Source organism: Leuresthes tenuis, unplaced genomic scaffold (genome assembly GCF_036924035.1).
Source record: "Leuresthes tenuis unplaced genomic scaffold, fLeuTen1.0.hap1 SCAF_22, whole genome shotgun sequence".
Classification (NCBI taxonomy): Eukaryota; Metazoa; Chordata; class Actinopteri; order Atheriniformes; family Atherinopsidae; genus Leuresthes; species Leuresthes tenuis.
In genome coordinates this window covers 9,591,598-9,663,686 of record NW_027325376.1, presented here as the reverse complement: position 1 = coordinate 9,663,686, position 72,089 = coordinate 9,591,598, and the positions used below count along the sequence as shown (strand labels likewise).

The 72,089-nt window shown below is 41.7% G+C and overlaps 1 protein-coding gene across 4 annotated transcripts; it reads left to right on the top strand.

The window, feature by feature from the left end:
- The first annotated feature begins 13,699 nt into the window (after positions 1-13,699).
- Positions 13,700-51,410, top strand: ppargc1a (peroxisome proliferator-activated receptor gamma, coactivator 1 alpha). 4 transcript variants are annotated; one of them, XM_072376971.1, is made up of 13 exons: positions 13,700-13,941; positions 16,598-16,777; positions 29,645-29,836; positions 30,712-30,837; positions 31,967-32,312; positions 34,189-34,234; positions 34,451-34,524; positions 37,927-39,136; positions 41,180-41,272; positions 42,148-42,268; positions 44,052-44,173; positions 44,506-44,657; positions 47,932-51,410. In XM_072376971.1, exons 1-13 carry the CDS (start codon positions 13,894-13,896, stop codon positions 48,033-48,035), a joined length of 2,814 nt encoding a protein of 937 aa, XP_072233072.1. In that variant the 5' UTR covers positions 13,700-13,893; the 3' UTR covers positions 48,036-51,410. The 4 variants fall into 4 exon arrangements, with proteins under 4 accessions (XP_072233072.1, XP_072233070.1, XP_072233071.1 ...); XM_072376969.1 differs by having other exon boundaries at positions 31,967-33,287; XM_072376970.1 differs by having other exon boundaries at positions 29,642-29,836.
- The last annotated feature ends 20,679 nt before the right edge of the window (positions 51,411-72,089 follow it).

Genomic DNA, 72,089 nt, shown 5'->3' with positions numbered 1-72,089 from the left:
CTGAATTGGGTTTTGTTCATGGCTAATTCCAGCCCGTCTCAGTCCAGGGCTCGTGGGAACTGCCGCGATCGCTTACAATCACTTCAGTCAAACACCTGGGAGATAATTGACTGGGCTTCGGTCAAACTTGTTTTTTTTTTTTTCTTTTTCCTCCGCCTCTTTCTCTCTCTATCCCTGAGTCTTCACAATGGAGACAAAGAGCATGAGCACAAAAAAAAGATCCGAATCACTAAATCCATTCCCAGACAAGGCACTGTATAGATGGCCCGGGAGCCAAATTGCCTTGCCCCAGTCTGGGCGAGCTGAATATGAAAATGGTTGAGGAACAGTTTCTGTATGAGCTTGGCAGTCTCAAAGGAGATGTAGTGGTGAAGAACATAACTGAAAAACACATAAGACACATTTATTGTCTTTTTCAGGCCTTAACAAATACTTCCAGATCTCAATTCCCAAATCCAGAACTTGCTACATAGCAGAAGTGTTCACAAAAATCCTACATCTACCTGGCACCACAGTACGCAGGTGATGTTACCGTTGGGCAAGGTGTAAGAAATGTGTTGGCTGAAAGTTTCAGTCGGAAATTGAGCAATCCGTTTGTATGACAGCACTTTTAAATCAACGCTGTTTAGCATTTAGGGAGATCTATTTGTAGAAATGTAAAACTAACAAAATAGCTAGAATTTCATCACTCAGAACCCATGTGACATTTAGAATCATAAAGTTTTTTTTGCAACTGTATTACAAGCCGTTTATATCTGCAGACCAATCGCGTCGTCTCCCATTGCCATATTACTACCGCAGGGCTGAACAGACGAACGAATAGGTTCTACAGTGGATCTGAAGTGTTTTCTGAGCTTTCAGTGAACTGTGGCTTCTTTCACACAACTGGAAGGGCAGGAGGTGTTCAGCTGGTGGAAAATCCGCCTTTCTGTTGCTCCGTGTCACCTATTCCGACACACTGCCTCTTAAGATAATTAATATAAAGGCTAAAGTTTTAAGAGCTAAAAGCAAACGAAGAATGAGTTTATATTTAAGCCATGACCGGCGCCGAGCTGTCAGTTGCAACACATCCAAAGGACAGAGTCAGCCCAATGTAAGTGCACATTTGGAAATGAGGGCTACTTTGACTCTCTTTTTTTTTTTATTGATTTAGATATATTTTTCACTTTTTGATTTAGTTTTGGTGCCTAAAGGACTTTGTGAGGTTTACAAAAAAATAATAACTCTTCCACTTTGTTGACCACATTAGATGTTCTCTCCATTTACCAGGTTACCAGGAAAAAAAAAAGAAAATTAACTTAGGCTACCTCAAATAAATGTAGATTCTCAATCATCCCAGTCATAGTGATCCTAAGTGCTTAAAGAGAAGGGTAAATTGACTTTTTTTCTGTTCTGTTTTTTTTTTTTTTTTTTTGAAGCAAAGAAAAAAAGTGCTTCTCAAGCACTTAGGATTCCCTCAAACAGCCCCCCAGTATTGTCTTTTTTACTCACGAGCTCGGGGTGGTCAACTGATAATTGGCCACCCCAGTTACCCCACTGTATTATCATGCTCCCACGTTTGATTGCACACATTTCTCTTCAGGAAAGAAAGGGAAGTAACTAATCATTTTTGAATTAGTGCATGGCAGCAGCAGGAGCAGTCATTAAAATCACACTGCCATTAGTCATTATGCAGCAGTTAGACGTTACAGTTTTACTGTTAAACATAATCACACCCTAGTTTCATTATCCATCGGAAGTATTTATTATGAAACAGTTCTGCAGTGTGGTCTTATCAGTGAGTGCAATTTGTTGAATTCATGTTATTGACTCAGTAATCTTATTCAAGGTCATGATCCTCTATAAATAAAATTCATAAAAAGCAGGCTTGTAAACAACAGTGGACTAAGTTGTCTCCTTATCTCGCTTGGCAGAACATATACACATATATATATAAAATGGTTTATCTTCCATACCATGTGGCCACCTCCCAATGTGAAATCACATTTAAGAATGGATGTGCATATATTCTTGGCCTGTTTACTCCAGATGCCTGTGGGGCAGAGGGTAAATAAAGGGTAATTATTATTAGGTTATGGAAATGTGAACAGTTTTACATGGCTGAGGCTGCCTTACTCGTAAGATGACTAACAAGAACTCAAAGTGACACAGTAACCCATACTTGTTTATGTGGGACTCATTCCAGCATGTTCTGAAATCTGTGCGTTCTTTTCACTTACTTGATCTGTTTACCACATCGGATCCTTTTCTTCTTTGGACTGCAATGCTACCATGTTGACAGTGTGTCATTCAGTTATAATTATGGCCTCATTGTCCATGTGTGTGTCTAATGTCCCTTGTTGCGTGGAATCTGCATGAAAAAATTATTGCTCGTCAGTGATTGTTATGGGACTGCTGTTGTGCTTTCACAATGGCATTCTAATATCAGCCCCCACCCCCTCAAGTCTGCTGATTTAGTATAAATTTTCTTCACAAATGCTTGTGTAGATCAGAAACCAGCTAAAAACTGAAAAGAGATTATCTTAAAGAGTTTACTTTATACCTCAGCTGTGGTGAGAGCCCATTTCAGCTAGATTTTAACATTTCTTCATTCCAGACTTGCTTTCCAAATAAAGCAAGATTGTACAACCTGAACCTTTTCATATATTAAAGCGACATAGGCATAAATCAAAGAGCACTTATGTGTCTGTGCTGCCTCGAGACATAAGAAAGAAAGAAAAAAAAAAACTTGCTATGGGATAGGTCGAAGTGTGCTATACCCTCAGTCTATTTGAGCTATCATCAAAGTCTTAGAGAGTCTGCTGCACATGTGATTGCTCCACAATGTAACCTACTCAGATTTCATGAAAGCATTCTTCGACGGCCCGCATCTTAGCACTTCTCCTTGAACCCCCCTGCTGTGAGAAGTTCATACAACAGTCGTTATTATGTCATGACAGATGCCGTTTACCAATGCCCTCAACCTTGGACTGCTCCTTTTGTACTACTGCACTTGTCTACATAGTTGGCTAGAACACAAATCGTCGATGGGGTCAAGTATGTTTACACTTATTTATATATCACACCTGCTTACATACATTATCTTTATGTTTGGCTAAAGATATAATATTTTCTTAACAATGACACCCTTATACCTAATTTTCTATTCCATTATAGGATGACTGATCTCTTGGAGTAAGAACTGATACCCCAGAAATTATTATCTTAAACACTGTGACTAGAAGATTAACAGATTTTCTTTCCATTATCAGACCAGAGCAAGATTAAATCATGTCATCTTCCACATCCATATGTAACTTTGTGCTATGTGCAGCTTCCTGGCTGCTCTCACATTGGGCTGTGGCTGCTAGAGGTATTTTTCACATTTCTGGCCCATTACACTCGGCTAGGCCTTGATGAAGCTAAAAGTACCTGTTTTAATTGCTGTGTTTTATAGACTGTACACGAGGCTACACTCTCTAAATACAGCATGCTTAAATTAATGGGAGCGTTCAGCGTTAGTGCATTTTTAATGAGGACTGGAGGCTGCCAGAGGAGTTTTCTATACGATGAAGCACACTTTTCCCTTCGTTTGTGACACTGGCACGATGCGTTGTGGCGCCCCAGTGCACGCCAGCTGGTATCCAGTGTGAAGCCAGGAGAAAGCTGGGGTGCTTGGTAAAGGAAATCCTACACAGACACACAAGACTTTCTCTTTGGTGTATTTTTTTAAGGGAAGTGATGCTGCTTGAAATACACTGTCTGACATGCAAATAGCCACATTTGCAGACACGCCCTCACGCACAAATATACACACATGCATGCGGTTAGTTTGGTATTTTTTCATGTTCGTACACAAGAGTGCACCTGTTGTTGCTGTAAACACACACACACATACAGAGCTTATCAAATAAAAACAAGAGTTTAGAGCCTTATATGTTGCAGGATACAGGATGTGACCCTGATTTACATTTGTATGTGGAGTGCAATGGAGTACACAGAGTAGAAACGGCAGTCAGCAGAGAAGATAACCCCAAAACATTCACTCTAAATTTATGCCAGGATCCTATTCCCTCTCACTGAATTAATGCTTTAATCTCTGCCTCTTTGTTGCATGTGTACTTGGGCTCAGTGTGTGTTTGTGTGCGTGTGGTGGGAGGTTGGGGGTGGGGGATTATATTTCTCAGCAGCCACTGTTTTAGTAGTTCTTTCGGAATGAAAGAATTTAGCACACAAGTCCGGCGGCTGAGAAATTGCACCTTTTGCCATTTCACTCGTTCCTCTTTTCAAAGTCACACCAATAGTCCCCATCAGTTCTGCTGTCTTTGCATTTCTCCTCCACAAAGAAATAGCTAGTGTTCTTTAATGGGAGATTACCTTCAAATGCAAGCTTAAAAGATTATGCGCTTTCATATATGTCTTTGAGGTCCATTATTCGATGTCATTTCTTGAACATTCGGAGCTCTCCCTCACTTTCCCATCTCTAACTCTTTTGTAGTTGTTCTGTGCATCTTTAATTCATTCCTTTATCTACTCAAATAATAGTCACCTGTTCATATCGTGCACCAAGACTTTTTTTCCTGTAAAATCCATGTTACATCTGTGACTTAACGCTCTGTATCTTTGATCCTGCGGTTCACTCTGCATGCAGCACCACCAACATCTCCACTGACAGACCGTATCCATAATTTATTCCATTCTAAAATGAAAAATCAGACGTATGCCAGGGAATATTCATTTTTCCCCATAACCGTCCTGCCACCTGAGTCATTGCTTTATGAATTATTTTGACGATTGGTAACGATGTCCTGCGTTGGTAGGCCCATTACAAGAGGGGATCTTAATTCGCCCATTGTTAATTAATTGCTTCATCCTTAGCGGGAGTAATAAAAATGCTATTAAGTAAAATACCTCTATCATTAACCTAACTTTGTTAATATGGGTATCAGTGGGGCTCGATAAACAAAAGCTGTAGTGCCTACTGCCGCATAGGGGTAATTAAAAATGTGCAGTCATTAATTATATTGGCGGGAGGATTGTCCAATGAGTTGGAGTCTTGTTGACTGCACCCCTCCCAAGCAAGATCGCCATCAGGTGCTCAGCAGAAACAAAAAGTTTTTAATAGACAGGGACTTCCTGCTGTTTGTCAGCCGCAGATGAGTTTGGTAGTTACACAGAATCACTTAGTTTCTCTAACTTAAAGCAGAGTTTCAAAAACTTTATTACAGCCCGTATTACAGGCTTGTCTCAGATGAAAGGCAGGAGTTATGCAAACTGTTTGGCCTCGAGACCATAAAATAATTCTCAGGTTAAATATCTGCTATCTCAGCTTGTTTGTACCATAGATAAAACTTTGTTATAGCTGCGACACCTTTTGGAATTTAGTGGAAAATTTTTGTTGTGGACTGGGTACTTTTCCTTTGAGGACTGATGCAGGAGCAATAGTTTAGAACAGAACGAAGGAATGGAAATGATTAAAAGTGCATTACTGATTTACAGAAGTATAAATTCTGTTAAAAAAAAGAGAGTGAATGGAAATCTTTATCATTTGATGGTTTTGCAGATAAGAGGGCAGTGATATTCATTTTAAACATGGACAGACTTCATTGTTGCCTAACAAAACACAGCTTCAGTGTTTGTGGGCAACTGCATGCATGAAGTTGTTCAAGCGGCACAGCGAGAAGGTACTGCACTAAAAGTTAGTGTCGTCAATTATTAGCAAATGGCTAGACTGAATTGCTGGAAGGAATCCTGTGTTGCAGCAATAAATTGAGAAGAGGGCAACATTGTCAGTGAAGATATTAGCCGTAGAGATTTTTTTCATTTGTTTTTTGCTTTTTGCTCGCTTGTGCCCCAAACAAGCACTGAGATTAACATTGCCAGCTTCATGTATCTCCGAGCTCATTGTTTTCTTCCACTTCACTATCTTCGTCATCCCTTTTTCCTACTTTCTCTTTTCCCTCCCCATCTTGTCACATTTCAGAAGAACTGGCAGCACAGGCGTGAAATTGATGTGATGAAAAACAACTGGGATATCTCTATGAGCCATTTGCTTTGCTGTTATGGCCACCCACTCTCCCCTCAGCACGGCTCTGGGCTTTCTGTTGCGATTGAGGGCATACTGCAAATTAGCCAGCAGCTATCTGAGGTTACCAGCCAAGTGCATGGCTGACCTCGCTCCCTGCCAAGCAGAGCCCCTCGTATGACCAGCTCTACAACCAAACTTTGTTTCAGTGATGCTGGACTTTCTTTGGTCTGGCTGTCATATTTAAAATTCCATCACAAATATGTGCTGCGTGATTCATAATATCTATTTGCTGTGGCACACCTTTAATAGCCCCGAAGTAATTGAATTTGAATAGAAGATGCAGTTCAAGTTTGGAGTAATGTTGCCTCTTATGTTAATATAATTTAAAATTGCATTTGCACTGACAAATGACTGCAGCTAAATAAGAGTGGAATAATAAAAAGCCAGTTTGTGTATTTCAAATAAAGTCAGTGCGTCATCTGAAACCTTTGGTGGTGATTTTTTTTTTTAAATGATGGATTTCTGTAAAAAAAAAAAAAAAAAACAACTAGAGGAAACATGCGTGCAAGCAGAACAGGAAAAAAAAGACAAGAACAGAAAAAAAAACCTATCCCCTTGGTAATGTTCAGCCTAACATCTCCCACATGGGTCATGAAATCAGCCTCTGACTTATCACAGAGCTTCCCATTTACAAGCAGAGATAAGGGCAGTTTGCGCCTATTGTTGCAGCCGGCCTGAAAGGGCATCTTCGCCATCTACTATTGTGTGCCGTTACATTGTACACAGGGCTGCATAAAAACATCCTTTTGTGTTAAGTGAAAAGAGAGAGGTTCTTAATTAAGCAAGCGAGAATTTAAGTGACTTCCCACGTGCATAAATGAATACACAAGAAAGCAACTGTGTCATCCTAGATGTGGATAAATGAATAAGTTGCACAATGCAAGTAGCAGTAAGTGGGTTAGCATGTAAATAAATGAATAAGTTAGTAGATTAGTGTTTAAGTGTGTTAGCATGTAAATAAATGAATAGGCAAGTGAATTACAATGTGAGAGAGTTTGGAGGGAGAGTAAAGATGTTATGGAAAGTGAGAGTGTCAGCAGTGTAAAGGAAGTTATCGCTTCAAAAAGCTTTTGAGGACACAGTTGTTGGAACAGAGCTTGTGTTAGGGCTGCACAGCATGTGCATCTGGCTTTTGCATGTCGTATTTCCTCATGTACAGATGACATGCCAATTACTCCTTAATTACACGCGTCATCTGGACCAAAGTGCCCAATGCCAGCGCTGATTAATCCTGTTTATTGTGGCAGTGATGACAGTCCCAGTGGACATGCAGCACCACAAAACGTACAACAAGGAGTTATGAAAGGGACCTGAGGAAGGCAACAGAACAGATAGGCCTGATTCAAGGACTGCTTCAGAGTGCATCTTGATCTCGATCTCGTCCACGATGATCAGATATCATGAAAATAAGTTTTGGAAAATCATTTTTTTTTCCAGGTAGTGGAAACAGCTTGAGGCATGACAACGTAAGACATGGAAAAAAAGATAGATAAAAAAAAAAATCTGCTGCTGCCATAAACAATGAGGTTGCCTATAGGAAAAGCCAGCATTATTGCTCAGCACAATCTGAAACATGCTTACACACGTTTTCATGTTGATGGGTGGCTGTCAAGTCATTTCAACATCATGTCCATTTAAAATTAGGATTCTACACATACCATAGGATCAGTTTTTGCCATCTTCAAAACCACATCTCATTATCACTCACAGTTGTCATTTTAAAAAAAAGAGTACCTTCGCACCTCAATTCTATGTCCAAGATGTGACAGTCAGAGGGGGCAATGAGGTCATGTTGGCAGTGTTTGTATGTCTGGGTGTGAAAATCTAGACCTTCCTGTAAAATAATACATATCACACGTGAGCTAGATACCCATCGTAAGCAGAAAGATCTCAAACCGTGACCGGAATATGCGGGGGATGGGAAGGTGCTAACAATTACATTAACGCCGAGATAGTGGATGCAGTTGGGCTTGCACTGGGAGTCAGGCAGGGGACTGCTGTCATCCCCGTGGAAGGAGACGGTAAGGTGGTTTATCTTCAGAGAGAGGGAGCATGGCGAGTTGGTTGCTAGCCTCCCATCATTCCAACTCTTTTGTTAAAGTTGACACTTCCTGTCCATAATCACTCCTTCCTGTACTCAGCTTCCATCTTCGTTACCCTCCTTCCATGTCTGCCTCTAATTCATGCCCCATCTTTGTCCAACTCTTTCTATCACTCACAGCAGCTCCCTCTTGCTTTTGTTACTCCCTGTCACACTCTCTTTCAGCATTAGCTCCATCTCCATCCATCTGCTCCTTTTGTCTCTTTGCTCTTTTTCACAAGGATGTCTTGGCAAAAATGGGTATTGACTGTGCCTTCTCTTTCCTCTCATCCCTACCCTGCTTTTTTTCTTCTTCCCATCACAGTGTACTTCAGCAGTACATGCTCCTTTTAGGAGGTGATGTGAAGAGTAGTAGAAATGCAGCCTGTAAGGGGAAAAAAGGTGATGATACAATCAGTTTTATTGTGCTGTAAGGATTTTTTTCAGGCTTGTGGTTATACACCCCGTATGCAGGCTGTATGAAAGAATTGCAATTCACATGCATTTTCCCCCTCTCTCATTCGCCCTTTCCTTCTCTTTTCATTGCTGAAATAATTAGGCTGCAGTCTGGACTCAGGGGTGTAACGTTTCTGCTCACGTCTCCATGATACGAGAATAAAAGAAAAAAAACAGGTTGTGCTGCTCCAGAAATTTCTACCTGTGTGTCACCAAACATCCCCCACTTCCACCCAACCTCTCTCCCCTGATGCTGTTTTAACGTAGAGTTCCACGAGGCACAATGCACTTTAGCTGACCTAATTCTTCCCTGGCACTCTTCCAGTGCTAAGAGTACATAAGGACTGTGCTGTCAAGGTATTCAGCCCTGCCTCTCTATTATTTTAGAAATCAAGCAACATCTGTTGTGCTTTGGGCCCTTCTCGTGACTCGCAGGAGGTTTTTGCAATGTGCAGAGAAATGCACCTGAAATGGCTTCTGGCTACTGATGAGATCTTAATAATGTAGCTTTCATATCTCAGTTCAGTTTTATTTCTTCTGCTCTTTAATTCTGCAATTTTTTTTCATTATTTTTGGTGAAGGATTTGCATACATATTCACACAAAGCATTGGACACACCAACTTTCATGTTGAACAGGATGTTCATGACACTCACGTGATTCCTCTGTGATCTTTGGGCATCTCTTCCAAACAAGTGCCTCCTATTTCCTCGCGTTATCTTGCCCGGCATGTGGCATCCGTTTGAGTTTTACATCAATTTCAAAGTACACATATTTCAAAGTTAAGGTTTGTAGCATTTTAAAGGATCCAGAGTGTGCGAGCCTTGTTTATGTATGTGCATTTGCAACTCAAACCCTCACGGCCTATGAATTTTAATATTCCTTGTGAGTGCAATACCCAAGCAAAACACAAAGTGCCTCACGAGCCTGTGCCCAGAGCGCTAGTTTAGCTCCACCAAGATGCGCTGCACACCAGGTCTGTGCTCACAGTGCTGCCTCTCTCTGCCACCACATGCTGGTGATCTTAAACAAGCCCAATAACAGCCCTCCAACACACGGCCCCAACGGGAGACTACGACTCACTTCACCATGTGATAATATTCAACTATAGCTAGGGAGGGGGGCACCGCTTTTCTGCAGCTCTACCAAAACAGAGGTGGAGTACAGAAAGGGGAGGGTGGTCCTGTGTTGCGCCCCAGGCTCCTTTTTGTGTTTACAAGTCCCTGCATGAGGTTGATGCTATTTTCTGTTCCATGCCTCAGCCATGGCTAACTGGCCCTAGCCTCTTCATGCCATTTGCCATAATATTGTGGGCCGGACTCACAGCGGGGATAGTAGCCGCCATCCTGAGAGCGGCTAAATGACACAGTGGAGTTCATTGATGGAAAGGATTACACGCTCACATGCAGGGCAGCAAAGCAACGGGTTCTCTGAAGGGCACTACAAAGAGAGCCGATGTAAAATCTTCACAAGGGGAGAACACGCCAGCTTACTGTATGTGAAAGAGCGAGTGCTGGCGTAATTTGTGGCGTCAAACGGTTTATCATGCATGAGTTAGAAGCCGACGAAGGCCAAGGAAATGCATAGTGATCTTGAGAGATTTTTTTTTTGTTTTTCTGCGGCACCGCAAGGTAAAACTCGAAAGGTGATGGAAATGTTCACACATGCAGTTCTGTTTTATTGTGTCAAATGCTGCAGTTTATTAAAGGGCACTTTTAAAGAACTTGACACCATATTAGAACCACATACTCGCACTGTGTATCCATTTACACATCCTGCCAGTTCTGTATAGCATTACATCCTATGTTATTGTAGAGTATAAGACTACTGTGAAATGCAACCGCTTCCTCTACTGTCCCCTAACAGGGAGAAAACAATATGACATATCAAGTGGAAAAATGACCCATGCGCCAAAGATCTCAAGGCACATCAAATGACAACCCAGACAACGAAGCATAAGCTGTCTTATTATAGTCCTGAAGGATACATGAATAGATGTAGCACTCTGTTTTACCTCTGCCCTCAATTAATTCTCATGAATTCAGCCACCATGTATTAAAATGGCCAGATGCTGGGATGGATTCTGTTGGGAGCAATGACATGCAACAAAGTGATATGAATCACCCCCCCCACCCCCATGCTGTGCAGCCACACACTCTCAGAGGACTGGTAACACAATTTATGGAAAAAGCAAAACAAAACACAGCCACCTAAAAATGGGTGGAGTGTCAAAAATAGACGCTGTAAAAAAAAAAAAACGTCTCTATAAATGAACGTCAATATGATTTCTACTACCAGATCAATGCAAATTCTGCTCTTTAATGAAAATGTTGATATCAGATTCAATAAGACCATCAATGCTAATAGGACGCTTTGTGCCATGAGTCAGGCCATGCTTAATATTCAAACAAAGATAATTATCTGTGGAGTAGCCCCTTTTTGGCTTTGAGAACACTACTTGTCAACTGATTCTTGGTAGAAAAGGTTTAGTCACTCAGAGCCTTATAATAGCCTGTAGTCTGTTTGCATGTGTAGCCGCACTGTTATTTTTGTGTTTGGAAATTTAAAAAAATGTCACTTTTGATCAATTTCAACCACATTTGCAAGTTTGTGCTAAATATTCACAACCTTTGAGGGCACTTGAAAAGTTGGGTCCATCCTACAGCATGACAACACGCCATACATCACATGGGTGCAAACGATTTTTCACACTCCATCCCATAGACACTGCCCCCTTCAGAGGTGATATCTATACGAGCGGCTAAATGTAATGCCGGTGTGAAAGCAAGGCCTGAGGCAATTCTTGTGAACAGAATGATCAAACATACAGTAATGATGATCTTGTAGCTTGCAGTGCTTTGGCCTCACTATCCTCTGATGTTGGCTGTGCCACACGTTACTTAGTTCTCGTTGTGTCCAGTCTCTCCATACTTAGCCATTCATTATCAGCTCTGTGCATTTGGAACAAAAGCTGTGGCATTTCGAAGATTACCTGTACTTCAACAGGAGTGTAGAACCCCCTCTTTCCTTTTGAAATGACTCATGTTTCGACAAATCGCCACCTCTGCATACATAAATATCCAGCCTCCAGCAGGGAAGTGTTTGCTGGGGAAAAAAAAAGACCATTCAGGAGTGGAACTTATAACATGAAATCTATATTTAGCTTCTGTTGTCTTAATTGGCATAAAGAGTACAATCAGATAAGCTGTCTGACTGTGACTTACATGCTGCTTCAGGAGAGGGAAAAATATAATTTACTTGCATATATCTCCTGCCAAGACTCTTTTTTTCTTCTTTTTTTTTTGGCAACTTGGTCTCCATTATGGTGCTTTGAAGTCTCTATTTGCCAAGTGGCTGCTGTCCATGCCATTACCTACACATGCCATACCCTCCACACAGAGTCAGGGAGGTTAGAACTAGACCTTTTCATCAAAGAATGACTAAATCCTGCTATCATTTAGTGTTTTATCTCTGCTACAGTCACAAAGCCGCCTACCGTCGAGCTCCACGAGACACCCATCTCGCCCCTATATTGCTATCTGTGCAGTGCTGGTCCATCTGGGCTGTGTGAGGTCACTGCACACGCCACCTGCTCTGATCAGGTTTTGCCTTGGCTTCTGGGTGGCATCTCTGAGCACACGTGGAGAGGCAGATGTATGGATTTTGTAGTACAAATGCCCCGAGATATCCATAAACGTAGCACACGCTCACACTTGATGTCTCTCAGCACACAGGGAGCCCACACCCGCTTGCTCGCACACAATCTGTACAATTTACATTTCCAGTCCCAGAACCTTTTTATGGGTTTCCATGCAATTTTGTGTTTAATGAGACTTACTGTATGTGGTTCACTAGTTTAGGGAGACAATTGCTCCTTGCATGCTCAGGTGGACTTAATAGGCTTACAAGACTAAAAATTGGAATGGAGTTAGCATATTCCATGGAGTGAGTCTCTCATTACACAAATGTAATGCCAGAATTTGTATGTGGTTATTTCATGAAAACAATGTCCACACAGGGAAAAAAAAATTTTTATACTTAACAAGCATTATTTGTTCAAACTCTAAAGCAGCAGAGTAGTACTGAGATTGCCGAATTTGTTGAAATTACTAAGAAATTCCTACATGACAATAACTCAGAGACAGTAACACTTAGAACTGACAAACAATTACTCCCCCACCACTACACCATCCCCCGAAACAGAAAAAAACTCTGTTTGAAATGTCCACAGAGCTTTTGTTTTTATTTCACCGAGGTAGTGTTGCCTATACACATCCTGTTGACACTGTATACATGGTTGATACTGCCACCTGTCCTCTTTATTGCCTCTGAATAGACAAAGAAATTCTCCCCCAGCGGACTGAACTACCTTGTTCGATTTTCTACACACGCCAACAGGCGTTTCAGACTGCAGTCATGGCTGCGAGAGAGAAAAGGGAATGGCTCAGTCAGTGGAAAGTATATGTCATCTTAATGAAAGATCCTTCATTTAAACAGACATTTTGATGTCTTGTCTCAGTGCAGAGAAAACCTGGTGTTATGGAGCTGAAACCTAAAATCTGGTGGATCCCATGACAACAAAACTCATAGATTACTTTTAGTCCTGAAAGACACCTTTTTTTAATCCTAACAAAAACTGTGATTTTTTTTTTATAAACTATTATTACTTTTGTTATAATTTAATTTAGTTGTAAATCAGTTGAGGAAATATATCTGTGAGCTTAACCGTTGAAATTGTGGTGCAAACCAAACCAATTTGCGACCGTTTGACGTTTGCAACAAAGCATAACCATGAGAAAATCTGTCTGGCAAATAGGTCACTTAGTCAAGGACCTCAGAGAAGTACATAGAAGTTGTTTTAAAAATCAGTCTAATCTTATATGTATATAGATCGAACCACAAGCAGAGCGTCTTTCTTATGAACCTAAATCCTGCACACATGGATACACGATAAGCTGTTTTTTTTTTCTTTTTCTTGTGGACATTTTTTGCAGTACAAGGGAAGGATTTTACTATGTGCGCAGCCAGACCCCGCCTGCTCATCGCGCGTCACCGGCGAGTAGAGTGGACGCGGAGTCACTCCCCTGCCTACTTTTAATAGCTTTGTCATGTGATGGAAAGCAGTTGTAAGACAGGTGCCCTCGGTTCATTCTCGGCGAGGGGCAGCAGTTGCCTGTGTGAGAGCGAGTGGGAAGCGTGTGTGGATTTCTTTTTTACTTGATTTGTTTCTTTTTTTCTTTTTTTTTTCTTTTTTTTTGTTTTTGTTTCTCGGACCGTCATTCAGTGGCTGGATGGCGTGGGACAGGTGTAACCAGGACTCGGTGTGGAGAGAATTAGAGGTGAGCACATCTAAAACACCGACTTCGGTCATCCCTCTTGCCCCCTGGACTTTTTCATTTTTTTTCTTCCTTCCATCTGCCGGAGCGATGGACAAGTCTACGCTCTCTCCTCCTGTGCCGGTGCAGTCCGCGACATGCCGGTGTAGCGCGCGTCTGGACACGGTTGAGGATGCGAGGGATATATACAACACGGGGATATGTGACAAGTTGAGGGAATGTGTGGAATCTTCCTTTTTACCACGGCTACTCGTTGTAATACGTGCACGGGGCTCAAGACCAACGCTTTCCTCTTAGGATCTGTTTTTATTTTCGGAGCTTGCAAGCTGACGGAAATCTCTCCAGCCGCTGACGGCACGCGCTCCGGTGCAAAGAGGGTTTTCACAGCGAAATGACTGAAATGTCTCAAAGTCAGGTATTGCGCTGACGCATGAAATCCATTGACGATAATAATTCCTCTGATGTGCCGAGTCGGAATAGCGTATGTTATTTTCAAAGGCAAGTGCAAAGGTTATCCACACAGAGGCACCGCTATCTGGCATTGCGCAGGAGCATCATAATCTTAACTGCACCGGCCGGCCACGATTATGAGCCAACATCCCGGCCGAAGGAGCGCTGGCTGGAGAGCAACAACACATCCAGCCAAAAGTCGCTGATTTTTTTCTTTTCTTTTCTTTTTTTTGCTCTGTTTACGCGATTTTCCTTTCGTCCTTTTTAATTTCTCCATCAAAGATTTTGGCTCACGTTCGCAAGTGTTCTTTTAGCATATTCTATTCTATATTCTTTGGTTAAAGTGCACGCGGATGAAAAGGGCAAATCTGAAGAATACTTAATTGTCCCATTTTGGGGGGATTCGTCGAGTTTATACAGCTTGTAGCGGACGCTTAGGTGTACCTGGCTATACAGAGGTAGCCTACTTGTCTGTATTCATGAGCTCACTGATGCTTCAGACAGTAACTATAACTGCAGTCTTGCTGTACATTTATGATCATAAGGGCTCTGTGATCATAAGTGGATAGCGAAACTTTGCTTTCGATTTATATTGTTTGTGTCCCGTCATTGTTTGCGATTAGAAGCCCCCTTTGCACTTGAATCCAAGTATGTTTCGAGAGTTTCTCGTTCGGCGACGGCGTTTAGTTAGTCAGTCAACGTAACAGATACTCTAGAAGTCTCTTTTCGTGCGATTCTCTGCAACGTTCGCATGCTTATTTTCCAAAAACTTTGCCTTTTTAACAAGAGAGCTGCCACCAGGGCCACGATACCTCCTGTAATAATCATCTCAGCAGGTGCTTTCATGTGCGATGCGCGCGTAAATCACTGGCGCGCGGTGGTGCATCCTGATTGTCTGACTGGCGGCGCTGTTTCATTAGTTTAAGACGAAATCCATAAGATAATTGAACATAGGACCACCAGTCTCTGAATATCCGACCAGTTGCCGTGCCTTGTTTGACTGGATCATCTTGTGGTGGGGGATGGGGGGGTGGGGGGTAACAAACAGTGAATCTCTGTCCCCTTCCCTGTTGCATTTGCAACATAACGGATTTGTCTCATCACAGTCCAAGTCATCGTGTATTCTTGTTGGCAGATTCCGAGTACTGATGAACCGTGACATCGGTGTTTTCCCACTTGGCAAAGCATCCTTCTCTCAGCTTTGCCCTAAGCCGAACCCGACTGTAAACCCTCCTCAGTCTTCGGGACAAATACCTCTCGGCATCGCCCGAGGATGTCTGTCTTATATATTTCCTAAGACTTCCCTTTGGCGCTCATACAACGCCCGATGCGTTGTCAACTCAATTATGAGTGTGTAACATCTTCGATGACTGAAATAAAGCGATTTTCTCGGACTTGGACTTGTATTTGTGCAGCCAGCACAGTGTAAACACGCCTCAAACTTGGGGTGTCTTGCCTTTTAACAACCACTGACTATAGGTCTGAAAGTTCTTGAGAGTCTCCTTAACTTTTGCTCATTTCAGCTGTGTGAGGTTGCATATTACAGTTCACTGTATCATGTGAACATAAAAATGACTGATCTGCAAAAACACCGAGCAGTGTGAACTTGTTTCCTCTTCTTTCCCCTTGTCAAGGCACTTTTCCAGCTTCAGTCTACAACCCACCTTTGCAGCCAGGCCAGAGCTGATGATTTGTGTGTGGAGGAAGCAGGAACAGCTGCTACAAACAGTACACATTGGCTAGATTGCATAAAAGAGGCTGGTGAATAATAAAATGTCAACAGGCAGCGTTTAGTAGCCGGGAGGCCAGCACCAATTGCATTTTACACAGTGTACTGGAGGTTGAGAGAAACTAAGTGGAAACAGGTTGCACATTTGCACCTTGTTCTGTAAAACCAGCTGACCTGCAGCCTGTCTAAGCTACTCTGTTAATAATCAATGAGGTCACAAAAAGAAAAGTCATAGATTAAATATAGTTGGTACTATATGTCACATTAAAGTTGCAGACATTTTCAAAATGATCATAGAAGAGGACTTACTGACATTTTATTTTATTTTTTATATTGTGCAAGTGCAAGAACTTTTGTTTAAGAGTCTGAATCCTTCACTTCTGTTAGGATGCACTGTTCTGCAGTTGTTTTCCAGACTGCCTAAAAAATTTGATGTTTTTCTTCATGTGAAAATTACATGTTTGTTTTTTTTTTCACCAGTGTGCTGCCTTGGTTGGCGAAGACCAGCCCCTCTGCCCAGACCTCCCTGAACTTGACCTCTCAGAGCTGGATGTCAGTGACTTGGATGCAGACAGCTTCCTGGGCGGCCTCAAATGGTACAGTGACCAATCAGAGATAATTTCCACCCAGTATGGGAATGAGGCATCCAATCTTTTTGAGGTAAGTGAAGCTTACAGAAATGTTTCAGATCAAGTTACAAATTACTTTATTTGATCATTTGTAATCCTGCAAGCTGCAGCTTTTTATGCTTTAAGGTGCTGAGATACACCCATAGTGATATCAAAACTCCATGGGGTCAGGAGTGAAACAGAGTAACAACAGCAAACAAAGCACCTTATCACATTCTTGAATACAGCCCAAACAAATTGTACAACTATTACCAGTTTACAAACACAAACTTACATTGTGCTGAAGTACAAAAGTGGAGATAAGGTGAAGACTGATAAGTCCAGGAGGACTTTTGTCCCCTTGTTTGGCTCGTGGCTGCGACGGTAGGCTGCCTTATCAAAATTTTGAGTATTTTTTTCAACTTGAAGGCAGTAATGCGGCACAGATCTGAGAGAATGTGTCCGTAGTAAACTCTGGACATGGCGCCTGTATTGCAAAATGCTTCTCAAAGGTTGGAGCATAAAACTTTAATCTTTGCCCCACTTCTCTGTTCTTTCTCTCTCCCCTCCTTTCTCTTTATTTCTTTCCTTCTCTCTCCCTCTTTCTGTTCTCATCCGGTGGCAAACGAAGTCCACGGGGGGTGATGATCTGGCTGGGGCCATAAAGCCATCGGTCTTGGGACTGAGTTCCAGTCCCCAGTTCATTATAAGTCTTTATCAGTGCCAGAGATAGACAAGAAGGGCAGAGATTGGATGCTTTAGCCGCGCCTCAGGAGGAAAAACCCTGTCTGAGGAGGCAGTGTTTGTGCATGTATTCAGACCTGTCATGTAGTCACATTTCCAAGGGTCTCTGTTGTGTATTGTTGTGTATGTGCATCCTTAGAGGGGTAGTTGATAACAGAGTGAATTCTTTCCACTTTTGGCCTCCTCCCTACCACCACCTTTTCAGAGCCTCTTTATATCACCACACATTCTACCTCTGTGGACCACCCCCAAACAGACGCACACAACCCGCCCCCCACACACACACACAAACACGAAGAGCCTTAAGTACTAGCTGGTGTGACTGTGGCTCCTCTGTCGTCTGAGAGTGATATGGCTTGCAGCCTCTGAGTGACTCTGGGAATGGATAAAAATACCATTGAAGAGAGTGTGTGTGTGCTTATGTGTATGATGTGTGTGATTTTAAAACACTATGGAACTTAGCACCCACTGAGGACCCTGATGATGGAAGTAGCTCTGAGCATGAAGCTTTGTCTGACTTACAAAATGGGATTGAGTCTGTATCTGAGTGGCTACATGTGCACATGCTCCCATAGACCACAGCACGTGTTTGCCTTCACATGAACATTGTATATTGCAGTAACAGGGAGATGCTTTCACACACTCAACAAGCCAGTAGCTATTGTGAGGGCATGGAAAGGCTTCCAATTAAGTTTTTAAAAATTGTGTTTTCAAAGCAAGTAATATGACCGTGTTATTATTTTTTTTCTGCCTCCTTTGTAAAGTTACTAGTCACCATGTGAAGTTTGCAGTTCATCATACTTCAGGACCAAGCTAATCCTACTTAATCTGACAGAGGAAAATTTCCTGCTTGGAAGGATCAAGAGGTTGGGGCTGCAGCTGTACCCGCCACCCCCACGACAGGCCTCTGCATAGAACAGAGACATCCTTTCCAAAAAGTTGAAGATTAGAGAAAATGTTAATACCTGTCCAGTAGAAATGTCTGCAAGTATATTCTGTATTTTTCTTGCAGTCCCCCTTCCTCTCTTCCATATACCTGTAGTTTACAATTCAGCTGGTCGCAGGTTATCAAAGCATTAACATGAGTAACAGCTGGAAGCAGCTGTCACGCTGAGGCCCCTCATTTAAATGTCCCCCATCAAACCACGTGCTCGCCTGGAAGTTTGAACCTGCAGTCGCTGGTTAAGTAAGCCAACTGTTGAAATGATTTGCAGCTTTGGCAGAAAGAAAAAACACTTGCTTGTTTTTCGTGTTTCTTGTACTTAAACTTATATTCAGATTGCACTTCCATGTGACACAGTAACAAATGAATGGAAAAAGTTTGACCCTGTTATAAGGTACAGTTAGGTCTAAAAATATTCCTATCTATGAAAGTTTTATTCAACCATTAAGGGGGCAGTTGAAATTGTTGACAGTACGAGTGTCAGTTTAGGAGAGCATATGAATGCCTGTTTCTATCTGTGCAAGAGTCTGTTCTGTTCTCTAAGCAGTACACTTAGATCATAGGCAACCCCTGGCTAGCCTTTTGCTCCATTCCCTGCCACTGCTCCAACTGTCCCTGACACAAAATGTGAAGAATGATACACCACACCCACACCGTTTACCACACAGCAACACACACACATAGCTGCTATCACTTCTTGCCCAGCATGTTTGACACCTCTTCAAAACGGGACTACTGCGACCGTCCAACAGTCTATTTTGGGCTGCAGTTGTTAAGGGATAGTTAGTCAAATAAGTTCCCAGTGTACTGCCAAAGATAACAGCGTATAGGTGTCACCCAATGTCTTTTTAATCACAGGTCTCCTCTCAGATTTCATGTCAAGCTTCAACCATTTGATTGATGGAAAAGTGTCTCGTCGGTTTTGACTTATTCGGATTCCGATGTGGACGTCCTGGTGGCGGTCACACAGGGATGTGTGACGGCCACATCACACATGCATAGATGAAGGCATTTACAGCTGTTGCAGTCTGTGAGTTAGTGTTCATGATTATGAAAGAAAATTGGCACTCCTTTTGATGTGCTGGTTTACATTTTGATATGCTGCTGCTATGTGTGTGCTTTTGTGAGATACACCAGTGATAGATGGACAGGTGGGACACAGGGACAAGAGCAGATAGAGAGGAGTGAAAGAAAGGGAGACATACAGGCAGAAAAGGCTAGCAAATGACAAGACAGACACACACACAGTGAGGCTTGGGGACAGATGGGCAGTCAAACAAACAGTCACATAGACAAGGAAAAGCTTGGACTAAAGCCAGCCCAAACCAAAGCCGATGGATTGGAAGTAAAAGGTTGTAGGCTTAGTAGGTAGTAAAATAAGATGCTCAGGCTTAAAGCATTACTCTGACATTGAACATGCAACAAGAGTATGCATGTGAGTGCACATATGTGGGCCTTCATTATGAAAACTTTTTATATCACTCCACGGAATGTTGGTCATGATGGCATCAGCCTTTAGAGAGGAATTACGATGCTCAGTTTTGATTGTTTTGTGCCTTTTTTGGACATATGCTTAGGCACTTATTCTTAAGTCAAGGCAGATTGGATTGATTTGGTTATGTTTAGTGGGCTTTGATAAAAACATGCTGGGAATTTTTTTTTTCCTCTAGCAGCTCTGCCTTTCTTGCAAACATGTGTAAGCATAGATTAGCTCACACACTTGTTGGTTATATATTGTAGCTCCTGAGCGCTGAAACAGGAGTGTGCACAAAGTCACACATCCTCTGAGAGGGATTGTCATGCCCACACACATGAATATACACACACACACACACACACGAAAAACAGCAGAAACCCTTATTGTCCCTGCTCCTTCTCCCCGCTGAATGCCGGTTGCGTTTATTTTGCAAATTTATGCTGACATTTGAGAGTACACCACCCGCACCAGTTCACTGCTCCAGCAAAGGGTGTATGAATTATCATATTCTACTGTATAATATGATTTTCTCAAGTGAGTCTTATTAGAACACACCATGCTTTCCTCCTCTTGAGTTCCCTCCAGTTTTACTGTGCTGATACATTGTTTGCACTGTCTGATGGAAGAAATCCTCCATCACTGTCAAACTGCGCCCTCAGACCCGCAGCTATGCTGTTTCAAGATACACAAATGAGAGGGAGTGAGGACAAATAGGCACAGATGTATAGTAGAGAGATGCAGACATAGGCTGTCCAAGCCTGTGTCATCTTGGAGCGTCTGTCAGATTCACTCCACAACAAGAGCTCTCAACCCGCTGTGGGCTCTCTTCTCCTGCCCCCATCCCCCTTATTCTCTCTGTCTTCTCACTCCCAAGGCAAAGCATTTGTTCTTGGCTGATGGAAAGTTGGAGCATCGGTGGCTAAACAAATATATTCTGGCCTACAACAGTCGCTTCTGGAAAGAACGGCTGTAAGGAAGATGGGAGAGTTGGGGGGGAAAATAAAAGGATAGTAAGCAGTGGGGTGGATGTGGCCAAAAAGAAAAAAAAATCCCCCTGGGGGAATGTTTGGAAAAAGAGCAAAGGAACATCCTTTGGTCTGGTGGCGGCTGCTTCGCTGCCAGTCTCTCTCTCTCTCTCTCTCTCTCTCTCTCTCTCTCTCTCACACACACACATATACACTCAGAGCATGGTCCCAGTGGGCTACTGCTGCTGATTGAGGCATGGTTTGGTGTTGTTGCCCCAGCTGATCCCATGCCCCCAGTGAATACCCATCTCTGTCATCACGTCAGAGCCATCAGTGTGTGCATGAGTATGTGTCTTTGTCTGACTGAGACAACATAAACAAAGATTAGATAGTGGTGTTCCCTGGCCAGACCCGACACTTTCCTCACTTTTAGTTTTGTGTGTGTTTTGGGCTGAAATTACTATTTTTAGTACCTGGACTAATCTCCACTAAGAGTCTTTCAGGCCGGTTTCATGTTAGCCTGGCCAAAACACTTAAGCCAGGAATCCACCCTCACCCCTCAGACTCATGCTCTGCACACAGCAACATGTCGCAAGACTCTATGCAATTAGGCCAACCTCATTTGTATGATTTAATAGATTACACCTTAGAGTGGAGGATTATGCAATCATATGATTGTAAAAATCCTCTCCCACTGTAAGGTAAAGTTCAGGATGGTGTGAGCAAAGAGAATAAATTATTTGATAAGACTGAAAAGTAGAGGTGCAGAAGGGCCAGAGTAAAAACAATAGTTAATTGTTGGAAAACGGTATGCATAACAGCTCAGAAAAAAATTGTAAAGAGAGAGATGATAGAGAGGAGCTTTTGGTCAGTGTAAGCCAATATTCATGGCAACACATTGCCAGTTTTGGATGATAGGCTGTTTCCCTTCTCCAGCAGAAGCTGAGCTTCACACAGGTGTGTGTAGTTCCCTTGCCAGTATACCCAGCAGAGGCGGAAGGCTTGGCATGTCTCTTTGTTCTGCTTTTATGACATAGTCTGTCAGTGTCTGTAAGTTTTTCGTACATCTCCCAAAGAACTTTGTGGTCAAATCATAACAATGGTTAACAACAAAGTTATTTTAGAAATAAATTCTCACATTAGAACATACATTCTCATAATAATGGGAGGAGCATGTAGACCTTTAAGATAATGTTAATTCTACTGAGTTTGAGACGAGGATGGAGACTCTGAACAATGGCTGATGGTTTTAGATGGGTGCCAACTTAAGAGAGAATGGGGAATATCATGATTAAAAAAAAGCATATTTGATTATCAGCTATTTCTGTTTCAATCCTTTGATCTTTTGCTAATTTATTTTCAAAAAATTTGGCTTTGCTTTTTACAGTCCAACGATGTGGATGTGAAGGACAAGTTTCCCCTGTTTGAGTCAGTTTGAGCTTCGTCGTCCATGCAAAAGAACACCTTCCTATTCTAACTAAGCTTTACGATGTGCACTGCATGCCTGTAGCTCCAGCTTATGCCCCTTCCTGAAGCATTTAAGTCTGCACAGGCCTCAAATAGTTCAAGAGGCTCTCTTAGGCTCTGCTGATGTGTGAGTGACTTGATGCGTGGATGACTCACTTGCTGTCCAATCAGTAGCTCCTGAGTGCAAAGGGAGAGCTTTTACAGAAATTTTGTTGCTGCAGACAGAAAACATTTCTTTTATGTGGGGAAAAAAAATGGTTAATGTATAAAAAATTGTATTTTGATGTAGAGAAGGCAAGGAAAAGAGGGAAAGTCAGCCTGAATAAGAATGAATATTTGGCAGAAATGCAAGCAAATCTGTTTTTTTTTTCACCCGAAGAACTGTAAAACATGTGCATTGTGAATATGTGATATTACAGATCTGTTATAAATTTGCCGATATGTATCTGTCATGTTGATCTCAGAAAGTCAACAGCTCTAAAATCGTCTGCCTGTTGATCAGCTAATTCTGGAGGACCAATTTTCAGGCTATACTCAGGCTAGCCAAAGCTCTTTTCATATTGCAGCAGGCTTTGTAGTATAATAAATCGATGCTCAGAAAGGATTTCAAGTGTTTGATGCTTGTCATTACGTGTTCAACAGCCACTGATTATTTTGCATTTGACAAACATAGCACAGTCTGATTGTGTGTGCAGGTGTGGTAGGTATGCTCAGCTACAGGCAAGCTGTAAAAGCATATCCATCCTAAAGGCAATATATCAGTATTCTACAGAGAATAGATTCAAGATCACAATGAAATTCAGCTCACCATTCAGTGTTGCTACTACAAAGACAGAGAGCCCCCCCCTCATCTTTTCTCATAGTATCCTTGCCTCATGTCGATGAGGAGGGATACTATCGACTTGCATATACAGTTCCTTTGATGTGATTTTCGTGCGATTTTCATTTTCTGACTTGATAATTTTTGCCGCACCCCCACATTGTTGCTCCTGACATAACTTGCTTGTGAAGTCCTCTTTGTTCCGCCAAAGCTACCTGACGAGCATCCCACAAACATATGGCACTTGAAGGTGTGCGAGAAATAAAAGCACAGATAAAATGCTCACAGAATCACAGCATGAATAAGAAACGCTCACACTCTGCAGAGGCTTTTTTTCCAACCTACCAGATGTAACTCAGCACTCGCTCGCACACACACAGAAGAAATGGGTTTATTTAGTAATCAGCAAATTGCCTTCATGCGATGTGTAAGTGGTGAAGCTTGTGAGGCCTCGATAAGATCATTTTCTCTCTGTTGTTTCCCTGTCGCACTGCATATGGCAATGAGTGTAAATTGAATAGGTTGACCTTTTTTTTGCTGCAAAATCAAATTGACTGCATTTCCCCCCAAAAGATGCCGCCGTTTCAATTACCATAAATTTTTGTTATTGGTTCCCCATGTCATATATACGAACCAGAGAACGTAAAGACGTTTAATAGGACAGTGATACAGAAAGACACTTTATGTGTCTATTGTTTCAAACACTGTAGATGACGATATCTTGTCCACTCTCAGCTCTCCTTGCATTGGCATTGTTCCGAGGAAGACATTACTTTGACAAATGAAATGCCACAAACCCTCGATGGGCTTGGCAGGACCTGAAAGGTCAGGAGCTGCATTGTGCAGGTGTCCGTGTGTGTGCGTGAGTTTCGGTGTGTAGAGGTGATGAAGCAGATAATAACAAGAAATTCTGGTCCATTCTACTGTTCTTGTCAAAAATCTATGTAAATGTCAGAACCAAAGTGACCAGCCATTCTCTCTGTGTGTGTGTGTGTGTAATTGTTTTATGGATAGCTACACTTGACTGCTGATGACAGACTTACATTCCAGCCGGGAAATGTGGCAGCAAGATGGACAGCAGAAATAGTCTGTGTGCTGCTTTTTTTTCTATCCCTCTTTGCACTCAATCTGTCCCCCTCCCTGTGCTCCTCCAACACATTATCAGCAGTGTAACAGTAGGTTCAAAGGCCCCTTGCTTAGAAGTGCACATTCAGAGCTGCCGACTTAAGCAAATAGCTATTTGCATGCCATTAAGAAGAAAAAAGCAGGGAGGAGCACCATCCCTCATCCAAACTCAGCATCTAGCTGAATATTACTTATTTGAGCACCCCAATCTCTGTTTTTCTTCCCCTCCTGCTGGGTCCGTCAAGGCACAGTCAGAGCAATCACAGCAATCAGTGTTTCCTCGTGCCAAGCCGATTGGGAAGTTGCTGCCAAAACAAAAGAATGAGTGTCCAGTCATTATGATGGCTTGTGATTTGGTGGTGTTAGGAAACGGGTGCTTGGACCATCTGTTTAACGGCTGGCGGAGGAAAGCAGCAATGGCTCTGGGCTAGACTGTGGATGGGGAGGCTTCACCAGGACACAGTAAAACCTCTGTTTTCTGGTTATCTGAGCAGCTGTCTGATAACGTGTGAGAGTTAATACATAACCAAGTACATGCATTTTACACTATGTTTGGACAGAAGTTGTTTGATTATTTTCAAATGTCTTTACATGGTCTCCCTGGCCACTTGCAAGTTTGCAAATCTCTATCATTGTGTGTGTTGGTTTTTTTTTTCTGCACACAACAGACTTAGACAGAAAGGGCTTGTGATAGCCTTAGCCGATCTTAGCCGATGTATGACAGAGTTCAGGTGGTTGGCTTAAGAAGCAAGGTTACTAGTTAAAGTATTTTTTCCCACAAAAAAACTAGAAAGAACTGCACTGCCAACATCCCTTGTGTGGGTGTCTTTATTGGATCTGGCCTGTGTCAGCAACTGTAACAACAGTTCTCTTTTTTGGCTCACTCTCACATCATTTTCTTCTCTTTCCCCCGTCAACTCATCTCATAGTGCTGTAACAGTCTCAAATGCTTCCCAAGAGATCTCGACACCCACACGTCCTAGTACTCATTGATGGGCCGAACCACTTCCCACAGTGATTTATAACTCATGTTGATGTCTATACTGAGACATACAACCCAATTCTAAACAGGCAGCTTCTGCCACATCACCTCCTCTTTGTTCAGAGAGCTTTGAATTTTGTGTAAACACACAATGCTGAATTTCTACTTGATTAACTTTTTGTTCAGGCAATGTAAAGAGATGGGGAACCGATACCTGGTTGTTGAACTGGACAATCTTGCCTGCATTTCGAGAGTGTAATATATATCTGTACAGTTCAAGTCATAATGATAAACCAGATACAATTGTCAAAATTGTTGAATTTTTAATCTTGAGGCGAAACAATCGATTCAGGCTGCCCTTTCTGTCAATGTGGATACACACCAATGGCTACCAGGACTGTAATTGTTGTGTCCGGAACATGTAAAGCCAGTCTGCTGGAATATTCGCTCAGGAAATTATTTTGGAATAACGAGAAGCTCGATTGGCTCTGTAGTTACATGGAAAATGACTTCAGCTCACTTCTACATTGTGTGAGCCGTTCACAGCCCTGACCGCAATGGAGATTTAACATTTAGTTTTATGGTTTTGAACACCATCAGACTGGGGCGCCGCTGCCTCAAACACACACAAGCACACTGAGGAACTTAACAGTGTTATGTATGGTTTCATCGCTCAGTATAGGCTATAATCACCCTCTCTCCATCTCAGTAAGCTTATGCTAAATGACCAGACGTCTCTTGCGGCTGCCATGATTTGTCTCTCCGCCGAGCATCGTGCCGTACCTCACCCTCCCTGTCTTTATCTTCTCCCTCCTTCCCTGCCACCATATGTTGTGCCTGTGTGACCGGCCGGCATGTCAGGCCTGACTAACACCTTAACGGCAAGGCTGACTTTGATTTATTTCCTCTGAAATCTGGGGGCCGAGGGTAATAACACAGAATGACATTATTTGTTTATCAAATCCAAGGCTGCTTTTCTTGGCAGAGTCAAGATGTGATGACTTGATACCCGCACCCCACTTGCCATGTATGCATACACCCCCCCACAACTCCTGATTGTACCATTATTAGAAGGTCTGCCGAGTTGCTTAACCTCATCCAAGGGAATGCCTTTGAAAACTGAAAGAGCAACGAGCAGTGGAAATGAAAGGGAAATTCAGAGGACGCTAAGTAAGGCAATTTTGAAGGCACAAATTTGACCCTGCCACACAATTTACTGGCTAAATGAGAAAAAACACAGATGTATGATAAATAATGCTTTAAATACCAGATGACCCGTTTAATGAGAGACACTTTATCTTCCCACATCCAGTGTGGCTGTGGCATGTTTTGCCTCGAAGAGCAGGGATGTTTAGTCAGTTGAAACCTTATCTTCAAGGTATTAAGTGATTAGGGCTGTCATTCTGGTGATTTCATGATGCATTTTAACATTTAAATTATGCATTGCTCTGAAAAGCTTGTTTTAATTTGATGTCTGGGAAGTTTGCTTACGATTCTTGGAATGCTATTAGTAGATCTAATTTGGCTATTTGCCTCATTGTTCACAAGTTAGTGTTTGTTTTTAAACATCACCTTCACCTTCCATTATCAGCTCTGTGAATAGTATCACTGAGGACACAATGCTGTGCTGTAGAACCCAATAAAAGAGTAAAAGGCAAGGACAATCTCAAAGACTGCCTGGCTGATAACAAAAGGGCCTCAGCTATAATGAACAACTGGGGTTGGCTTTCCTTTCTCCGATGCAGGGAAACGTGATGAGGGGGGGTAGAGAAGCTCCACCAGCTCTTGCCACCGTGTTTTATGGCTAATTGAGGCATTTGGAATAAAACTACTTCAAAATGGCACCCTTTAGAATTGGAGCGGGGTTAATATATAGTGATCCCACAATTAGCCCAGGATTGTTAAGATCTCTTTAATTCTGTGAGGTCCATTAAGCGGGATGGCCGGGAAAGTGCTTCCACCGAGACAATTTTTCTCTCCGTTCTTTGTTCTTGCTGTCCTCTTTTCCTCTCAGCAGCTGCTGTAGTAATCAATATGAGTGGACATGGCCTTCAGCAGGTTGCCAGGTTATTCAGCCCTTTGGGTGCCACAGCTCCTGAGGTTCACCCAAATAAAGATTTTGTTTCCGAAATACAAGAAGCAAGTGAATTATTGGTAGTAGATTGACTTTGGTGCACAGACTCTGTACAGTGTGGTCCCTAAGCTGGTGTGGAAAAGCTGGTCCTCCTGGACAGAGCTATTAGATCATTTTCTCTCCTGGGTAGAAGCGATCACTGAGGTTTGCTCTTTACCCCAGTTTCTCAAATCCCCGCTTGGTCTGTGAGTGCTTCCACTAGAGCCACAGCAGCGGTTGCTGCCTGACTGTCACGACTTGGGGTTTTACAAGTGTCTCTCTCAGAATATGAGAGTCCCTTCTGGGTTATCTTTGGGGATACAGTGTGTCTGTGGGAGCTTGCCAATTGGTGGAGGTTTTTGAAACAGGACTGAAATCACTACTTTTGCCTGCCGAAGCCTCACAAATCCCCAATCCGTTCTAAACCATACCATAATGAAACTTGCATGGGCCAGCTTTCACTGTAACTATTATCACACAGTGGCATTGACTGCAATTTCTACAGTGTAGACTTATAGGTTTAGGTAGGAGGGGAGAGGTAGACAAAGCTCCACCAAAATGTATGGACCCAAACGGGTGGCCAGCTCATTAAAGACCTGTTTGTGATCATCTAAAATTATGCCAAACTAAAATTTTTCATGTGAGGATATATATTTGGGCTAAGCCAACACTCCAGCTTTATCAGCAGTTAATACCAACCCACTTAGTGATCAGGTAATGATTTGGGAAGCTGTGAAATGGTGAGCCTTTCAATAGCACTAAGTTCCAGCACAGTGGATTTTGAATCTTCCTGCAAGTAATTAAACAGCATGCCACCTCATACAGAACAATTTCCTGCAAGGCATTTGTTTGGCAATACGGCATGGCCCCGGTGTACATCGTGTTATCTCTGTGAAATATGCACTCTTTATCTTTTATTTTTTAAATAATGACTGAATGTCTGTTGTTTAGAGAAAATCTACTCGGTGAGCATTAGATTAACATTTTCCTCACTGTTAGCTCACTTACTGACTGGCCAAGATATCTGTGTCATCTATAAATGAAAATTGGAGGAAGGATTAAAATGTCTGCTATCTCATTGATAAATACACAGATTCTCAAGAAGAAAAAAAAGAGAAGAAAATGCCATCCGTGGTGGGTCTGTAATTGTATAAAACCAGTGGGGTAGACAGATGCAAGTGGGTGCACATGTGGGATTCTGACTCTTCATCAGTATAGTGCTGGTGTCTGAGATGTTGGTCCCCCCCCCCCATGGCATAATGATGGCCACACACCGTCACCAAGTGATGATAATCCTGCCGTGTGTATAAAGGGATTTGTTCTTGTTGGGCTGGCCGCAGAACATCCCAGGGCGAAAATACTGTTTATCTTTCCGCTGTCTTGAAGTCCCCTGGGCTTTTATGGCCCTGGAACTTGCACTTCCTGTTGTCAGTAGTCAGTGCAAAAAGACACAGCCATGCACATATACAAACGCGCACACACCCCACTGTCAAGCATGCAGCACTGATCTCACTCTTAATATCAATCTTTATACATTCTCTTTTGTTGTTTTTTTTTTCTGTACACACATGCATAATCAATATCCCCCGTCAACCTCCCATTTTACATCTTTCCCTCAAAATCTGTCTCTTCATATTTATTGCTCTTTGTTTCATATGCAGTCAGTTATAATTTCAACCATAAAACAGCCAGCTGTAGCGAGCACATGGCACATGGTATGGCTATGAATGTGGCTGTGCGGCAGGAATAAGTTTTAAATATCAGCCGTCACACCAACTTTTTAAATATATCACATTTATTAAGCATTAGTGGGTTGTAATTCTCCTTATCTGAGGGCTGCTTGCAATCATCTTGGCGGCAATCCAATCTTCTCGCAATTCTGTGGGTGAAGAGAGAGGAGAGACAACTTCTGCCCACTGTTTATTTCAACCAGTTCATCTCCGTCTGCCTTCCTTGCTACTTGTCAGTCCTGGTAATGGATTTCTTGTTGGAGATGTTATTTTGGTCCAGTAAGCTGCATGCTTAAAATATGAGTGACAAGCTTGACTCACATGCACATAAGGAGAATTTTGTTTTCTGAGGGCTGCCAGAATAAACTGGACTCTGAAGTAGAAAAAGAGCAAAAACCTCCCCATTATAGTGACAATGAAAGCCTGCATGTACCCAAAAGCTACCTTTACCCCCCTGAATAAAGAATAGATTCTACTTCTCTTCACTAAAATGCCCTATTTCTCCCATCTTTCTATCTTTCTCTGTCTTCCTCCTTTCCCCCCTCCTAAGAAGATAGATGAAGAAAATGAGGCCAACTTGCTGGCAGTGCTTACAGAGACCCTGGACAACATCCCGGTGGATGAGGACGGATTGCCTTCGTTTGAGGCCCTGGCAGATGGGGACGTGACCAATGCCAGTGACCGGAGCTGTCCCTCCTCTCCTGACGGCTCACCACGCACCCCAGAGCCTGAGGAGCCTTCCTTGGTAACACCAACAGCTCTTCCTCTATGCACTCTAGAGTCAAAAGACACACTCCTCCCATGACATGACCTCCAAATATGCACGCACTGTTGCTTTTTTTTTTTGCAAGCCCACAGCAAACTCTAGATAAGGCTTCAACACGATTTGACACCAAATATGGTGATTTGTGTGTTAAACTTCTGTTTGCCCGTATCGTGCTACATATTTGTCACAATGTGTTCACGCAAGTAGATATGCAGATACAAGAAAAAAGGAAAATTGATAAGTGTACTTACTGCTCAGTGCTAATTAGTTAATAGTGCAATTGTGGTGGCAATTCAAATATATGAACACTGTGGCGGGACTAGCTGTGGTTAACACACTGTCACAGATCCTAAATTGAAGCTCATACACTATTAAAGTAAAGGGAAAACACAAGTCGTACCATCTCATCTCCTGTCTGTGGGTCTCAGCTTATATTGCTGTTATGCTGTTCGTGCTGTTATTTGTACTCGTGACTTTACCATCTAGGTATTTCTCCATCTTTTATGCTTTGACCAAAAATGTTATGTTATTCTATGTTATAGTCCGTTTTATTCCATGCCGGTCCCTATCCAAATGACCTTTAGCAAAATGCCTGAATGTGTTTATTCAATCACATTAGAGAAGCCTGGTGGTGTGTACACAGAAACACCTGTGCAAGAAGTGAAACTTTGTTTTTGTCATGTCTGCTATAAACTGTTAGTGTAACTGTAGTAGTAGTCTACTTACTAATATTATTCATTTTATAAGTCACATTTATAAATGACAGTGTAATTGAAAGAAAATGTACATTTGCATAACCCAATGCTTCTCTCTCTTTCTCCCATCTTTCTGGTCCTGTTTGGGTCCATTTGCAGCTGAAGAAGCTCCTTCTGGCACCTGCAAACTCCCAGCTCAGCTATAATCAATACACAGGTGGCAAGGCACAGAACCATGCAGCCAGCAGCAACCACCGGATCAGACCACCACCTGCCGTCGTCAAGGTAGGGACACACACATACATGCAGACTACACACGGAATACATGCATTGCCTTGCCACTTAAGTCAATTTCTTCATCTTTCACTTGCTGCTCCTGTTCTGCCTTGTTTTCTTTCTCTCCTTCACTCCTTATCACTTTTTTTCTTTTTCTTTTTTGGTGGCCACCTTTAGAAGATGTTAGAATACTGCTTTAGCAGTCTACTATCCCAGGAGGCTGTCTTGTAATGAAAACAGGCTGATTGCTGTAGGGCTTTCCAGGCGAAGCATCGGCACTGTTGTCTCATTAGCTCCAACACTTATACGCCTTGGTATGGTGCCTGTTGGAAAAAAAGAAATAAATAAATAACGACAGACGCCTTTGCAGTGAGATTGATGCCTTGAGATACCAAGATCAAAATATCACACTTGATGTTCTCATTAGATGCTCTAAAAAATGTTTTCTGGAGGGGTTGGGTTGATTAACATATGATTTTAGTCAGTAAAAGTATCATAAAGTTTGTAAATATGAATAAATTGAATATGTGATTTCATTTTCATGTCAGACTGCATCACAGTGTGTGTACACTGTCATATATAACATATCGCACTTGTTTGCTCTTGCTTCGCAGAAATGTCTGAAATCTCCATTTGTTATGCTTTACTGAGTGCTTACAATCTGCTAAATGTAAAAAGCATCTGTATCTGCTCATATTGTGCGGTAAACACAGCACAGACAGATTTATGTGTGCTCCGCGTACCATGCACATTCAGTGCGTCAACCTTCCTCACTGAGTCTATTTTCATACCGTGCCTTTGAGTCATCCATTTCTGGAGCAGAGCGAATGAGGACTCCCGGAGGACACGGTGCGCGTACAGAGTGGCGCGATGGTGCTTGGGGGGCCACGCAATTAAGATGATGGGCGGACGGCACTCCCACCATTGCCTCCCAGACACTTGGGCGACTACTCTGCTCAGGCTGTTTGAGTCACTCTCTCAGCCTCTCTCTGCCATCTTTTGTCTACTTTTATGTTTTTTTGTCTTGGAGTGCTCATCATTTCTCACAATTGGATCAGCTATGCTGTTGTAAAAACAGTGAGTATGAATTTTAATCTCAAGAAAACTTAGCAATTGTCTGTTTCTTATTGTTGTACAGACGGAGAGCCCCTGGAACGGCAAAGCAAGAGGGGGCTCCAGCCAACAGAACCGCCCGGTGAGGCGGCCTTGCACTGAACTGCTGAAATACCTAACAGCCACCGATGACATCCTGCTCCACACCAAAGCCAGCGAAGCTAAGAGCGCTTGGGGGGGTGCCAGCAGCAGAGAGAAGAGTGGCCTGGGTCTCGGTGCCTCCTCCTCCTCCTCGTCGCCATCCTCATCTTCCACATCCTCGTTCTCCTCCCTGTCCTCCACCTCTTCCTCCTCTTCCTCCACCACATCCAAGAAGAAGTCAGCTGTGCCATCTCAACAGCAGCAGCCACCACAGCAGCATCACCAGCGAGGTGAGAGCCGGGCTGCAGGCGACTGTAGTATGGCTGGTGTTGGGGCTGGGAAGTGGCAGCGTTGCACTCACGATGATGGGGTTGAGGACTCGGAGGGTGCCTCTATCCCTGTTGGCCACAGAACCTACACCTGCGGCCATGCCCGCCCCAAACTGGAGCACAGGCCGCCCAGTGAAGAAGGAAGGCCGCCAGGCGACGTGGGCCGCCTGGCCGCCGCTAGGTTTATTAGGTATATGCATTCTTATTCCCTCCCTCCCCGAGAGGTGAGTCACAGCTGTGAGCATTGCCGAGAGGCTGCAGGCGCCACTCAGGCTAGTGAGGGCTTTGGCAGGCAAGGCCGTAGTAACAGTAGCGGTGCCAGCCGTGCACCTCACAAGCACATCACAGTGACAATAAAGAAAAGAGACGAGAAGCCGGGGCACCCTTTACTTAGCCAACTGCTCACCTCCAAGCAGAGGCCTACTCAATTTCCAGCCAACCTACCCCCACCCACAATTATCCCTTTACAAAGCACTAAAAGCAGATCGGCAGGGAAGAGGTCTAAGAGCTCAGCCCAAGTTTGTTCTAAGTTGGGAGAGGAGGCGGTCAGAAGGACCACTGATCATAGAAAGCAGGAATCAAGCCTGGTTGAAGAGCCCAACTCAGGGCTCCTGTTGTCACCTTTATCCTTAGACCTAGAGAGTTGGGTTAGCCAGCTAGATCCAGGGCTAGACATGGGCTTTGGACTAGAGCTGGGGTGGCCAAACCAGGGGGGCCATGGGGAGGATGTTGAACATGATGATGATGGTGTTGATGATGATGATGTCCATGTCATGGGCAGCCCTGCAGCGGTGCTCTCACAGGGCCCACCAAGCCCGCTCATCCCAGATACTAGCATTGCAGAGCCCACCCTTCCCTGCATCATACAAGGGCAAGGGCACCCACACAGGCAGGCACTCAGCGAGCACCCCGATGACCAGGGCCACCTGTTGTTAGGTAATCATGACTGCATCCCCCCCACTGGCCTTATCTCTGCTCTCTCTTCTCCCTCTCCTGCTCTAACCACTTCCGAGTTTGATTTCACTACTAACCTGTATTCTAATTTGAATCTAACAGTCATTCTGAGGACATAAACACCAATGACTGCAAAAAGCCTGCTCGCCAATGCTTTTCGCTAGTCCCAGAGGCATTTCTTTTCAAATTCAAGACATTACATTTCTTTTTAAAAAGGAGGGGATGGGAAAAGGGGTGAGCCTTGTCTTGCTACAATACACCTTGCATTCACAAAGTTGATTCCTGAACCATTTTTGGCTGATTGAGCTGAGTGTGCTGAATAAGTACATTTAGACTCAGAGCCCGGGTGCTGCTCTTTAGCATCGTGCTACCAAAGCCACATTCGCTGGAGCACAAGTCGGCCAGAGCCTCGGGCAACTGCACAAGCTTCCTTGACTCTCCTTTCTTCCTTCTTTTTTCCCCCTCCTCTGCTGTTGGTGCATGTGGTTATGACTTTATTGTCTAGCGAGGGGCTCACCCACTATCATATGTCTTGTTTGTGGCATTGTCTCTGTATGTTTTTATTCCATTACAATCTGTCAGTTGTCCTGAACGCAGTCTGTCTGTGTGTAGACACCTCTGAAACCATCACTTCATCTTGCCTCACAGAGTAAACATTATATTCTAAGAAAGTCAATTGTTAAAAATGGGGTCAATTTGAAAAATATACATTGTACATTAGAGTCCATAGTATGGCTTTCTAACCAGGGATGGGTTTTTTTGTAGTTTTAAATGCGTTTGTTCAGCCAATTTGAGTTTAAATGTTGCAGATGTGGACCTTTTCTCTTCTGCATGAGTGTCATACTTAGGTCAATAATTACCCATGCTCCTCTGTGTTCTGCAGCCAAACCAACCACCTTGCCACTTCCTTTGACCCCAGAGTCTCCAAAGTAAGTGTGAGAAGTTTTTCCACGTCATTATAGGCAAAAAAAAAAAAAAAAATCAGCAGCAAACTACAGCAAATGACAAAGCCAAAAAACTATATAGACTAAAATCCAAGTTGTGAGGCATTTTTGTGACTCATTTCCATTTCTTATATCACAAAAACTTTTCAAGACTTTTTTCTGAAAGGTAAGATTTTGTTTTTTTTTTCTTTTGTCTTCTAGTGACCACAAGGGATCACCGTTTGAGAACAAAACCATTGAACGCACATTAAGTGTGGAGATTGCTGGAACCCCAGGTGAGCACACTTCTCCAATCGTCATAGAATATAATTTGTCATAATACAAACCACTAATACTATCAGTTATTACTTGTGTGTTGCAGCTTGCTGTGGGTTAATGTTGACTTCTCCGGCATTTTGATAGCTCTGTCACAGTTCAGAGTTCAAGGTGAAGGCATAGGAGATCACTTTTATGTGCCGGAGTATTGATTAGGCTGTACAATCTCTTCAGGGTTGAATAGTAAAATCCTCCCATCAGTCCCCCGTTCTTTGTGACTGAAGAGTTGACATTTCTCTATCAAATCCTCATGCTCTCTGACAGACTGCTTATTTTGCCCACACATCAAAGGGAAATTGAAATGGAAGTGGTATTGCTTTAATTGTTTTTGCAATTACATTTTTTCATGCAGACAGTGAGATCACCTGATTTGGGAGTCGCGTCCAATGTTAGACCTTCTTTTTGAGATTATGACAGCGTTGGAACATCTCTCCATTATTATTGACAATTTCAGTTTTTTGAGAATGAATTTAGAAGCATGCTATATGCAAGTGGTCAATAAGAGAAAAAAGTGAAGAGAATGTCAGCAAAAGCAGCAATATTAGAGGTAATTAACTTAAGTACCACACATTTATTTAAGCTCAATCATCTAAGGTCAATAGAAATAAAATGACTGCCCTTGCGCCTCTAACACTAGCCCTTTTTTGGTATTCATTTACCAGCAGTGGAATTTTTTTCTCGTACTTGTCTGTCTCTTGCGACTTCTATTTATGGGGTAAAGAAATTCAAACCTCAAGTGGTATCCCTTTGTCCTTCTGACTTGGTCTGAAGTGTTGTTTAACCCTTTTGTGGTGATAAGCTTTCAGGGTCAAATGGGATGCCTGTTGGGACCTAAAGGCGGGACAAAGCAGTGCTCCTTAAGCTCTGGGGCAATTAAGCACAGTTAATATTTCCTCCTGTTTTACTGCACGTGGGCGAGTCTATTGACCTGTGGCCAAATCTGTGTGTTCGTTCTGTTCCACCACGTCCATTTTACAAGCATGGTCAAACAAAGCCCTTCAGCTGACTTCTCCATCTTGGAAAAATTTAAGATTGAATATTAGCAGGAAAGTCATTAGTCCATAAAGAGCTGAGACCCGTTCGTAGTAAGAGATTAGTTTTTAAGGCTCATGCCGTATTAGATATTTGGATATAGATCCCAGCAAGCACAGGCTTAAGCTAATACATGTCTTTTTGCTGATTTAGAGTAACATTCCACCACAATCGAGATAACAGTACTGATAATCAAATGGAAGTAAGCTGAATGGGCAGTTCCACCTTTATGGCAGAACAACCACACGGTGATGGTGTTATCTGTGAATTGTTGCTTGTAATATATTTTATTATTTTATGATGAGTTGTAGTAGCCACTGGTAGAAAGATAGATTAAATTGTCAGGTTAATTGTCAGCTATACATTTTGTAACTTTCCAAATTATGCCTAATAGTAAATAAAAGCACTGTTTGTTGCCTGCATGTTTGTTTGACCCTTCTCAGAGAGGTACGGTAAAGGCTACAAAAGGCAGCCAGCCCCCCTTGGGATGTGACTGTTCAGGCCTAATCTCTGCCAAGCTAATAGATTTACCCTGTGCTGCTGTGTTGTCTTTAATTACTGTATCTCATGACACAGAGGTGGTCTGTGTGTTACTATTTGCATAGCTTACTGCCGGATCAACTCTTTAAGCCGGGAGTTGTTATTCGCTCCGTGGTCTCCTCATGATTTACAGCTGGACGAGAAGAAAAAAAAGATTATAAAACCCTCCTGTTTTTTTTCCTCACTTGTTCTATCGCTTTCTTGCCAGTGTCTGCATGAGTGGTGTTTGTGTCTGCAGATCATCCATCAGCAGCAAGTTTGACTGAGAGGCACATATTTATCTAACTCTGATTTATTTCACCCGCTCTGCTAATGGCTCCTAGTTTATGATCCCATGCGCCAATTGTTTTGGACAGATGGCGCTTCATTGGTGAAACAGAAGTTTTTCAGGCATTGTCTAACATCCGCTCTCCCCTTCTCCTGCCTCGTTTTTTAATTGGCATAATGCAAATATACAGTCTCTCCATCAGCTCTGGGAGAATAAAGCGAGGGAGGGGAGAAAAGGGTGTGAAAAAAGGATGCTTGCAGTCACATCTCGATAATAAGTATGATGATAACCCTTTGGCTCATGCATCCCAAACACAGCAAGTTATTTCTGAAACGTACACATTTATATATCAGGCTCCCACAATCCCTTTGCCAAGCCGTCTCTGGTGCATATTCTAACACTGGATTTGATACTAATAGCTGTCATTTGGTGCAATTCACTGGCAACGGAAGAATGATGTGCATTATAAGAATGGCAAAGAAGAGGGGAGAGCGTAGGTGTTTCAAAGTGCCTGAGTTTGACTCCAGTGAGAGACTGTTAGTGACAAGTGTGCCTCTGTGTGTGGGCACATTTGTTTGTGTGTAAGAAAAAACAGGAAGAGATGAGAGCAACAGAAAAGGGGAAATGGAGATTGATCCAGGGAAGATAGCAGACACACGAAAAGAGAAAAGAGTACAACACAAGGCTAAACTAAAGAAAGAAGGAGACTAAAGAAGATGAGGGAAGGGAGAATGAGAGTAATGGCGGCGGCTGTTTGTGTGAGTGCATTAACAATGCTATAAAGTGGGCTCATCTCAGGACTTCCCATATAACTGCCATCTGTCTGGTTATAAATCTGTAGGAGGCAAGGGAGGAGATGGAGGGATGGGGGGCACAAGCAGTAGGGACATGCCATCTGAGAAGAGTGTCAGCCCAATCACCAGTTCTTCCTATGCTTCCATGACATAGCCGACATCATTCCACGGTAACCTCATTAGGCATGCCAAAATATACATGATGCTTAGCATCCTCCAACTGAAACTACAGATGTTGCTGCATAATCTCAAAACATGCATAACATCATGTTAGTGATTGCTCTTTTAAAACAATGACAAAGCCCCCTAGAACTCGCTCCTGTCAGGGACAGAGGCAGGTAGAGATATGATACATTTACCCCCCCCCATGAAATGCATTATGTTCATCCCTTGAAGGGATGTGTTGTGTGTGTGTTTTTTTTTTTTTAATGGATCTTTTCAAGGTCAGGAGGAGGAGAATGGCAAGTCATCCATATTACAGCACTGCTATATTAAGTTACACCAAGCATTACATTAATCTGTCAAGATTGCAATAAAATCGGATTAGGCCAAGTGAAAGTGAATATTTTAATCAGGCCTGTATCCGTGTCCACTGTCCATAAACTGACCTGGAAGTTTATAGATGAGTGAGTGGAGAAAGGAGAGGGGGGTACTTGGGGAGGGTTGCATTATGATTCTATTTCCATTTATGGCTCTCACCCAACCTCTGTCTCTTCCTCCCTGTGCAGGTCTGACACCACCTACCACGCCCCCACACAAAGCCAGTCAAGAGAATCTTTTCAAAGCATCTCTCAAAACCAAGTTGTCCCCATGTTCCTCCTCAGCCTTGACATGCAAAAGAGCCAGGCTGAGTGAGTTGGGTGCCGGCCCTCTGGCCCCAGCCCCAGGTGCCTCAGCCGGGGGCCCTACCAGGAAGGGTCCTGAACAAACTGAGCTTTATGCGCACCTGAGCAAAGCATCCAGCACCCTCCCTCGTGTCGTCACTCAACATGGGGTGGGGGGCGACTTTGAGGAGCATCACAGCACTTGCAACAATAAGCGAGCCACTTCCCGTGGTCACAGTGACCATGACTATTGCCAGGCATCAGCATGTACTAAGAAGGTTATGACCATGACTACAGCTGTGGAAATGACACTCACCCTAGGTGCTACTGCTGCTCCCTTACCCAGTGCTGGCAAAGTGGAGAATGGGCAAGTTGAATGTAAGGACTCAGCCATACCAACATCTTCATCATTTTATTCTCCATCATCACCTTCACCTGGCCCTTTGGCTAACCAGCCAAATTTTGCCTCCGTGAACGAAGTAGCAGGCCATGTCAGGGGCTTCGGAGAGCAGACCCTGACACAAACCACTCAGATCCCCACACAAGGGGCCACTACTGTTAGGGACCAACCGCAACTTTCTGCTACCAGCCGGAAGCCCCTGGGCGATCAGGAAATCAGAGCAGAACTCAACAAGCACTTTGGCCACCCTCTACGAGCCCTCTATAGCCAGGGTGGTCAGGAGAGAGAACCAAGCAGCAAACCAAACAAGGCTACAGCTCCTGAATCCCTTGAGAAGGGAGAGAATAACTATTACTCTCAGAGGCTGCCTGGCTCCAGCTACCTGCACCCGGGGTTTCTACCCTTCCACGATGAGCTAGAGCTGGTCGAAGGACGAGAGAGTCGCTTTGTCTATCCATGGGAGGGCACCCCTCTGGACCTACTCTTTGACTGCTCTCCCTGCTCTCCCTCCAGTTCCCCACCATCCAGCTGCTCACCTTCACGAGGCTCCGTCTCCCCACCTTCCTCCCTTCTCCTGTCACCCAGCAGACCTTTTTGCTGGACCAGCAGTGGGTCCCGCTCCCGTTCTCGTTCCCACTCTGGCTCCCGCAGTTCCTCGTCACGATACCGAAGGCGCTCTCTGTCCAGCTCACCTGACAGACGTCCCTCATCCTGGTGAGTTATCTATTTTCATGTATGGTGTATCTCACGTAAACATGCTTTATTTTGTGTCTTTCTTAGCACACTACATTGACATAATGTATTGTCCAAGTTTTGATCTTTAAATAGCCTTTTAAACTGGTGGGATACAATATATATTGGTCCCCACAGAGTTGTCAGACTCCACAAGTATTGTGGGCTGCTGGTTTTCAGATGCCCAAAAAAACAGAAAAACAACACCCCCCACACACGTGTATCTTGGCTGCTTCCCAAACTTGCATTTTAAAAATGTCTGGCAGGAGTTCCAGCTTAGGAATCTAATACAGACCTGATCAGTCACGAGAGCTGGTGTGAGACAGGATAGACCTTAAAGACTCCTAAATAGAATGTATAATCTCCTTATTGGATGGTTGTATCATATCAGAACCTTCCACAACCACACACACACACACACCTTTCCAACTATTATCAACACCCTGTACACAACTATATGTTTTTATGACACACACCCAACCCACTGGTGATATATTACAGACAAAACATTTAAAACACCAGTTCCAAGAGACTTCAACTCAGTTTTTTTAGCATATCGTGTTTTTGACCTCCTTTGATTTTATACTGGAATTGATACTAACCATATTGTCTGCAGTTGTTCTACTAACCATATTAATCCATTCAAGTGGGTGACACTTAGTTCCGATCTGACAACAGGGAGAGGATTGGCTCAAAGGTTTGGGCTACCTAAACCAACAAAAGATGAACAAAAAAGAAAAAATATCAGAACATGAAAGGTGCCAGAGGCACTGGACTTTTGAACAGTGAGTTTTCATCTCTAGGCAGGGAGTTTTATTTGAGTGCCTCTCTAACAATCCCTCTTCACTTGCTCCCTTGCATGCTCCGGATTTTTTTTCTTTCTTTTTGATGCCGGGGATATTGTTTTAAGCGGCAGCTGTTGTTTTTACTGAGTGGCAAACCCTCCTCTTTTACATCCCTGGAGATGAAAGCCAAATCAGTCTGTGGGAATGTAGTCGCAAAACCCCTCTCAAAAAAGAATCCTATCATCATAGCCCTCTATGAGAACTACATTTCCCATGCTTCCCTTTGATCAGAGCCGAGGGAGTTTCTGTTGTTTTTGTGTTGGTTTTTTGGGGAGTGGTTGAAGAACAGACTCAGACACTAGTTACTGACAATGATGTGAATAAATTCTGTTTGTCAGTAGGAGTTCATTGAGTGCCTCACAGAGTAGGACTCCAGTGCAGTGATTCACTCTGTTTCCATGATTACTGAAAGGTCAGTTTACTCCACGCAGCCAATAGAATCACTTCATGTCGTTCAGACCCTTCCTCTTTACTCTACACCAACTTTGGCTTTTCACAAATTATACAGTTATATTCTCAAGGCACTCGGTCAAAATCTGACACCGACATGCTTTTTGAAAACACCAGACAGGGAATGGATTTTCCAAGAAAGAAAGCAGACCTTCAGCTGAATAATGCTGAATAGCATGGGTCCCTATTTAAACTTTATATAGTATACAATCTGCGATCTTTCTAAACTGGCATTCCTTTGCTTCACTGAGCTTCCAAACTTCTCTCCTTTCATTATTCAGGTCTTCCTTCTTCAGAAACACTTCAATAATTGAGCATCAGAAGTTCAAGGAGTGCAGGGGTACAAGCGCTACAGTCAGGCCACCAGGGCTTTAACTATTGACCGCTTCTTCATACAACATAGATAGTAGGAACATGCTTAAGCCAGGTCAGGTGTGTAAAAAAAAGGAAGAAATATAGCAATGAACTGAAAACAGTTGCTGTAGTCTTGACTTAGATGAGGAAAATGTTAGCGTGGAATTAAACCACTTGATGAAATCTTATTGTATCTTTTGTATAGCAAAAACGTAAATATGGCTCTTAGTGGAACGAACAAAACAATCAATGTGTCAAAAACTTTAGAAGAAGTCAGCAGTATATAGCTGGATTTTTTTCTAATTGAGAAAAGATTAACAGTATTCCTCTGTGCTGCTAAAATATTAAACTTTTTTATTGTTTGTTTTTCCTCCAGGTCTCGTCACAGCACAGATTTGAATGCTTTTCGCTCCAGAACCCACAAGAGCCCCCACCCTCAGACTCGATCTCCTCTTAGCCGCAGGCCAAGGTGATTGTTTTAGATGAATTATTTAACCTCCTGTTTATTATGCGTTGTTAACCTTTGTTTAGTTGTATGCTTCAGGTAAGGACAAATGTTTATTTCATGCAATGGCCTGACAGCATTTTTTAGGTCGTAAGTAAAATAAGAAAAAAGGAAAGGCAGTGGAGAGAAATTTTTGCTCTCACCACTTCAAAAATATTTGATTTCTCAGTGATTTCCTTTTCACACCTGACATGTTGAACTGATTATGTTTTGAGGGACTAGTGTCAAAGAACCACAAGTCATACTGCTGCACAGTCATACTGCACTCATGATGCTATCAGCCCCAAAATGATGCATATTCAACTTGGTGCATCTGTAGTTTTCCATGAGCCACTGCAGAGGGGACTATTTCATATGCAGAGAAAGTACTGGCTCAGACTGACACCATCTCAGCGCTCAGAGCTGATTTGGCACCCACGTGCCTAATGACACCCGACAAGCCCGAGAGTCGCTCATCAGTGGAAAACTTAACGGACACGTCTTGCGCTAGTCTAGGGTGGGAGAGAAAGTAGCACTTTCCTTCTTGATGAAGCCCTAACTAAGCAGAAAGTAATGACATGTGAAGTTGTGCTGACAGTTGCAGCTGCCTGGCTCCCCGACTGTGCTGCTCGCCGGCTCTCCCGCGGGCCTATCCTGCGGGCTTCACAATCATAGCAATGGTGAAAAGACATCTTATTAAGGCGTCCATGTTCTTTGCTTTGCAACGAGCTTCTCAGTCATCAGTAGACTGGTCCTTGGTGGATTCTGGCAATTGTTCTTCATAAGTATAGACAGGAACAGTACATTTAAGGGTTGGGGGAGGACAGTGATTGATGTGATACAGATCTTCTCCTCTACAGGTATGACAGCTATGAGGAGTACCAGCATGAGAGGCTGAAGAGGGAGGAGTACCGCCTGGATTACGAGAAGCGGGAGTTTGAAAGGGCCGAGCAGAGAGAGAAGCAAAGGCAAAAAGCAATAGTGAGTCAACTCACACAACTACAGTCGCATTTCTCTATTGCTGTATTTATTTTTCTTCTCGATGCTTGACTTGGCTCAATATTCCTGCGCCAATGCTGATAAAAGACCACATGTAATCACTGCTGTGGCACAACCCACAGAAACCTCCCACAGACGCACACAGATTATTTAGGATGAGGCAGCCTCCAGCCCCATGTCATGTACTAGAGCTTCTCTCTGCTGAAAGAATACATACAAAGTGAGTTCCTGAATGATTCAGGCGACAGGCTCTTCCTCTTTATCTCTGGGTTGTGTATTTTTAACATCTCTGTCGTCTGGAAACACTGTCGACTGTTATTAATCACACCACAGGGGTAAAATGTTGAAATATAGGGGGAAATAGAAACTAGCAGAGCAAGAAGAAGGGAGGGTAAAAAATGGATATGGCCACTGGTTCTGGTGAGATCTTTCCCTTTTCCCTGTATCTGTTTCAAAATTCGGCCTGATTCAGTGAATATCTCATTTCTCCCTTATCTACACTTCCCTTGTCTCAGTGGGAAATTACTCAGGTTTCCAGTGGGGCAACACAGCTCCCGCCTATTGATAAAGCTCACATTAAATGATGCAGTAATGCAAAGGTGGCTTGGCACAGATACATTTTCAGAGAGGGAGAGACAAACAAGTATGAGCAGTCAAGCTCAAGCTGTCAAACAAGGTTTGGGAGGCCGGGGATGTAAAAGTGTATCTGTGTGTCGTTCGCTCTGTTTTTGCCTCATTCTTTCACTCATTCACACACACACATAAGCAGCCCTCAGGGTGCCATCAAGAAAAGACCACCTATTTATCAGCTGTCAGCAACAAAACTCCTAATTCAGCAAACATTTTTTTTTTTGTCTCAAACAGTATGTAAGCATGAAAGAGAGAGGAAAAGGCTTAACTGTAATCTGTAGTTAATTTGTACGTTCCCAGCTATAAGCCAAATGGGCAAAGGTGAACTTTGAGTTTAGCATCAGGCAACTGATTTACATATATTCTCTAGACAGCATTCAAAATGGCAACAGGCCTCAATGGACTTACCCCAGTAATAGCAAGTAAATGAATGAATAAATAAATAAAACCAGTGATACACTATAGCCCTAGGACTCAACTATATTATATGATTAGTAGATGCAATTAAACTCCTCAAAAGCTATAATTGGAGCCTGGCGCATTCTGTTCCTAAATTATTTCACCATGACCCTCATGTCCTCTGAGGTTCATAGAAATCAATGTTTTTCTGCCTTGTGGCTTAATGCAGCTCCTCTTAATGTTTCCTCGTGCTTGGGTAAGAATGTTCTTTTAATATCAACAAACCTCTCATTTAGCAACCAGATTTCCTGTGAATTGTAGCTCCATTGCTGGAAAAAAAGAACACGTTTCTGATATAAAGCAGAAACACCTCACAGCTTTATTTTTGAACTTCACAAAAGAAGAAGCAGCCCCAAACTTAAGACATGGCATCATTTGATAAAAATCTCTCTGCTTTTGGTTGATGTGTTGCAGAGAGAAAGAGGAATTGTAGTGTCAAGGTAGATTGAAGGCACTTTCAAAGTGCAACTCCATCAGATAAGAGGAAGGAAGCTGAACCAATCACAGTGGAACACAAACAGACAATAACAGGAGGCCCAAAGTCAGCGGCAGTATCCACAGGAGTGATCAAGACCAATTCATTAAAGCATGGTGAAGAAAGAGAGGGGAAAAGGGAAAAAAAGACTCCCCCCTTTTAATCTCTTTCCCCGGCTCTGTCTGTCCTCTTAACGAGCAGGAGGAGAGACGGGTGGTGTACGTGGGGCGACTGAGGTCCGACTGCACCCGGACAGAGTTGAAGCGTCGCTTTGAAGTCTTTGGCGAAATTGAAGAATGTGCAGTGAACTTGAGGGATGATGGGTAAGGCTCCAGGATTTTCTCTGCATGTGGGTTTGCCTCTGTGGTAGACGGGTGTCATTTGTTTTGAACATTCTTAATCTCTTGATTGGGTCGGACAAAATCTTTTGCTGTAACTGCTGTAACTGCTAAAGAAAGGTGACAAAGACCGAGCTTTTGCAGTCGCATAGCATCTCCTGATTCATCTACCTCTACACCCACAGAGCCCCAAAGATACACCTTTATTGATTCGCTTTTGCATATAAATAGCATGATCGTCATCTAAGACGAGCCTCTCTGTTGAGTCATTGTTACCCCATGGCAACACTGACGTGTCATTTTCTATTCTTGACCAGGGACAATTTCGGCTTCATCACGTACCGGTACACTTGTGACGCCTTTGCCGCCCTTGAGAACGGACACACCTTACGCAGGTCAAACGAGCCCCAGTTCGAGCTGTGCTTTGGCGGACAAAAGCAGTTCTGCAAATCACATTATACAGACTTGGGTAAGTGCAGCTTTGTTGTTTTCCTCATCAGCCGCCTGCAGACAGCCATCCGGTATATTTGCGTGTCTTGAAGACTGTCAGTAAGAAAAGGGAAAATCGGGGGTGGGGGGATGAATAAGACCGCAAAAAGCCTTGAGTGATGCTTCCAGATCAAAACATTCCCATCTCTGTGCTGATAACATTTCCTGCAGCCCTGGATGTCTCCACAAGGCATCTGCGGCTCAAGATTGCAAAGCGAGAGCAGAGGTCGGTCTGTGAACATGCGGAGAATAGAGCTCCATTTCCTCCACGCGAGTAGCTGTGGTATCTTATGGAAGAATGAGACAGACTCCATGACTCACGTGAACGTGAGATGCATGTTTCTGCTTTTTTATATGAAAAGCAAGACATTATATGGCAAGATAGCACCTAAAAGCATGTGAGCCATACATGTCTGTGGGATCCCTTTTAGATTATGAGGGGGAAAATTATAAGTGGAAAAATAAGCTAGAAAAAAGAAGAAGATAAATTAGGTAAGAAGAGGGAAGGTGGGAGAGGGTTTCAGCAACCCTTACTTGAGTTTGAGTCCATCTGTGGTCAACTGTTAGGGTGCTGAAACAAGGCGGAGCTTTGATGGCTCACATTGAGGCCTGTCGCTTACACAGTCTCTCTAGTGGCCCACTCCCTGCTGCCTGTACTGGGAGTGTGGAGGTTGTGGCAGACTGCAGTTTAGCAGAATTCATCTAAGTGTCTCCTGAGAGTAAACATGCATCGCTTATATATATATATATACACGTCAGTGCATAAAGATCAAACAAAAAATCAAACTGAAAGGGATATAGCAAAAGGCTGAATGATTAATTTAATAAATAATGCAAGTAATCAGTGAAATTGAAGCTTTTCCCTTTGGCATGATGTTCCACTTTTGACATATGGAGACAGTCGAGTACTTCTTTTATTTCCCTCTGTTTGTTGCAAAATGACTAAAGGTAGAGAAATATGATACGCCATTATTTTAGGTATTTGCGCAGCCATAAAAGTTCCTCATTTCCATTTGATGATGATGTGGATGATACATGTCGACTCTTACATTTTAACAGCAATATGTGAGGTCAAGAAATCGAAAATATACTGCTTCAGCAGGGTCAGTGGGTCACGTAAGAGAAAAAGAGCACTTTTCTAAATAAATGAAGTGGTTACCGCACAGTTTCAAAGGACATGCTTAAGCTATTAGCCTTTGAAAAGAGTACATGACACACAGAAACAGTTGCTAATCCTAAAGCCTTGAGGAAAGACATTATACTGAGATTGACTAATCAGTCTACTGAAATGGAAAGGCCTTCATTCAGCTGCCTCTTTGTCAGGAACAGGCTATTTCGGTCAAGCCCATATTGATAGCACAGGATAAAGAGATTGAGAGGAGCATTTTCTAATAGTGTGGTATCCAAACCTCTTCCCGTGCTTTTTTTTCCTTTTTTTTTGAGACACTGTCCATTAGTTTTAAGTAGAGCACCTGGGTATTTTTCATCCCTCAAGGTGTGCGGCGAGACACAATCCAGCCCTGGGCCATTGCATTAGATCACAACTGGCGTCTCCGAGCTGCCATGGTCATTCCCATTTCTCAAAGCTCGTGGAGTGTGCTGCTGGGCCCTGTAGGAGCCCCATTTGTGAAGCTGTCTGTTGGCTCAGATAAGACACTCTTTATGTATTATCAGGTTGATCGAGAAAAACAGGACATATGAGAGATGAACTGACGGGAGGGTACGGTTTAATATCAGTTGCCTCTATTCTCATTGCACACTGTGCCTGAAATTCCATACTTTGAACTACATTATCAATATATGTACTTTCATTCAACATACTTCCGAGTGAATTACTAGTAGTATGTATCTTTCCAGATCCACTATAAAGTAGTGTGTATTACACATCATATCCTGAGAGCCTTGTTACCTGTCGGAATCATGTTGCTGTTGTAATCCATCAACAAGACATTGTTAACAGTTAACTCTTTTTTTTTTTTAAATGCATGAGCCACAGACAGTTTCCACCTCCTTCACACTGCGGTATTCTCCAAGAAATATTATGCATTTTTGTTTTGATCACACTTAAAAAAAAATCTCCCATGCTCACATTTCACTTTCTGAATTCATTATGGTTATCAAATCAGTGCCAAACTATTTGGCACAGAGTGCACATGCTGACACCCACTTGTTAAAATAACAAGTCCCATCTACATAAGCGGAGTCACCAATTTTGAAAAACAGTTCACAAATACTTCAATCTGTTAGAGGTTATGATGATTGCAATGTGCACATATTGGTGACACATGTCAAAATATAACATAGAAAATAATGAATAACTGTATTTAGTAAATATGAACAACAGCTGCACTTTTTATCATGGCGGCACAGACACTGTTGAACCTGTGTTTGGAGAACGTTCTCGTGCCACTGCTTTTCAGAAAAATGTTTCATTTACAAAGAAACTTGGCCAGAATTCTGTGCAAGAGTCTTTTATTGAATTACATTTTACTTATGTTCAACAAGGCTAACTTATCTGCTGATTAAATCTTTACTTTCAGTTTGATGAACATTCTGGAAAAAACATCATATCCACAAAACTATTTGGCTCAAAAATCTACCTTCCTTCTACATTTGTGTCTTTTCATATACTCAAAAACGAAATATTGAGCAAAATCAAAAGATTCCTTGAGCTTTTCGGTATCAATTGTTCATTATGTTTACGATTATTTTTTTATTTCTATACATTGTTTATTTATTCTGAATTTCTTTGTACATGTGGTGAACGAAATTTTGAACTTTACCCAGGCTTATTAAAAGAAAAAACTTCAGAGGCAGCATCAGTGTCGGAATTTTATGCTAGGTTGCTACTGCAGCATGCATTTATTGATTGACACGTTTTTTAACTATTTACTGCAGCCGGCCATGAAATTGTCTCGCGTATAACCATTCACCCTTTAACTCTGACAGGATATACATTAGGTTGTGCATTAACCTGAAATTTCAGTTAAGTTTTCATCATCATTTTGAGAAGGTTTAGCACCTCTGCTCTTACTGCAGTGTCACAGACATGACAAATACATTTTTTAGGAAGATGACCCCCAGGGTTAACAGGATAGAAACTATCAGATTAACACTGGAGCTGCACATGACTGAACAATAACAGAGTCTCACCATAAAGTCCTCTAACAAGGGGATTTTTTCCCCCTATGCATGTTTTCAAAGAAGTACTGCTCTGATCAACATTAACCAAAACCCTCATTTCCTCCTCCCAGACTCCCATTCTGATGACTTTGATCCAGCCTCCACAAAAAGCAAGTATGACTCCATGGATTTTGACAGCTTACTGAGGGAGGCCCAGTGCAGCCTGAGAAGGTAACCAGCTCAGTGGCGCCTGCTGTCTGTCACAAAGAGGGACTTCTTATACCTCACTGTTGTTTCTCGCTCCTTTGACAACGAGATTACCAGAAGTTTTACACTCTTTCATAGAGTATGTAAGAATAAGTCTATAGACCTATATCAATATAAATGAATATATTAAAAATAAAGTTTACATGAACATAGCTGCTGAAGAGCTGGGAAGAGACATTGCATTCTGGGAAAGCCAGTGAACCCTCAGAATTTGGTGCACAGCTTTGATGCACTCTACTGCTGTACAACCATAAGTTAAAGAACAAGAAGAAGAAGAAGAAAAAAAGAAACACTTTCACAGTTTTTTCTTTTTCTCCAAGCACTACAATACCCACAATTCTTTTTGGGGTGAAGACATGCAGTGCAGCTTGTTCAACCAGATTTGTTTTCTTTTGCTGTTGATTTTTCTTTCCTTTTCCTTTTAAATCTGGTGTTTGGATCTGGTGTTACATTACAAACAAGAGAATAGGTAATTGTATCTTGGAGGTAAAATTCTCAAGGTAACATTGTTGTCTACATTTCAAGGAGAAATGTAGCCGTGTATTTACAAATGATATAAAAAGGAATATTTTTATTTCATGTACATATCGAAGTTCTTTATTTGTTACAGCTATGCACTGTAAAACGCAGCCTTTTTTAAAATGAAGAGCAAAATTTCTTAATTCAGAATGTCTATCTGTAGCTATTACAATTATGTAAAACATATTGTACATCTACACGATGTTTAGAAGACATGATATGATTGTAAAAAAGAAAAAAGACATGTCCGAATGCTCATTTTGCGGGAGCATGTGAACAAATGTCCTTTTTTAAGTTATTTTGTTGGGGAAGAGAACAGTCAGCCATGTATAGTTTTCTCTGTTTTTAAAGTTTCTCAATCAGTGTTTTTGCTTATACAACCAGTGTAAAATGCATTTTTAACATGTTTTTCATGATTGTAAAAAAATGATACCCCATTTTTTTAACTCTATATATGTATATATGTATATGTATATATATATATATATATATATATATATATATATGTATGTATGTGTACATGTATGTATAAGACTTTGATTTATTTGCTTTTATGGTTCTTATTTGATTAGAGAGAAAAACTGCTTTCAAATCTTTAAAATCAGTCCAAGCGCATATTTATGTATTTATTTTAATATTTGAATCAAAAATATTTATGGACTCCATTTTACATGGCGTGCCTCATGAAATTTTTATGCTATTTATGTTAGGTCTTTTGATTTTTGTTATTTAACTTGAAATCACTAGACAGGGTGTACAATAAATGGTTTGTTGGGGATAATATTACCTTCTATGCCTTCCGAAACAATCAAAACATTTAGCTAATCAGTCCAGCAGTCAGGCCCTCATCTGTTAGTAATTCGTCTCCACTATCAGTCATATCTGCAGCACCTAACTGGGTTTTTCATACAAACACAGAACATGAAGCAATAAAATGATTTTGCAGGAATTTTGTTGCACCGCTGTGTACACGTGACATGTTGTCATCTCTCCACTCATGCTTGATTATGTGAATGCCAAACAAAAGTTTACAATTTCCTTTTCCTGAATTTTTTAAAGATCTTGTATTTGATGTACAAAATATATATATCACTAATATTATTCACAGTAATTACAAGATGATTAATGATGACGATAATAATATAAATGGAAGAAGAAAAAAAATATAAAAAGCAATAAATTATTTTTCAGAGTTGTATTTTAGCTTCTACTGTTGTGTGATTTTTGGACTTGACCCATTACCCAGTCGCTGGTAGTTAGGATTCCTCCAGTCCAGTACCTTGGCTTCTCATCACATGACCCTTGGCGGTGAACACATGAATGTCCCCCGCTGTCACCTGCTCTTCCCTTTAAGATGTTGCTGAGTCTATGTGATTGTGTCGCCCGCATTATATCTGTGCAAATGTGACTGACTCTTAACTCATCCCTGTGTGTAAAAAATATGTCGAGTTGAAACTGTTTGTTGTGTAGTGCATGGCTATTACAGGATGCCAGTCGGTGCAGCCTAAACCACTCTGGATATCTGCCTCTCAGCTGCCTAAACTGGCACATTTTAAATGACATTCTATAAGCCTAAAGAAAAGTACTCAACATTGTATCGCATGCCGCACCCAGTTCCGTCAGCCACCCCCCTCCCGTGCTACTCCACCCGCTTCCTACCCCCACTCACAGTCCAGATATCACAGCGCCGTCAACGTGACATAAAAGGTAACCTTGCGGTTTCTGGTTCAATTAATATCCCGTTTCTAGCACAAGCCAAGTAATGAGAGAACCAGCTTCCATCACAGGAAAGAGAAATCTTTTGTGTAAAAGCCTTGCTGATCACAGGCTTCCTTTCATGGAGTTTGACTATGCGAGACAAGAAACAGCTCATTTTTATGATGCAAAGAGGTAAAAATTGGTAGAGTTAGGGCTGACGGAGAGATTGAAAAAAACTTTACCTGTGTGTTAAGACATTGTTTTACTTTTTGCTGTCTGTATAGCGTTTGGGTAATGGTGTCGTGTCCCATTTGATAGATGTGGCTTTAATCATTGTAATAAAAAAAAAAATGGAAAAAAAAAAAAAGCTTTGTAAATTGCCTAGAGTAGAAATATATTATAACACCACCTGGTTCAAATTTCAACTGTGGCAGACTTTTTAATAATATGACCCATTGAGTACTCTGCCACTGCTTAAACGTTTGTTGGGTAATCATGTTTCTTTTGGAAGGACAAAATGTTTATTGGCAAATGTTTGTGTGTGTATGCGTGTTGTTTGGGTGTGTGTGGGTGTGCGTGTGTGTGTGTGTGTTTGGGGGGAGGGGGGATTATTGCTCTGGGTTGTTACCTGTTTGTGTCCTATCCACGTTGCCTTCTGCCAAGTCCTTACCAATGCCTTTGTGGTTCTACCTATTGTACTACTTTCTTGTGAATTTTTATTTTTTATGTGCAATTCTCATCAGCCTCACCATGCCAATAAAGGGAAATGTGTTTGAAAAAAAAAAAAAAGCAGTCTATCCTTTGGTGGCGTCTCTGTGATCTGTCTTTCCTTGAAATGATGAATGTCCCTTCATCAAGCACCGTTGTACCACTTTCACTCAGTGCCGAGGAATGATGATGATTTGTGTTCTCTGATTACTATCAAGGAGACATCCTTGAAATTTTTTAAATGAGAGATTTAGAAGTTAGGGAACAAGTGGATTTAGAATAGATTTACCATCCCCTCATCCCATGCCCACTATATTTCAAAGTGTTGAATGAAAGCTGACTGATGAGGAAAATGACATACATCCTCAGCACATCTGTCTCACTTAAGTTTCTCTCCTAATAAAGAAACTCTAATTCAGAGCCGCTTCCCTCTTTGAAATTCTGCGAGAGAACACTGTCGTCTTTGTCTGTGTCCACAACTTGATTCCACACCGGGAGTAAGCAACTTAATTAAAAAAGTTGGGGGGAACAATTTCATTAACGCGATGGAGAGCTAAAGCGACTTGATGGTGTGCTTGATATTCAATGGGGCTTCATTATGACTATAACAACCCCCACTTTTCTGTAACACACGCTCACATTCTAGCCTAAGAGCTGGGATCACACCAGAGGCTTCCACCAAGTCTTTTTTCTACAGGTGGAAAGAGAAATATGGGGAGAATGTGCATTAAACTTTAAGGTTGGGGGTCTGATTGTGTTTTTTATTAAGGCCTCTGTTTAGCCCCAGAGAAGAGAGCGGCTGGCTTTCATTTCAGCTTGGCTGCCGTATTACAGCGGGAGGTCTCTCTCTGCTTGCCCTTTCCACAGAATGAAACTGTCCCTGGAAATCTCTCTGCTCCCCTGTCGGCCTTTTTCCTGCACCTCTCTCTTTCCATCATGATAGGATGGCTTTTTTTATCCGTTATGTGTCTTTTCTTATTATTAACTAGTAGATAAGCAGCTATCTCTTCTCCAGTTGGAAGTAAGTGGTAGCCTTGGAGATAACAGGTTTTGATGGGGCTGGGCTCTCTGTGGGACAAACACTGAGATTCTGCAGTTGAGTTGTATAGCTCTGCATTTCATTTGGCATCTACAGTAGCTGCAGCTGCCTTGTTGGATGCTCTTGAAATCCTAATAATGGCACTGACTAGACACGCTCTGTTTCCAACAATGTGACAAGAAAGTGTACATGCTTTCTGTTTTGGTGGCCAAGTTGTAAAGAGCAGTTGGCAGTTTTTCATGAGGATATCCTACTTTTACTACAGTTTTGCCAAATGTTCTTTCCTGTTTCAGTATGCTGTAAGCAAGGCATGATATGGGAAACTCAGACTTTGACTATAAACTACCTGATACTAGTTAATTAAAGCCTGTGAGGTGGAACATTAGCAGCCTTGTTGGTAATTTACTTTAAAGAACTCTGTCCTAATTCTCAGCCTCCCTGGATGTGTATTAAAAGTGCAAATTTATTTTCACTATGAAAAGACAACAGCTGACACAGAATTCACATTTATCATAGCTTTTATCACAATAATTAAGGTTAGCTGACACTGATTATGTCTGACTAAAAGGTTGGCAGAAAATAGTGACAAGATTGCAGTGCCAAAGAGGTTAGGGAGCTCCTGGCTGTGTCAACGAGACATCAAAGAACTGATGCCAGGATTTGATGCTGTGCCGCTCAGCTCCAAGGTTTTTCTCTGCTCAAACCCCAAAACTTATTTTCTCTTTATGTGAGTCTCTCTAGCACAGTTTATCTCTGTACAGATTGAGGATTTCTAGAAGCTTATTGTTTGGTGTTAATCTGTTGCCGTGCAGAAGTCAGTCCCTCGGGAGTGAAGCTAAATCGGTGAGAGTTTGAAGGAATTTGAGGGAGAAGCTACCATTAGACATGTCGTGATATCATGACAGTAGCGACAGGCAGGAGGCTGTTATTCCAATCAGATAACATTTACCTATTAGGAATGATTAGTTAGGTCACATGACCTGTGGTGTTCTCTCGCTGTAGTCATGTGAACCAGTCCATCGGCAAAATAAACATTTCCTGTGGCAGTTTCTGGACCCATCGTCTTGAATACAACTGCACATTTTGTTCCTATCATTTCTGAAAGTGGTCTTTGATGAATCTGAGCAGGATGTTGCTTGGCTTTCAATTACTGAAACTCGTTTTTGTTAGCACCATTTTTTTCTCCCACCAGCCTTCTATCGTATGCTACCTTATGGGAGAAGATAATGACAGTGCTATTAAAATCACAATCTCCCCATCCAGCATTCTAGTTTCAGCAGTTTTTGCTGTTAAAGAGTAATGAGGAACAGAAGGACAGTATTCTTCTTCCCCCCCCAAACTATCAACTTTGGGACTGAATGTATTCTTCGCTAGATAATTAATGGCTACAGACAAATGGTGGTTGATTGAGCGACTCATCCCTCTATTTTCAATCACCATCTGCTGTGTGTTGCTGGCAAAAAACAATGTTAATTACCTCGAGTGTGCCCAAGACGTGGCGTATTAATTAGAAAAAAATAAATAAATAAATAAGAAAAAGAAAGAAAAAGGGAAACCTAAAAGATTTAATTGTTTTAGTGTCTGTAATGATGTGTGGGTATTCATAGATTTTGTTGATGGATTAGCACCAGAATCAGATCCAGAAGGCAATCATTTGTTAATTTGGCCCTTCTGCCATTTACCAACAGATCAGCGTTGCTTTGACGCACTTAGATTTACCTGTCTCCTGTGCCTCCAGGCCATGGCAGGCCTTTAAGAATGCTGGAGCTGGCAACTCTCTGCCACACAGACGGGACATCAGCAGAAAGATGAATCTCCACTGTGACCGCAGGGACAGCCAGCTGACAGAGAGCGTTAGGGCTCCGGATGCAGACGGCCAAGCTTTTTCAGCGGGTGCATCACCTGACCAAAAAAGGAAGACAGGGAGAGAAAAGAGACGAAGCAGGACTGACTCAACATGACAAGGCTGCGATGGGGCTCTTTGGGCCAAAGCTGTGATGGCACCCTGCAGACAATCCGTCCCCATGCTCCCACACTCCAAAGTGTGCAGGTGGTGGGAGAGTGGATCCTGATAGGCCCAGCATCACAGCACTGTCGCTAACAAGCCGATGTAGAGAGCGGCATGTAAATGTGGAGATGATGAGGGAAGCATATCCTTGGTAATTATTTAGCAATCATAGAATAGCATCAATAACAATTAGCATAATTTCCATGACTTCGATACTTAATGACTTCATTCAAAATACCAACAAATCAAATATGCTTGTTTCCTTCACAGAAGTAGGTAATTTACAGTCAGTTACAGACTGGATTAACGACATTAGGCAGAAGCAGTGAAAATAAAATTCAACGTGCAACATGAGTTAAAATGACTTAGTATACATTGTGTAAATAGTCTCTATAATCTCAAACAGGAAGTTTGTATGAAACGTTTTGTCACCTATATGCTCGAACCTGGCTGAATGATGGCAACAAAAAATAACTGATCTTCAAGAGTAAGAAACTCAGATTTTAGACTGGTCAGAGAAGACTGAGCTTTTCATCTCTTGGTTCTTCTTTCACTTTTTTTTGGGACTTCTCGAGGTGGAGGAACAATCCTCAACAACTGCCTCTCTAAGATGCTACATCATGAAATCTCGAAAAAGGGACTGTTCCTGTGTCAAAGATTCTTTGATGGACTTAGTATAAGTTAAGTATAAATTACCAGTATGAATAACTGTTACTGTTAGCTGTTAGCCAGCTTTTAAAAACTATGCCAGTTTTTAGTTGAGTAGAAAACAGTGAAGTCTTTGCTCTGCATCCGTTTATGACTCCAAGATGCCCAAAACAAATCAGCAGTTGCTGTTAGTTGCTGTGGGTTTGGAAAAAGATAAAAATCCCCCTTGGTAAAACAGTGCCTTCGTTGTGCACTGTCTAAGGCCCATATTCATCATTTTTAGAAGCCTGATAAGATGTAATTTATTCCACAGGAACAATGAAAGATCATTTAAAATTTCAGGCAATAAATGAGCTCTCATTCCCTCAATTTAATTTTCCAACCACATATGATGGTCCAACCCTTCACTTGAGAACCATCGCTTTGGAAAATGTACTGCTGCAGTAGCAGTCCAGTCTTTATTTGTTATTTAAACGGTCTCAAACTAGTTGGATCTTGTTTTTTTTAGTGGCTTCATTCAAGCATTCTTTACTAGATGGCAGAGGAAGGATAACCTGAGTGCTCTCTTCCTCCCTTCTCTCAAACTGTCCTTTTCCCTCTCTCACTTATCTGATACTTGTGTATCTTTTAGCAGAGTGGTCCTGGCTGATCGGGTGGTTGTGTCTAAATCCAGTTCCCAGCTACTTAGCCCCCACCCACGCCACTTGATCTGATACAAGTGAACACGAGAGCATATCTCCCTCTTTCTCAGACCCCAGCTTGATGTATCACATAGCAAAGCTTCACAATACAGTAGAGTGGGCACATGGTCAGTTATTGTTTGTTTGGACTATTTATATCAGTGTACAGTCTGCAGCAAATGGCACCATAATGCAATCATTCATTCTTGCTATTCTGTGCTCCCGTCCATTAGGCTAATGACACTCTATAACTGTGCGGGGTTCCCTGGATGTTGAATACATGGACGTGAGAAGTAAGAGAAAGTGGGGACACCGCCGGGTCATGATCAAATTCCTGCATCGGGAAACATCTGCCCTGTGGTGCTCCTGAGCAATGGACATCTCCAAACTCTGAGCAGTAAAACTCCTCGTGCTATCTCGCCATAATATGAAATGCGGGAGGTGGGGATCAATAAGGCACTAAAAGAGCAGGTTTGATGCTCCATCAGTGCAAAGTGCAGATACACCTCCAGTAACATTAACACTCCACATAAAGACTTCAGCTTCTCTGGAGATAGTTGATCTTGAAAACTACTTAATGTCCTCACCACCATCAACAGCACCAATAACAGCTTCACAGTAGAAATGTCTTCCGAGCATCTCTGTTGGCTAAATTTGCTCAATTCTGATGTTCGTATACAATGGCAGGGCAAATATGTGGGTCGTTATTCGATTAAGTGTGTTAGCATTTCTATATTAACACTGACAACAGTTCTAATTGGACCAATGAGGACATCATTTGTCAACCAAATTGTTGCATTAGAGGAAATTTTCCTAAAAGAGGAAATTGCTTAAAATACTTCTCTGATTAAATATTAAGTAAGTTCATTTTTTGTTCACAGCTCTTTATAATATCTGTAACTGAATCCATTCCATGTTATCAGTTAATTTCCCCTTGGAGTCACACATTTGCTTTTCTGTTTCACCCACAGATTAATTAGGGCTTTTCACTAACGTATAAAACCACTGGTGACAAGAAGCTCAAGCTGTGTCTCCTAATGTCGCCACACTAAAGGCAACTTCCAACTGCCAACCAGAACCGACAATCCATGCAAAAGAAAGCATAACTCGCCTATACAAAAGGGGGCGGTAGTAAGCACATTGCGAAAAAGGGAAACTGTAAAACAGCATAGATTTCAAAAGAAACTGAAGTTTTAAAAAAATTATCATTTAAACATAGCAGCATGTATTTGTGTTTTTCAGAAGTGTCATTTAGAGCTGGTTGCTCTTGAATCATGATTATCATTTGGTCTTCAGTATCTTCACTTCTTGCTACAATGTTGTGAAAAGTGTCATATGTGACATACCGACTTCTTTTACACCGAACCCCCCCAACGTCAAGAAAACAGTGTACGACGGTTTGAGAATTCTCTTGTTTTAATTTCAAATGTATCACGAATTCAGTAAAATACATACTTATAGTCTTACCAATAGCATGTTTTCTTGAGCTTGTTGGAAAAGGTCATATGATTAGAAAAGATGGTCAAAGAAATTCATAAAGACTTAGGAAATGACAGTCATGCTGCTAAGAGAATCTGACCAAACTCACTCTAAGCTAATGGAAGGGTCAGCACACTTTTTGAAATTCTTCAAAGAGTATTTTTAAATACAGTAGAAGGTGTTAAAGATGAACAGATGCTAAAGTTTCTACTGATTCCCTTCTCTGATACATAAACGGTACCAAATCAAAGCCTTGTCTTGTCAAATTAATTACTTATCATCTCCATATATCCCTTTAATCTTTATTCTAGAGGCAACATAACAACTAAAGTGTCAGTGTTGTCCCAAAGCATTACAAACATATTATGTAATGGAACTTTTCCACGTCTTTGGACTGTCAAAAATTTCCGCTCAAATCATCTTGACTTAAGTGCATTAAAATGTGCGGACTTTCAAGCTATAATTACTGGACAAAAATACCCCATGCCTTAATCCACATGGTAATAACGCAATTAAAGTGGTGTTTCTCGGACTTGATAATCTTCTGTGACAAGGCTTACAATTCAATTAACCCCATTTAACACTTTATTTCAACTTCCTGTGAGACTAATTTGCTTTAAACTTACTTCACTTGTTATAATTATGCCATAATAAATGTTCGGTTTCTGAATTATCAGTTGTTTACGTCAGGGAAGCAGTGATTTTTGGGGACATCTGGGATCTGTTTTTATCCAGCAAGATGCCTCAAAGGGAACTCTTATGTTTAGCGCCAAAAAAAACTATAGCTTTGTCATTTATTATTAGGTCGGCCTGCCTTTATTGATCGCTGTTTATGTGTTGAACGTTTAAGTATAGTGAATTAAATTCCCCCTGTCTTTTAGCCAGAAAACTATATTCAATAACCTTTAAAATCAGGAGTGGCTTATGTGTGAAATTGCTCGTTTTTTTATTTGATTCTCTCCTCTGTAAACCTGAATGCATCCATGAAGACAAGGTTTCATTTTGACACAAATTCCAATAATTTCATAGTTCAACCAGAGCTGCACTTCTCCTGACACCTACCGAAGCCAGCTATGGATCTAACCCATTTAATCACTGCTTTCTTGTTCTCTACTAAGCTCATGCTGCCTGTGACATATTGAGCCGGCAAACTTTCCATGTTCTTTCAGAGAAGGTCACTGGGCCAGGCCCAATCTAGCCTCTGAAAGTGAGCCAAGATTTCCACTGCTGTCGTTCAGATTAGTATTAGACGTGAGTGCCTTTCCTAAGCAAATCAGACAGTGTGAAGGACAGAGCCATTCTTCCATTCAAGCACGCCTGCTTCTTGTTAAAGAGAGACAGGGTAATAAGTTGTAGGACAAAGGGAAGTTTGTGGGAAGTCCTCCCTGTTCATGATTGCTTTTAAATGTGAGAAGCCATTTTGTCATGTTAGACAAGAAGCAGTTGTATTACTCTGACAAGACGTACAGTACAGGAGCTGTCTATGTAAGCTATGTAATATCAGTAGTGGCAGTACTCAGTCATACCTCTGACAGTTACTTCCCTTGGAATGTGTTAAGACTATTGTTTAACCTTTTCAGAAATGATAGTCACATACTTATTTCAGGAAGTGTATGCTTTATTTAATAAATGCCAATTGAGATATGCTCATATATAGATAAACGACAGAATAAAACAAGCTTCGCATCACCTGCTCCACAAAGTTTGTTCAAAGTGGCAGTTATTCTGGTTGTCAATTGTACAGCCGGGCACACGCTGTGTTACACTCTGAAACACGATGCAGGGACAGCTGGAATCAAACATCTACTGCTACAGGACAATGCAGAACCCAAAGTCTGCTGCACAGTTATGTGAGGTTGGCACACTATGTCCGTGATGTAAATGGGATACCATTTCCAAAGAAAACACAGCATAGTGTGATTCAAGGGGTTTGGTGCGAACGCGAGCAAATGTGCTTGGTGGATTGGTATCGATTCACTTGGAAGGACAAACTTGCACCTGGACTCAATCAGCGTTGATTGGAGAGTGGCAGCATGCCCACATGCTCACAACACAGCTGACACACATTATCCAGCTTTGAAGAAGAAGGTGAGGGTGATAATCAAACGTAGCTATTATAACTTGAAACTAACACTTTCCCTCCTTAATTTCATATTTTGCTTGCAAACAACTTGAGGCATGACGTACAGTAGATTATATCACACGTCAGTGGAGATCAGAATGAGAAGCTTTGACTTAATCATGGTCTTTAAGTTTACACTTACACACACACAGGGACAACACATCATTTTTTCAAAGTTGTGTGACTTTATTGGAAATGTGTCTGTTATTCAAGTGTCCCATTGTTGTTTGGTCTTATGTCACTATTTTATCAATAAGTCACAGTTATCCTTTTTATCTTCTTTAATGTTTTTAAAAACCATCCTTGTATATTTTCACTGACATTATGATAGCCTCAGTCTATAAATCTTTCAGCCAGTCAAAACCTTAGGAGTAAGTGTCTGTTTTTTTTTGTCTTTAATACATCTTCAACATTTTGAAGCCAGTCTCTTCTACAAACATTGCTATAGCAATAGCTTTTGAACCACAATTACTCTCCTCTATTTGATTAGTTGAGAAGACTATGCCTTGTCTGCAAACTTGTTGGTCAGCTGACTGGGTGGCTCAATTTGTGGATGATATCAACACCTTTAGCAAATGCTTTTACTTGAAGAGATATGCCTTGGAGGAGAGCTTCTGCTAACTCCTAATGTGAGCTTTGTGGCCACAGGGTACGACTTCACATCCCATCTTATCACCAATATGGCAGACAGGATACAGTATTCGTGAGCCTTCAAAAAGCTGTTTTTCCATCATTCATCAAAGGTAAGTTTTGACAATTCTACTTGAAGTTGTATTTGATTATCTGTGACAGCTGGGGCAGAAAGTCACCAAAGCAAACTGAAAGGAAAATGCTTTAAAATGCATCGCTTTATCATATGCTTTCAGCAAACCTGTTACTAAGTGGATGTCAAATTTTGGACATTTAAATTCAAAGTTAAACCTTTGCTCTATTGTGTCTACATTCCATATATATAATGTTGAGGAGGTACAAGCTGGCCAGTTTCTGAGGTGATTTCAGTATAAGTAATGAGGGATACCATTTGCTGTCCTCATTACAATGCATTTAGGTCCTCTTGGAGCTAATATCAGGCTTCAGCAGTTTAAATTTGTCATATTGATAGGAGGTCCTATAAAAGATTGACTTTATTCGTTTGTGTTACCCTGGACATCGTCTATCAGTCAACTGCAAAGTAAGAAATGTAACACAGAGAGAGGGCTTTTGGCCTAAAAACCCTGTCAGTAAATTTAACTACTGAATACCAGTTGGAGCTTAATCCTATATTGCTATTCTTTCTTTCAGTATCTTTAAATCACATATGGAATTTCTTCAAGGCGGGCCTAAATGATTGAGGTTTAAGATATTGGAATCAGGCCAATATCTAGTAGAATATAAATAAATAAAACATAACCAAAAGAGAAATTGTTCATTTTCCCTTCTGTATTTGCCTCTTATTGAAGCTACAATATTAATATTATCAAAGAGCATTTCTCCTAATACATTTAGTGGGTTATCTTGAATTGTACCAATGGCGATGACATGAAGTATAATTATTCCTCTAATTTTCATTATGCGTGCAGTGAGAACAAGCTAATACTGTACTTTTATCTATAATTTTTCTACACATATTCCAGTAGCTGAAGTATAATGCCTATCCTAGTCCAATTGTATGCACCCCTTTTAAATCCAAAAACCTCTGGTGCAATGTGTTTTTAAGACACAACAAGTATGCTTCTTTCCCAATAAAGACATTTCTTCCCAGGTCTTGTATCCCTGTGGAGGCACGGCACATTGTGTGACAGCGGAGAGGAACAGGGTGGAGCAGCTATTTTTACCTGAGGCCCAGGAGTGAGCTCAACACAGAAGGTGAAACGGGAGGAGAGTGGAATTTAGGTAGCGCTTGGGAATGTGAATTGTGTAACGTTAATCATCTGGACAGCAGAGACATTAATTGTGCATGAAGCTCGGTCTCTAGACATGAATTGTTCAAACTGACAGAGGGCATGCGTGTGGATGTGTGAGATTAGGAGGCAACGAGAGAAAGGGTATGGCAAGATTCTGTGAGAGTCGGGGAGTAGGAGAGGACATGCCGGAGTGTATTTGTGTGTGTATGTAATGGCAGCATAGCTGCACTGAGGTGCTATACAGTGGCCTGACTTACTCTTGTAGGTGAAGTGCACTTTGCTCAAAGCTACACAGCCCCAGAGGAATAGGGTGTGTTTTCCAGCTCACTTTTCGGGTTGGGAAAACACACTGATGAAAAAGGATGAGGCTACAGTGGCACACTCGGTCTTCGCAGGAGCTCCCGTCACACACTAACACTGTTCTAATATCAACCTCAGTGCCTCCTAACAAAACTGTGCATATTTACAAAGTGTGTATTTGCTATTGTCTTGTTAAAATTTCACGATGGCTGCTGAGCACCTCGGGGTATTAAATACAAAAGTATGTCTTAATGTGCCCGAGCATAATGCCAACAGATTTGGAGTGTGCTGATATGGCATATTTTGCCATTTGGAGCATCCGAGACTCTCAAAGGCGGAGCGCTAACCCCTGAGAGAGCAGGGGGTCTCACCTTTTGTTATCATTTTCAGAGGCACCGATTTGTGTTGACCTACTTTGAGAGCTGGAACTGTTGAGGCACTGAGCACCAATGCAAATGAGATCTGTTGCTTCTCGCCTGCCTGTTGGTTTTCTAGGCACATGATGCAACTGGGGAAAATAAATTCCTGCATGTCGTATACTTTCTGCATGTTTCATGGACACTGCCTTTCTTTCAAAGATTATCTGTACTCATCACAACAGTTTTTTTTTTTTCTCTGGTTGTTTTTTTTTTTCATGAAAGGATTATTGAATTAGTGGTTTGAATCCATGACGGGCGCTTACTTGGTTTGCCTACAAAACCTTGCATGAACTTGCTTAGCATTGCAAATGAGACTGATTGCAATGTGACTTAAGCACAACACTCCACCTGCTTGACAGGTAGGTGTCAGAGATAGCTGTCATTCTGTCAGCTGCACAGCTGAGCCCCGACCAGTGATTCCGTGTTTACAGCACATTTTGGTATGCAGATGGATGTGCAGCAGCAGAAGACGAAGACACTGTTATTAGTGTATGAGTGGAAAAATTGTGAATCAATGACTTCCAAATACTTATTTACTTTTTTTTTTTACTAATTTGTTTATATTTTCATGAAATTACAATAAGATTTGCACCAGGATTACTGTGCTCTGCTGAGGTAAAAGTGTACCCATGGACTAAAGAAATTGCTACACATTTTTGTAATTTTGTTGGTCACTGAAGGAGAGTTTGACGAATGAAATGTAGATTTTCCTGTCATGCTTAACTGGTTTGCCAGAGAAAGCGACCAAGATTTTTGAGATGTTGAGAATTCACTCCACAAGTAACTTAAAATCCCCTTTGAACCAGACAAATCAAAGAGCTCATGTTTCATTTAGTGTGGCTGATTCCATCTGGCCTCCCTCAAACCATAGATGGTATGTAAACGATGGATTTAACCTCTGGGTGTGACAAGTAAAGCATATGCACAGCTATCTTGGACCCACTGAGGTGTTCCACTGTAAAAGCCAAATCTAAAATCCTTCTACGAAATATCATGGTGTTTGTTTTGTCACTGTGGTTACGTCCATCTATTATGTAGGTATGGTGTATGATTTAAACAAATTTCCACTCAGCCCTGGCCTATCAATGATTGATCTACAACAAGGCAGGTTTCATACGAGTGTATAGTGTGTCATTGGGAGACGCATTAGTCAGTAGCACGTTTCAAGTCATTTTTGCTTTGTGTCGGTGCATCAAGAGGCTTTGTCCCCTGAAGTTGTTGATGTCAATGTTTGAATGCTACCATTGAGCATCTATGGGATTTGTTGAGGAAGAGTATGAAAGAGTTTATGCCCTTTGAAAATGAAAAATGCAAACCAGTTGTGGAAAGTGCTGTTGGAAAGTTGTGGGCAGCCATTCCTCAAAACCAGATTAGACAGAATTGCTACTTCAAGAGGTGGGATATTGTGTTGATAACACTCATTACTGATAATATTGTCCTATTGTCGTGTTTGACTTTAAGTTTTTCTCAACTACATCTTGCTTCAATACAAACAGTAGTTATAGTTTGTATACAAATACTTTTTTGTAGTAAATAAGCATCAATCATCTGTAAAAACATTTATTTTCAAACTGTATCAAATTGTTGGAATTTGGCATTTTTAGAGTTTAATAAAAACTTGCATGAAAGCAGGTTGCTCTGCACAGCTAGTATTACAGACTGTTCTGGCTTTAAAACCTTTTCTATCACAGCCTTATATATGCTGTACATGCAAGGAACTATCTTTTGAATTCTAGTAAAGGTTCAAGTGCTGCGTCTCTGTTCTGTCATGATCATCTTATGCAGACTGCAAATGCAAACCAATGTTTAGCAAGTGGCCTTTTTTTTTTCTTTTTTTTTTTGGTATGCAAGGAAAATCCGAGCCCAGAGTGCTGTTACCATTCCTGCAGGGGATGGAGTGCCAAACGTGGGGTGGCCCATGTAGCCAGATGTGAAATACGGCTTGGTGAAGGATGTCTTTTGAGAAGGCCCAGTTGTGCAGTTATGACAGACCTGAGACACTTCATGGCACCGTCACCACTGCCTCTGTGTCAATATGCTTCTCCATCTATCCTTCACACATTTCTCTCACACCTTTTCTAATGCTCACTGCTTGCCTCCCAGTGACTTTTTTATTGGGTTGCTTTAAAGCCAGATGTTGTATTGCTGTGTAGATGAACAGGGAGATGGCAGGGGGGGGTGCAGCAATGAAAGGGGAGGGCCAACCAGATGAGATGTAGCTGTAACATACTCTCCAAATCCACTACATATTTAGCTTTTTTCTTTCTGTTTTCTTTCCCCGGAAGTCACACTTCTTACAAACCTTCAACACATACACAGAGTAACTTTCTCTCTCACTCATCTGCATGTCATGTACTGTGAGTGACTGACTTCTCATGCAAGCCAACAGTTTGGATAAGGGCTGTCAGCGGTTTAAAACCGCCCCACCGCGTGCACAAGATAACAGGTGTGATCTCAGAGGCCGGGTCCTGTTTTCAAATCTAGATTATGCTTGCTCAAAATCAGATTCTCAGAACGGCACACTGGCCCCTGTAATTGTCTGCACTTGAGCTGCAGTGGATTTCTCCCACACTGAACTTGGGCACAGTGTAGAAGAATGAATAATTCTCGTCTCATAACTGAAAAGTATTTCAGGCACGCTGCGCTTTTTTTTTATCCACTAGAATTTTCGAGTTGGAAATGTCAATTTTCCCGGTCCTTTCTTTCCCCGCGACTATAATCAACGACAGCTCCTATTTTTGCAGATTATACAGACATCGGTGTAAAGAGAGGAATAAAAATTGCCGCCGTGCTGAGTTTATGCCTGACAAACAACATCCACGCAGAGATCTGACACTGCAATTTGCACTTACACACAGAGGCAAATCCTAGCCTTATTCAGATACATTTCCAGTACAGACCTATTTTACAAATCAATCATGCAGCACAAAATAGTGGCACAGAGACTTATATTTTCTAACTGCCCAGAGTTGGAGAGCAGTAAAAAAAAAGAAAAAAAAAAGCTGTGATGTGGCAGGGTGTTTATGGAGAATATGAATGAAGGTAGCATGCAGCTTTTATGCTTTCTAATAAGCCCCCAAGGCTGCGGAACATTACGACTGTACTGTTTTATAACCACTGATGGTCTGCTCAGAGATGTACACAGTGCCTCTTGTGGGTATGTGTGCGTGTGAGTGGCTTGGCTGGAAGGGGGGCAACAAACCCATAGCTGTCTACTAAAACGATCCTCGTGAATGTATCCGGCCATGAATCTGTCTGCCAGACTTTCTTTCCCATGATGCCCCTTACAAAATATATGCTTAATAAACACAGAAAAGTGTGTGCTTGTTGGTGCACATGCTTACATGAGTGTGGTTGCACTCTTTAGGGGTTAATCATCTCAAATGGATTGGGCTCTGACAAGCATTCCACTGAGCAACGAGGATGGTGCGATGAAATCATTACTGCTCTCTGAAATTTGTTCACATCAAGAAGACATCTTATAGTCTGTGTTTGTGTCAGAGGTTTCGTGTGAATGTGAACCTAAATCATGTAATATGAGTGCTTCGTATCATGTTTTGTTCTGGGCTGTGAAGGTGTGTCTGCACAAATAAGTGTGCCCAGCATGGTGATGGTGCACTCCATCAGCCAGCCAATGAGGGAGAACTGATGCAAGAGCATGAGGAGAAGGTGGTGATTTTTATGACGTGGATCTAAGATAAGGTTTGCCATCTTGGCCAAGGAGCACTGTAACAGCTAATTCAAAGTTATTGTTAGATGCTAGGCTCATATTTTGTCCCATCCTTTGTTGTCACTGTTTAGCTAAATAATTTTAGGTCCCATCCTCTGACTGCAGTTCAGGTTTTTTTTTTCCTTTTATGTTCCCATACTCGGCAGAGGAAGCAACAAAGTAGGCATAAGAAACACTTTGTCCTGGACTTATCTTTAATAGCTTTGTACAGCTAGCACACTTCAAAGATGCAGAATACATTAGTTTTAGGGGACATTATTCAAGTTGATCCCTTTTGGCCCTTCATAAGCATATTAATAGTATCTTGTCACAGAGATGGCTTCTGGTCATGGAGACGTAATCAAATAATGAACTGCTGTGTGTCATCAAATGGTTTAAAACCAGGACAAAACATTGCAAAATTCATATGTAGGAGCCATGGTTGATACTGCATTATGTTGTTCCTCATCCCTTATTTGAGAGCTTCATGTACACTATGCAAAATGAGTTGACATTTTTTTTTCTTCTTTAGTGTAACACACAAGCCAGTAGCTGTATTTTAGAATTCTAGTTGCCACTGTGATTTAAAATAAAATTTAAAAAAATAATTTAAAAAAAGAGAGCCGCCTCATTTTTTTGCTCCCTCCATAGCATGTGCTTTGATGTTTTAAACCCACTGAATTTAAACCACTTTGATTTGAGGTACAGAACTCGCCTGCAGTACGATTAGCTGTGGTGACGCTTATCTCCCAGGATATCTGCTAAATCGGCACCCAGCAATTTTCCATAAATATTACACACAACACGCGCTCTGCTATCAGTTAAATCTGTGCAATTAGATCCTGAGCATAGCCTCTTTGGTAGATTTGAGATGTGATCCATTATTTAGGCATTTTGATGTGTGGTAGTGCTAATTTGCAATAGTTTCATTGAAGAGGAAATAACAGATTAACTGCACAGACATCCATACACATCAAATAGAAAACTGGAGAGTGTTGCCAAAGCTTTACACGCATTAACATCTACAGTATATAACCTAAAACTAATGTTAAAAACCTACTCTTTGTGTCAGCTCTTTCAGAGTTGGGCAGCCCTTGCTGTACACACCATAGAAAGGAGTAGTAATAGAGAAGCTGCAGCTGGCTTTTTCATTTGGCTTACAACAGAGGCAAAACCTAAAGAAACCGTGGGTCTCTGTCACTGAAAAAAGTGGCAGCTAAGTGATAATGATGAACATAACTACACAGCCAAACGGACATACTTGTGATAATATACCCATTCAAAATCCAAGTTCTGATTTATTTATTTTATTTCCTTTTTCCCAGTAAATTAGGAATCCATGTGCATGGGTTTATCCGTGCCACGTATTGTACTTTTCCCCATCCGTCTGATGCCCAGACTTTTTTTCATTAATGCATAAAGCTGCACAGTCACATTTTTCTGTTATTGCTTCCCAGAACTTACCAACGGATATAATCAATGGCTTTCTAAAAATATTTAGACTAGAGTGGGATCAATGAGAGAGATCATTTCTTTTTGACTCTATGTTTACACAAATAGACCATTGATGGCATTGAGTGCCTGTAAGGCTCTATGTTGTTCCCTTGCTGTTGCGTTGACGCTACCATGAGAGACTATACATGTAGCAGCTATTACTATATCTGGCTCCTCTTCCCAGGTGCACACAGAGCTTTTTACATCTCATAATGCGAGGCTGAGCTTGTTTCAGAGCGTATAAAACATCAGGCTTAGAATAATGCCTGTGAAAGTCTGCACGTAGCCTGTCAGACGCTTTTCTTGGCAATGTGATTATGTTTGGAGATTTTTCTGCCCTGCACCTTTCAAGAGAGGACAGATTATTCTATCCGCTCTCTCATACCAAACTTATAACCCTGCTGTTGTCAAGTCATTTACATTTGGATTTTTCCTGAAGCTGATATATCTGTATCTGATTGTTGCCGACTTTATGGGAACTTGCAGTAACCTGCATGTCTCTGTCGGGGTTTTGATAGCACAGGACATGAGCTGCAGCTCCTTAGTGGACCCTATAACACATTTGCCAGTCCTAGTTTCTCCACAACTATTTAGTGTCTGTCTCTGCCTTACATACACGCATTCGTGCACAGTTACTACCTGTGTACCACATCCATTATCGCACCATCATTCCCCCAGGACTCATTATTCCATTGATGGTGTATTAAATAGCCATGGAAAGCAATGTTTCTGTGAAGGTGCTGAACTGGCTACACATTCTTGAGCAAAGATGAATATAACTGGTAAACCTTATACCAGCTTACTGTGGTTATAACCTTGGTTCAGTGAAAGAGCTGCAAAGCCAATCTCTTGCAGAACACTGCATCATTGTTGAAGATTTAGTTGTCAGCTTGTCACTGCTGTGGATGGTTAAATGACAGACCCTGCCATGTTTTGTCATCAGCGAATTAAAGCACTGGAATGTCTTTCAGGCTTTAATTCACTGTAGTAGTGAATGTTTTCACATGTGAGTTGACACATATTGTGAAAAATTTAAATGTGATTCATATTTTGATCAAATGGAAATTAATGCTTCTATTCTCTCATCCATTTTCTGCAATCTATTCAAAGTTGAGTATTTCTGAAAGGAGACTTAGACATCCATCTCTCAAAAAAAGTTATATTTTTGAGCTGCTGGGAAATCGCGAGGGGTTCCTAAAGCCAGTGAGATATAAAATGATTAACCCAGCATGTACTGAGTTCACCTTAGGGACTCCAATGAGTTTATTGTGGCCAGAAAAAGCTCTAGTGGGAAAGCGTCCAGGAGGTATCCTGTTCAGATGCCTTGAAATAATCACATCTGCAAACTTTCCAACTGAGTAATGCAATATGTTATATGATGCACATCACTACACCAGATCACTCTCTTGTCATCTTTATTTTACTGAAGTCTTTTGCACTAGCTGCATCAAGAGTGTATTACTACCACAAATGTCATCATGCCTCAACTCAGGTTAACACTTAACACTTCTCTCTCCTCTGTACTAAAGGCTGTGAGTGTTTGTTGCTCTTTGGGCAAGAAAGACAATCACATTTGTGAAACCTCTTAAAATGATGTGTGATAACTGTAGCGTAATGAACAGAGGGAGGCTTTAACTTTGCTGTTTCACTTGGCAGTGAGCTTCAGTGGCTGCGTTGTACTTTTTTCGTTTAATGTTTTCAGGCTCATTTGCCTGAATTGGTTGACTGTACGTGGAACCTTTTTAATCTAGCCACTAACGACACGAAATGGTTGTATTCAGCTTTGTGTAGGTCTATGAAGGCATGGACATCTGGCCTCTAAAGGTGGTGTCTGGCATCAGGACAGCAGTTTCTTTGGATCCTGTGGGATGGTGCCTCTGAGAATTGGACATGTTCTGTGACATACCACGGATGGTTGAACGCAATGGAATCTACACTCGACTTTCTGCTTTGAGCACTGCAAAGTTCTTCTTACAGATCTCCCAGCATCCACAGCGAAACCTCTAAAGATGGTCCAGTACACCACAGCATGTCTGGTGTTTGATCAGCCAAAAAGAGTACATGTCCCTCCACTACTTACTGAACTCCACTGCCCATCCATAGCAGCCCACATCATATTCAAGTCACTAACACTTGCCAACAAAGTGACTTCTGGGTCAGCACCCAGATACATAAACTCAATCGTACAGGCTTGTACTCCTTCTTGACCACTGAGTATCTCTTCTGAACATTTTACTAGTCTGTCTTCACTAGTCTCATCTGTGGTCCCATAATAATAAAACAAGCTGACAATCTCTTAAGGATCTCTTGAAGAATATCTTGAAGCATCTTTTCAGTGAACCCCATCTTTTTTTAAATATGATTCATTGCTTGATACTTACAGCAAGGGTTTTTACTGTAGTGCAGGTTTGTAGACTGGAAATGCAACATCTTATTCTATTTTGTTGTATATTCAAAATGTTCTTAGAAATCTAAATAGAAATGCAGAACTAGACTGAGGAAGTGGTTGAAGTAACATTGAATAAATACAGATATGGACAAACCTGGCTATTCATGATAGGCATGGTTATATACGACTAAACTGTATGTGGAACATTTGATGATAAAACCTCAGTGCCTCCCTAAATTAGGTCAAGGCTCCATTGATCTGCATCATCCTCACATTTTTACCTCATTCCATAACTCGTGTCCCTCTAAATGGATTTGTTCAGTTGTATATTGCAGCGCTGTACTCAGATGTGCTCTCATCAGCAGGCTGGGAACTTAAAGATCATGTCTGTTGACAGGAAATATATGGAGGGTATTACAGTATGGAATTAACCAGCTCCACAACATTGCTTATGACTTAGCTCTCTGATGGGGAATTGCTCATAAGCCAACAGGCAGTTGGGGCAGAGCAACCTCTTTATTCCTCGATGCCCTCTTGACCCCCTTCTTCCTCACTTTCGCTTCGAAAAGCAATGTTGCAGTTGCTAGGCAACAGCAAAGGGAGGGGCAGCAGCCATTATCAAGGCCAGTTGTGCAGTGCCAAGTTATTATGAGAGCTATAATGATATGCAGATACTTGGAGCATAAATTCCTGTGTGCATTATTCCTAGACTGAGACTCGAAGTTCTGTAAATTCCCCCTTAATATCTTTCTAATACATCGTTAGGACATAACATTAGTCAACCATATATTTAGTGGAGGGTTATCCCAAAGTGCTTGTAGTTGTGAATAAAGCATTAAATAAAGATTTTGTTTTGGCATACCCCATTGCTCCATTTGCTTCCCCCATTAAATTCACTTAAATTCACTCATGTAGGACAAGATCTCTAATTGCCATATTTAATGTGTTAATGATTTAATTATTCTTTTAATTAATTTGCTACGACTAAATGATTGACTTCATTTAAGGGCTCTTGGCTTGCCTTCAAAGAGGATGGGGACACTGTGCTCTAAAGATGACTTACTGATATTTTTCTGTATAAACTATCAACAAAGGAAACCAGAGTAAGGGATTGATCCAACACAACCATGCAAATATTTTCCAGGTTTGAAAAACTGTCCTGTTTAAGACATAGACAAGACAAAGACATTATACTCCTCCTCCTAAGTAAGAAATGACGGTGGTCTCAAAGTGAAAGAAGCGGGCTCCCAAGGCCCTCCTGCGTGGGTGTTTTAGCTTTTCAAGCCCATCAACCACCCAGGCCTCAGCATCAAAGGGATCACCATTTTAATTGAAATGTCGTTTCAATGAATAATGTAGTTCATTTAATTTAGATTTGATGGCTAAAGAAAAGAGGTTGTGCAGGAAAGATCAGACATCATATATACATTCCAAAGCACCGCAGCTCTTTTAGTTTTTCAGATAAATTTACCTTTGCAGACTTTGAAGACTTAGCTTGAGCTTTTATGGGTGGCTACAAATTGCCTCAAAGTTTTACTGATAATGGAGTAAAACCTCAGTTGATGGATAAAGAGGCAGCTATTCAGTATGCAGTGGGTAAACTGTGGAACTTGAACAGATGCTTTTATCTCTCTCCTCACAACTGAGATTCTACATTTTCTTTATACGTGCCTGGTGCACGTTATCAGCAGATGTAAATCATTGTTTTACTGTCAATCCAAAACACTTTTTGCTTTATGCTTTAGAACAAAGGTGAATTCTATCTATATGGTGATTGATGAAAGCTGTTTGCTATTATAACTGACATATTTTACTCGGAATGATGTCAAGGTTTAAAGTAAATTAATAAATGTAGCCAGGTGCAGGTTAATAATAAGTAGCATGAATGGGGAGTCCCTTGTCTCAGTGCAGCATCATCAAAGGGATGTTCTAGCTTTTTCAAGGTTGTGATTAAGTAATTATAAGCAGTCAGTATCTTATTTGCAGTGGGCAGAGGCCAGAGACTCTCAACTCTTGCAGAATCAAAGAGGAATTCTGATGTGGAGCTATGCTAACAGCTACCCAGAACAGGGGGAAGATAGGGGCAACATTTTCACCATCTAAAACTAAACAAACCTCAAAAATTTAAGAGAATAAAGTTAGATCATAGATTTTTCACTTTTGAACAAGACAGTTTTTTACTGGTGACATTGCATTTTCTGAAGGACTTCAGTTTTCCAGCACAGGCAACGTAAATCGGTTGGAGTTATGCAGACCAGTCCCTGAAACAGGCCCTGGATTATTCCTTTGAGCAGGTCCTGAAAGAGGCCACAAAATGAAGTGATCTAAGATCTGGAGCAGAGGGAAGTTGATTTTGCAAGCATAAACTGTCTTTTAATCTTTTTACCTGGTGAAGGTTTGAACACAACAAGCCATTCATTTAAAATGAGCGGGTGTGTCTAGTACTGTACTGTGGTACTGTATTGCAGTGGTTTGACACTGCAGCCTCACAGTAGGAAAGTTCTGGGTTTGAAACTACTGGCTGGTTGGCACCTGTTGCTTTTATTAAGTTTCCAAGTGGCGTTCAGTCAATAAGATGACAGCACTTCACCTAAAACATTTTAGTCACGTACTTGTTGGGTGTAGATAATAAAATCACTTGGTTAGGATTAGGAGTGATGATGCTTAGGGCTAAAATACATTTTTTTCTTCTACTTCTTCACAATGTGGTCATCACCGTGAAATACCCAAAGCATCGTGCATGCTTATGAACCACAAAGGTCATGTGCATGTCCAAAAGTCCCGCTTTGTCCAAGCTATGCCTTGTCAGGGTTCTCATGACAGTCCATATCCATTTGTGTTAGGTTAAACCCTCATTCTAAATAGGTGTGCATGTACTCTACCTGTGAATAGTTGAATAGTTCTTTCTCTCTTTGAGTTAGCACTGC

What these genes read in the sequence shown, in the direction of transcription:
- ppargc1a (XM_072376968.1), top strand. Translation starts at nt 13,894, where the DNA reads ATGGCGTGGGACAGGTGTAACCAGGACTCGGTGTGGAGAGAATTAGAG. An exon ending in CCAGGGCCACCTGTTGTTAG is followed by an intron (nt 33,288 to 34,188) that starts GTAATCATGACT and finishes TGTGTTCTGCAG; the next exon opens with CCAAACCAACCACCTTGCCA. An exon ending in CCTCTTAGCCGCAGGCCAAG is followed by an intron (nt 41,273 to 42,147) that starts GTGATTGTTTTA and finishes TCTCCTCTACAG; the next exon opens with GTATGACAGCTATGAGGAGT.